General features: G+C 55.0%; 2 protein-coding genes across 2 annotated transcripts in view; one reads left to right on the top strand and one right to left on the bottom strand.

The window, feature by feature from the left end:
- Positions 1–3,275: 3,275 nt before the first annotated feature.
- On the bottom strand, positions 3,276–38,620 carry SLC16A2 (solute carrier family 16 member 2). Its single transcript, XM_075106272.1, has 6 exons — positions 38,157–38,620; positions 12,348–12,492; positions 7,924–8,386; positions 7,330–7,473; positions 6,578–6,806; positions 3,276–5,246 (listed from the first exon to the last, which is right to left on the bottom strand). The coding sequence occupies exons 1-6, from the start codon at positions 38,584–38,586 to the stop codon at positions 5,026–5,028; spliced, it is 1,632 nt and encodes a 543-aa protein (XP_074962373.1). The 5' UTR covers positions 38,587–38,620; the 3' UTR covers positions 3,276–5,025.
- A 19,222-nt stretch (positions 38,621–57,842) lies between these two features.
- The window catches only part of LOC142063001 (actin-binding protein WASF3-like), a 14,635-nt gene continuing 2,913 nt past the window's right edge, over positions 57,843–69,564 (top strand). The window contains exons 1-8 of the mRNA XM_075106273.1: positions 57,843–57,996; positions 59,399–59,533; positions 59,671–59,824; positions 60,168–60,285; positions 60,471–60,646; positions 61,064–61,330; positions 61,787–62,169; positions 62,784–69,564. The exon at positions 62,784–69,564 is cut by the window's right edge and continues 2,913 nt beyond it. Of these exons, the coding sequence (XP_074962374.1) occupies positions 57,864–57,996; positions 59,399–59,533; positions 59,671–59,824; positions 60,168–60,285; positions 60,471–60,646; positions 61,064–61,330; positions 61,787–62,169; positions 62,784–62,941 (1,524 nt within the window). The 5' untranslated portion in view covers positions 57,843–57,863 and the 3' untranslated portion in view covers positions 62,942–69,564. The remainder of the gene's footprint in view (positions 57,997–59,398; positions 59,534–59,670; positions 59,825–60,167; positions 60,286–60,470; positions 60,647–61,063; positions 61,331–61,786; positions 62,170–62,783) is intronic.

The raw sequence follows: 69,564 nt of genomic DNA on the forward strand, positions 1-69,564 counted from the left end.
GGGGATGGCAGCTCCATCCATCCCTACGCCTGCTTTCCTTCCAAGAGCTCTCAAAAAGAAGGGAAACAGCTTTATTTCAGTTTGTTGTTGCCACTGGACCCCCTCAACAGTGCCAGCTCCATCCCTGCCCAGCGTTAGGCGGAGGACATTGGAGGAGTATTTAAGGAGCACTTATCAATCACAGCATTCTCCCCAGAGGTTAAAAGGGCAGCTGAGATTTAAACAAAAGCGCCTGAAAGAGCTGCCCGAGTGTGTGTTTTCATGGCAGAAAGGCAGCAGCTCCAGCGGCAGGAAGGGGCTGCCCCACTTGCCTTGGCAAAGCAGCCGGGGCTTTCAAAGTCATTCCAGTTTTCTGCTTCCAGCTGGATAAGGAGAAACAAACTCTGCCAGCACGAAAATTATTGAAGCTAAAATAACCAAGGTAACCCCCAAACAAAACTCTGTTGGGTACAGAGACACATGAAAGCTGGGAAATGATTTGCAGTGAAGGATGGAGGGACAACAAGGGTCTCGACTGGATCTGACCCTCTGCATCCACAGGATTTGGTCCAAGGTCACCTTTATGCAGGTTGTTATTCTGAGGACTGTGTGGCCATATATAGATGCAGATGTCAGCCAGGGTTAAAATCCACCCTAAGCCTCCTGAGATGCTGAACCGGAGCGATCTGAGCAAGCATAGATGAGATCCTCAGCACCAAAACAGACTGCTCAGAGCCAATCGCTCTTAGCACCAACGTACCAACACCAAAAAGGACGCTCTATTGCTGTGCAAAGCGCTCCTGTGGCACCGTCATGCCCAGAAGGGCAGGAATGGCCCAGCTGCAGGCCACCGCCCTCTCCCAGCTCCTCCAGAAGAGGCAGCTCAGCCCGGAGGGTTACAAAGCTCCTCGACTGCCGGCATGGCCGAACCAGCAGCCCCAAACCACCACGATGGTGGGAAGCACAGCCAAAATGTCTCGAAACTGGGGGTCCCCAAACCCCACGGTACCGCAGCAGACCTGCAAAAGCCCTCAAGCTTTGGTGGCAACTAGGATGTGGCCTTCCCACAGCAGGGAAATGTTAGGAAACCTCAACCCCAGCCAATGAGTAGCCCAGAATTTGTTAAATTAAGCTATGTGACTTAGAAACGCATATTTCCCTGGCCGCAAGACCTCAGGGCAGGGCATGCTGCAATGAAACAGCTCCCGCAGGTAGTTCCAGCTTTGTTACACAGCTCAAAAAAGCTCTAAGCCATGAATCACAGCACTTCTCGGGCAGCTCCTGCAGCTGCTGCCCTGCCAGCCTTCCCATTGCCTGGGCAGCCCTGAAAGGCTGAAAACACAACCACCCCCTGAGCCCTTCCAGCTCAGCTGCCCCGCTCCGTCCCTCAGCCAGAATGAGAGGAGTTAAACCCAGCGCCTCACCCTGTAGCAGGGGGAAAAAAAAAAAAAGGAAAAAAAAAAGACAACAACTTGTTTTTGAACACCCTCAAGCTAAAGATTTAGAAAGGCAGCCCCAGCCAAGCCCCGAGCAGGGCGCTGCTGGGACACGTCCCACGCTTGCTGTACGCTTACATAAGGCTACGCGTGCGCCTGCAGCTCTCCAAACACCCTGGGCATGGAGCAAAGCTGCTCCCTCCCCACTCCCTTCCACCCCCTTTCCACCCCCAAGGGGCTCGACCCGCTCCTGTGCCCTCGCTGGCTCCCAAAAACAGCCAAGCCCGGGAGTGCTGGGCTCCACCTTCCTCTCCCAGAGGAAGGGAGTGGGGCAGGAATCACAGCCTGGCACTCGCAGGGGAGGGGGAAGGTTGGGGGTTTTTTTTTTAATTAGAAAACTGAATAAAAGGTAGTTTTTGCCGTGAACGCTGCCTCCTGTTCAGCCCTCGCCTGCCCAGAGGAGGCCACGGGTGCGCTGGGCCAGGACGAGCAGATCCTGATGGAAAGAAACAGGAGGGGTTTTAGTATGAAGCTTTTTGCAACAGGCGGGCACCTATTTGGCGTCACAGCACCAGGCTACAACAGGCTAAAAGGCTGTTTCAGAGGCCAATGCCATTTTTCCCTGTTTATAGATGCTCAGATCGCTACAATCCCACTTCTCACATGCCACGAGTCTGCAAAAATCCTTGCAAGCCGCCCGATACTCAAGGGACAATCTAGACGCACCAGACAGCAGCGTTTAGCTGACAAACAACCCCAGAAATACTCCCCTTTGTGTTGACAGACTACTCCAACCTTTGCCCTTCCCGTTCCCATCTGTGTTTGCAGATGAGGTGAACCTTTCATTGCTGTTGCTCAAACATGCCTTCCCCGCTGCAGAATTTGCCCTTGCCTTGACCAAAGGCAGGATCGCGACCAGACAAAGATGCTGAGGGTGGGTTTGGGAGGCTGGTACCAGATATTGTTCCAGGGTAGGATAAGGGGTAGATGCTCTTGACCAAACTCGGGTGGCCCATGAACGCACCTCATTACTCAAAAATCTCCTAGAGGGTAGATAATAAGAGCCATGGGCAAAGACCAAAATGTAGAGGGGATGAACGTGGGTACCACCATCCCTCCCGGGAAGAGAGCTGGCTCCCGGCTGACAGAGCTGGTCCGATGCCGCTGCAGTGCTAACACCCGTTGCACCAAATGCAGGCTCGTCTCGGGGCAAAGACCTTCACAGGAAGGTGGAGCATTTAAAGCAAGTGGAAATCTGTAAGAATTTGGGATTCGAACCATAAACTGTCTTATGAGCCAGAGATTTTGCCACCATAAAGTCTCATGAAAAGCTGGGTGCAGTCATCGGTGGGCTCTGCCGTGCAGCCACTTGCTCAGGCCAGATGTGGGTTTGAGGCAGTGCTGCTCATCCTCTCCTTGGTCTGAAGAAGTTACTTGTTGAATTTCAATCCCTCATAAGCTGTCCTTCAGGGGGCACGGAGGTCAAAAATACGATTTAAAGAACTTCATTGAACTCCAATGTGAATAAGAGCCCCACAACTCACAAGAGGAGTTAAAACGCAATGTGCTTCTTTCCTTCTGCTGTCAGACAGCTTTGAAGATGCCCCACTGCCAATGCACCTGTCTGAAAAGCATCACTTTAATGCCCTGCCCCAGGCTAAGCCTGGCAGATCCCACCAGTGCCGGGGCAAGGGCACCGTGGTTCGGCTCCCTGCAATGCATGGGTGTAGGCATGCCCTGCCTTCTGATGCAGCTCCTGCTGCCTCCTGTGGCTTCCTAAACCAAGCAACGGGTCACCAGAGCCGTAGCAGACAATGCAATATGGGCAACGAAGGGCAAAAACAGCCACAGAAAAGCGTATTGAAGACAAACGGACATCTCGTTTTTATAGTCATAAACAGACACGTCACAACACACCAGTTAGTTTTCCAGCTCTTACAGAAGGGACAGAAGGGCCACAAGACCACAAGACCTTATAACACATTAGCCAATGCAGATTAAAAACAGGGACAGAGGGGCATGCAGGATCCTGAGCCTATATACAAAGGTCCCACTGCTGCCTGTGGGAGGGGGGCCTCCTCTGAATCCCAGTTTCCACAGCAAAGTTTTGTCTTGGTGTTACAAACCCCCACACTCACCCAGGGACTGAGGATTGTTTCCATGGCATATGTACCTCTTCAGGCTTCTCATTTTCTAATGGCAGGTGTATAAAAATGTAAAGCCAGCGAAGGACGGTTTTGCAGTGCGGCTAAATGTGAGCTTTGTTTCTTGCTCTCTCCTGGGTTATTGTTCCCAGGAAAAGGTACCCTGGTCCCAGCCAGCACCTCATTTGCACAGGGAACCACCAGGGCAGGAGGACTCCCCTCGCACTGTGCCACACGCCTGAGCGATGCCTGGAGGTGATGAATTTCTACACAAGGCTGAGCTCTGCCTTCGCTCTGTGCGGCGGGCACCCATGGGCTGTGCTATTTTCTTGAGCTCTCTCCCATCCCCTCTAGGGATGGCACTGCCCCCGCACCAGCTCTGCATGGCAATGCACGGGCTACGAGTTCAACGCTGCCAGGGCTTTTAAACCCTTTGGAAACACCGGGCTTCCCCTGCCAATACTGACTCGTGGTTATTGCTGCATAATACACAACTGGCCCCAAAGAAGAGTGGTGGCACCCCGTGCCCCGAGCCAGCTGCACCCCTGCATCCCTGGGTGCAGGGAAGCTGCCTCCCGGCACAAGCGGACCCGTGACACACGGGGCTCTGTCCCAACCCTGCGTGCCTTGACACCTCTGAAGTGCCCATCTCGGCGGCCGCGGTTTTCACCTTGCAGAGCCAGCTGCCGCGGGCTGCGCTGGGAGCTGCTCCTCTCAAAAGCCCGATCATTAGCTGCTGGGTGAGAAAACAGAGTGGCTGAGGACCTGCTGGTCTCGTCCATGCGTTTTTAAGGCATATTTTGCAGGAAGGGGGTGCTTCCACGTGGCTCTGTTTGATGAGGGCGGCAGGACCGGAGCCGGCTGATCTCCCCATCATCCCAGCTGCAGCTCCCTGGGTGCGTGGGAGAGCAGCAGAAAAGGAGGAGAGAAGATTAAAGTGGGACTTGCTGACCATTTATTTGGTTTGTGCATCGGACTAAAGCACTGGTTCCTCCTTCAGATCTGCTGGCTCCGAAACAGCCTCTGGCGCTGGATGAGGAGGGTGCCGTCTTGCTTGGACGTGACACCCGAGTGACACCAGAGAAGGATGGACAGCTGCAACGTTCAGCAAGCTCCATCAGTGGCCTGCTTTAAAAAGGCATTTATTAGCTGTAAACCTCTGTCATGACGTACAGAAAACTTGGGAGAGGAGCGGGAGATCGATCAAGTTTGACTCCTCGTGAGAGGCCTCCTTAGAAAAATGGTTAGAGGAAAAAAAAGGCGGCTTTGAAGTCAAAACTGTCCCGAAAAAGAGCGTTTCCGCTAGTTAAAAGCCTTTAACTAGAAGAACTTTTTGTGTTTTCTTTTCCTTTACAAACATAGTGCATTGGTGATCATTGAGAATTATGGTCCATCTAAAAAAGAGCCTGTGCTTGGGCTACGGAGAGGCTGCTGGTGGCGACAGTGAGTGTCAGTGAGCGGAGGCGTTACATGTGTGCTTCGGAGGCAGGGCTGCCCGGCAGCAGCTCCCCGTTCACCACCGCCTCCGAGACCAGCATCTTGTCTTTGCCGGAATCCAGGCGCTGCTTCTTCAGCATCCTCTGATGGACCAGCGGGACGACGGAGAGCACCAAGCCGCCAATGATGGGGGGGACCCCGGCAAAATAAAAGGCTGCGTCGTAATTCCCAAAATAATCATTGAGGTATCCTGAAAGAGAATAATGGTGGTTATAGCCACGTCAGTCTAATGACCAACTTGTCTCCTCCCTCGAGTGAGAGCTGCAGCTTGCTTCAACCACCAGATTTGGGGAGATGTAGGTTTTTAAAACAATCTTTTTTTCCCGCTGCATTCCTTGGAGTTTTAATGCCCTGGATTAAAGGATGTGCTCAGCCAACATTGTGTAGCAAGGAAGCCAAGAAGGAAAGCCTCAGCCATCCTTCTTGTTTAACCAGAACAGGACACAATCAGACATGGCCCAAACAATCCCAAATGCAAGCTGAGACAGTGTTCAACAACCAAACGTTTCAGGTGGCTCTTCCCAGCGCCTTGCTGGCCAGGAGGTAATAGGAAAAGGGGGCAGGGGCTGTTCTTCTGCAGATTGCCTCCATCTGGAAGCCCTGCTTTGCTTACAGGTATTTGATCTACATGGGGATGTCAGCTGAAAGATACGTGCTGCCAGTTACAAACAATAAACAGTCCCTTAAAATCCAATGATGTTCTGCACTTGTTAGTTCGGCAAGTTCTGACACAGCCAGGCATCCCTGGAGAATAATGCATTGCCCTTTATCGGCACTGGAAAATCCCTCTGAGTTTTCTCCTGCGTAGGCATTTGCCTGGGGATTAACATCCATGAAATGAGTCCCTTCACCCAGCCCTGTGCCTAGCAAGCCCGATGCAGGGGGTCCTGCAGCAGCACCCTAATGGCGCCTGCAACCCACACATTCCTTCACGAGGGCATTAAACTGAATTTTGCTGCCAGAAGCAGAAAGATCAGAGACGCTTACACAGATTTAGCTTAGTGATTGCTGAGGCAGGCATTCTGCTGTTCAAGGGCCAGCTTTGGCAAAGTGCTCGCTGTTAAGGACGTTGTGGTTATTGCTACGCTTAAACACACACCCAAGTCTTGGGAGGACAGAGGCTCGAGTGTATCCAGCTCTAACTTCGATTCAGCAATCCAGGGGCTGAACTTACTGATGAGCAATCAGGCCCCAGATATCTAAAAGGACTTTTAGAAAACTAATATCTGCCAATTTTCAGCTCTGCTTCAAACAGAAATCAGTTAATGTGATCTTGGGTCACTCTCACTGTTCTCCGCTGGTTACCTTTCATCAGCCTGGAGAAAGGCCCTGAGATGCTACAGGACATAGCATGGAGCGATGCTACACCCGTACTTCAACCCCCATGCAACACAATAAGCCAGAAAATTCAAAACCGTACGTCTGGTCTCACACCAAAATATCACCATGGGTGAAAGCTGCTACAAGCATCAGCTCCCTCACAACAGCTGGGTCCAGGTCCGGCACCGCGGCGCTACCAACCTGCTATCGGCGTACCCGCAGTCATGGGCACAGCCATCAGCCCCATGAGGTACCCTATGGCCTGGGACGCCTGCATGGGCCCCACCAGCTCGAAGGCGATGGGGGCCATGATGGTGGTGAAGAAGCCATCGCAAAGGCCGAGGAAGAGGCAGATGACAATGACGCCCTCGAACCCTCGGCACTGGGGGATCATCATGCACAGGATGCCCAACAGCATGAAGGACGCAACCTGGGGAGACAAAAGTGGGCATGTCATTGGGGTGCAGGATGAGTGGGGGTGGGCAGCGGGAAGTGTCACAAAGATAGCACGGAACAGGTCAACAGCATCGCCCCCTCCTCTGGGCCCAGCGATGCCATCCAACCTCTGCTCTCATCTCAGAGAGGCCCTTAAGAATAACCTTTTAAGACGCTTTAGGAAGGATTAGCTGCTGGATTAGCTGCTAGATTTCAGCAGTTCGTTTTTCAAAAACCACAAGAAGGTGAGAGGGTGTCTAGCAGTTTGGGATGAGTTGGGACCACAGAGTTGGATTGCCGAACGGACACTGAGACCTCAGGTCACATGTGTAACTTCTCCGTACACCTTTCTACAATAAATTTTCTTCCCTAACAGCAGACAAGGGCATTGGTTGGTAAAGGATTTGTGATCTGTGGCTGACAGTTATTGAGCAGAGTGTCAATACTGATGTAGAGATGCTACCCCCTGACCTGCAGTCGTTACCCAGCAGCTACGTGGAGGGTTGGGCACAATGTACCTGCAGGTAAATCTTCTTCAACCCGGGAATGCAGTCGCCAATGCGGCCTGAAACCAAGCGGCCCAGCCCTGACATGGCTCCGAGGCAAACCAGGAGGATCCAGTCCTTTTTGGTTTCTTGAAATCGCTTCTCCACATATTTTACCTAGGATGGAGGGAAGGATGCAAGGACATGAATCCTCGGTAGGTTAACCCCTCTCATACCCCAACAAGGGACAAGACTTCTGCAGAGGGCTCATAGCTTTGGGGGTGGTTGTGTGACCTTCATGTCCACGCCACGCTGACCTGTGCACACCACCTCCGCCCAGCCAAACCCAACAGCTCCCTCCTCTCCTACTACCGATGCTTGTCCTCGGGAGCCATGGGAATTGATTGCTCTACCCACCGTGTTGCAGAGGATACATAAGAGCATTAAAAAGGTGTCTCCTCTGATCACTGTTCCCATTTCCAGGACATGCCTGCAGCAGTTTCCTAGCTTTGAGGCTTTTGGTGACTCTGTCCCCACTGCCCGTCTCCATCTTCCCACCTCGGAGGAGCCCCTTCACTCCGGGCAAAGGGACCTCCTTCCCCTTCCAGTCCCAGCCAAGGCTCTTACCAAGTTCATGTAAGGTACGAGATATCCCAGCACAGCAGTAGCGATCCCAAAGGCCCAAATCCGATAGGTCTTTCTCCGGAAAACCCTCAAGTTGAAATACTTGCGCGTCTGGGCCCAACACTGCTGCCGCATGCTCCGGCTGCCCAGCTTGTCCTGCCCATCGTGCTGAGAGTCACAAGAAGGTGGCAAGATGGGCCGATAGGTCAGGGACAAGAATACCTGGATGAGCATTAAGGCACTGAGTACTTGGAAAGTATGTGCGAGCCCAATGGCTTTTCCGACCATCTTCAGGAAGAAGGGGAGTGGCACGGAGATGAGGCAGCTGCCGCCGGCCACGATGCCGTTGGCCAAGCCAAGGCGGCGCTTGAAGTAGTGACCAAGGATGACCAGTGAGGGCTGGAAGGCGAAGGAGCTGCCGCAGCCGAAAAGGATTCCGTATGTGAAATAACGAACTTCCAGAGACCTAGTGGGGGAAAAAAAACCCAACACATTGAGGCGGTTATGTTACGCAGAGGTAAGGAAGCCTTCTCCCCCACGGTCCTGCAAAACCTGGAGTCAAGACCCAGGTCTCACATACCACAGGTGCTACACAGGCAACCTGACCTCAAGGAGCTTATTCCCCAGCCTGAGCAAGGATTATCCTCATTTCACAGCTGGTGTGTTAAATCTTCAGGAAAACGAAGTCTAGCTGGGGAGTGCTTTCTGCAAAGAAGAGAAGGCGGCAGCCAACCTGCCCTCCTTGGGAAGTTAACCTAACTTGAATGGCTTTTAAGTTACAGCAAGCAAGATTTTCTAAGGTAGGCAGGATGGGTTATTTTTAGCTAGAAATCAATTTTTTTTCCCACTGAAAGGACTAATTGAAAACATTCTGCATCCAGTGTTTGAAAGCAGAAGGCACCTACCCTGCTGGTTATTAGGCACTTAGGAAGGGAACACTGCATTTCTGCCCAGGCTCCAGGCTGGTTAATTAAGTTCTTCTTTAAGCTTCTCTGGGAGCTTCAATTAGATAGTTAATAGATCTCATTTGTACCTTACATTGGTGGCTGCACTTGAGGAGTGCAAATAACCCGTTGTGTTTCTCTACAGATGAAGGTTTTTTCTTCATGCCTGTGCAATACATTCAGCTGCTAAAGTCTGCCATGAAATACTGCACGGGAGCAGAGTGCGATGGAAACGTTTGGGCTGCTCACCAGGCAAGCGCTGCTGCACAAACGGGGTCTTTACTCCAACACTGAGAACTACTCATGTGAAATACTGAGTGCTGCTCATGAAGCCAGTGAGAAGCGAGCGAGAAGCGAGCAGCCCAGATCTATCGGAGAAGTTTGAAGTTGAGAAAACGTTTACAAGCACATCATTTCTTCCATTACACACTTGTCTCTTTAGCTAGCCAAGCAGAAAGCAGAACGTGCTTGCTATACCCAACGCCTCAGAGACAAATGACTGTAATGAAAGACAATTTCCAGCTACTTCAGAATGAAGCCACATCAGAAGAGCCCTCTGCGGGAACCGGGCAAGCAGCTGGGCTATGCAGGCTGTCTCCGACCTCCCACGCACCAGCCCTGGCCACCTCAGCTGGGTCACACCAGCTTTGGTACTGCAGCTAAGCTGACGTGTTGGATAAGTGGAGACAAATGCCATGGTCTCCATCTGCTCCCTGTTGACACTAAGACACCCCTGCATGATCAGGAGCTCCTTTCAGCCATGCTTCTTAGCCAAGATTTCCCACCCTGCTCACTGGGAATCAGCCAGATGCTCTCCAGTGGGAAGGGAGGCATTGTCTCCCTCGGACAACAAGGTCTCCCATGGATAACAGACAAAGAGGTCTCCCTCCAACACTGCTTCTCAGAGCTCACAACTGGAACAGCCCCGGCTCAGCCCCGCTGGCAGAGGTTTGGGGGATTTCTCTCTGCGGGAGAAACCAGGCAGAAATTGCAGAGTAGAAGGAGAGGCAGCTGAAAAGGGACCCAAACCCCAGCACAGAACACTTAATGGTGCAGAAAAGGAGGGCTGGGAGGGCGTTGGGGGGCATATGAAGATAGCCCTGCTGAGCTGGCCACCACCTCCTATTCCTCACGTCAAAACATCTCCCTTAAAACTGGAGGGAATGTGAAGTCTTAACACAACTGGGATTTCTCTCTTCTCGCGGGCGCCTACGATCTGTGGCTCGAGCTCATTACGAGTGCAGGCGACACCCTGGTGCAAGGCAGCAAAGCGAGGAAAGCACTTGCTTCAACCCCATCCAGAAAACTTCAGCCTTCCCCAGAGCTCTGGTTTTCAGCAGATTTTGTTCATTTAGTAGTTTTCATACAAAACTCCCAATATTTTGAGAGTAGGAGGAACCGAGCATGAGCTGGGCGCTGGGGTCCTGCCGTGCAGGCCTGGTGGCTGAGTGGGTTTTTGGATCAGCTTGGTGCAGTGCTGGCAACCGCTGCTCCTCTGTTTGGACAGAGCAAACCCATCTGAGAGAAACCAGGAGCTAAAGGGTTGATTAGCCTTGACCCAGCCCTGCCTGAGCCCCCCAAACCCAGGCTGTGTCTCTCCTTCCAGCAGCAGCTCACGAACAGCAGCTCCCTTTGCACCGGTGCATGTAGCCCCGTCAGCACTGGGTGGGTCATCTCCAGCTGCGGCTGGGGGAGCTGGCAAGGGGGACAAAAAAATAAAGGCTTCCCCATTGTTCTGGGTGAGCAAGGGCTGCTAGCTCCAAATTTTGGGACCAGCCTTTGCCATCCAGATGGAGCGTTGCCAAATCTTGCAGCCCCGCTGCTCTTCCTCCGGCTCCGGCTCAGCTGTGCTGAAGGCAGCTTCCCTGGCCACGGTCCAGCTGCAAAGGGGCTCCTTTCTCCCTTAAAAGGCAGCCAAAGGAATGCGAACCAAGAGCGAGAAGGCAGGAAATCGGGATTTCAGCTCTGGAGCTCTCCTGGAAATAATATTCTTCTCTGCCTGTACCGTTTGACTTTTTTTTTAAGCCCAACACAACAAGCCACTGGCAGCAACGCGGTCCCAAGAGCTCTTTTTCTTTGCACGAACATTTCACAATGGTGGCGGCGGGGGGAAGTGTCCAAGCTTTGCTGATTAGAAGGAAAGCAAGATTACATGGGAAGTGCCTGTGATCTGCACTACCAGGAGCTTGGGCAAACCTTCCCTCAGGACCGACTGCACTTTTTCTGATTACTATTATCTTTTGAAATACAAAGGGGTGGCATCTGCAAAGGAAGTCGCAGAGGGTGGTTCCTTCCATGCTGCTGCCCGTATTGCTGATCGAAATGGTTTTAGCATCCCAAGCCTCCCAGCTCCAATCGGCCCCAGTGCCTGGGGCTTTGCCAGGAGGCTCAGCAGCTGCCTCCCCCCTCCCAGCACACGTGGGGGGCTCCCGCAGCTGGGGACCCATCACACAGCACGTATCCACAGGGAACCACGGTTGGGGCGAGCACGAGGGTCTCACGGACCAGGGTAAAAGGGAGCTGGTGTCCCGCTGCCCTGCGCAGGCAGGGTGGGCAGGGAGGAGCACAGTGCGGGCAAGTCGCCCTCTGGGAAACTAGTGTGTATTTACTTGTAAAAAAGCCCACTTTTTGAAGCATTTTAATTAAAACAATATTGATTTTAACTGAAATCCAACCCAAAGCAATGCTTTTGTGCAGAATTCAAAGAAAATGACGCTTTGGAAGGTGTCTCCACGGTGCCTTTGAGACTCCATTTAACAAGTGCCGCATAACGGACCCCAGAGGTGACTTCTTTTTGCTCCCACAAAGACGCAAATGTCTTGGGTTGGAAAGATTCACACCTTGAATCAGGTACACCCACCACCCAAATGCACATCGGTGAGCACCTGCCAGCAGAAATTCATGGCACGGGCTCAGCCGTGGAAAATGAGGAGCAGCAATCGCCCTGCGCCACCAAAAATGCCCGAGCCAGCACGGGAACAGCACAAACTGCTCCAATCCCCATCTGCATCCCCTTCCCCACCTGCCTTGCGTGGAAACTCCCTCTTGCCAGGTGTAACCCATTAGATAGTATTTGAAATATTAATTTACTTTCAGTACCAAATGTGAAATTGGTTGCAAAGGAGACCAGTTTTGTCCACAATCATCTCTTTGGAGCTGTCCGCAAGAGGCATGCCAACATCTCGCTGCCTGTTTCAAAGACCAAATGAAGGACCCGAGGGCTGAAATCCCATAAAATAAAGTCCCTCGCTCAGGTAAAATTCACTCTTTTTTTATATAAGGACAAAAGAGCAACTCGGTTCAATTTGGAGAGAAACAGGCTACGTGTATGTGGGCATTTGGGATGCCAGGAGACCTCTCATCTGGATGAAAACCACTCGCTTTGCCCCAAAAGGCAGCAGCAATGTGGAGGCGGGGCGGTTGCAGGGAACAGTGAGGAAGAGGAGCTCGCTGAAAAGCCGGATGGCCCCTCTGCAGCCTTACTTGGTGAAGGAGCTGGAGAGGAGTCCGATGAAGGCGATGGCAGCTCCCGAGGCTGCTGTGGTCCGGCAGCCAATCCGGTCGGTGAAGATGCTGACGATGGGAGAGCAGAAAAAAATCATGCCCATGGCCAAGGAGCCGACCCATGCTAGGGAAAGAGAGAAGAAAGGCGACGGTCAGGGTGGGACATCAAACAGGTGCCAGAAGGAGAACAACCAGGGACTGACTCCAGCTTTGAAGGTGGTCTCAGCAAAGAGGCAGCCCCATCACACTATTAATTTGCAGGGCAGCTCATAAATAACATGGTTACCGCTCGCGCTGCCCGCCAGCATCGTGGCTGGGGCGCAATCTGCAGCGTCTCACTCTTCACCCGTGCAATGGAGGAATGGTCAGGTTTTCCTTTTACTCCCCTCCGCTGGGTTCATACTTGTCCTAGGGACAACACTGAGCTTTCAACGCTTTTTTCTAATGGCCCTTGCTGTGTGTGTGATGATGCCTCCACTGATGCTGCTTCCACAGGGGACCTCTCCATGGCCAAAAGCCCCCGGAGCTCCTCAGAGCCCTCTGCTCCCGGGATTTGTCTATGAAGAGTTTCATATCTTAAGTTATAGCTCTGCATTTCCAGGTATCACACTCATCCATCACTGCTCCCCACTTCCCAGAGCCAGGACTGCCTCACCTCTCCCTCACCCCATGTTTAGCAGGGACTCTTTTTGCAGCTGAGCTGATGGGACACACAGGTCGTGCCAGGTTAGATTATACCCCTGGCCCTGCTGGCGATGCCCAGGCGGGACTGTGATCTCATATCTCCTTCCAACCCAACCCTGGAGAAAACCACTGTCTGTCTGGCTGTCTTTTTTCAGAAACTTTTATTATTCACAGATTCTTTCAGCCCGTTGTTTCTTCCTGTCCTCCACCTTCTTTCTTTAATGGTTTCTGTGACTATTTTGGGGAGGAAGGGCAGGCTTTCAAGAAAAGCAATGTGGTAAGGAAAAAAATCTGTCTACCAGCTCTGAGAAGATGCAAAAGATCCCCTCGGTGGGGCGTGGGGCAGGGCAGGATGGACGGACGGACGAGGGGCCCCCAGCCCTACCCCGTACCCAAGTGGGGGTACCTCCTGAAGCATCTCTCAACTTCAGGCACTGGCTCTGGGCTGCCAAGCATGATCTGCCCTGCACAGACCCCAGGACATGTGCTTCTTGCTTTTTTTATTCCTCTTTTTAGGGTTGGTTTTTTTACACCCAAACCAAGCACGCTGCAAACCCTTTTAGCACAGCCCCCGCACAATAACAACCCATCCTTCAAGAGCCGTGAGATTTTCAGAAAATAGCCAGGTCCCTATTAAAAGCCAAATCCTGGCTATATAACAGCCTCTCCAACCTCTGCCTTTCGAAAAGGACCACACAAAGAAGCCCTCGCTAGCCTGGGAAGAACTGACCCTTCCAAATTAATTATAAGTTCGCAAGGACCCAATTTAGTCTGAAGTCTTCCTTAATAAATGCAGAGCGGAGCAATAAAAAGAAAAGCAAGGGCTGCGCGGGAACCTCGTGGGACTCGCCAGGCTCTCGTCTCGACACCAGGCAAAATGCAAAAGGGCAAGGGAGAGGGAGAGGACCCCCCTCTCCGGCTGATTTTCTTGGTTATAAACACAAGGCACAGTGTAATGAAAGTCCTTCTAATAGGATTAGGTGGCACAGCTCCAAAGAGCCGTCCAAAACAACTCCAAGAGGGGGTGAGGGGTGGGAGCAAAGCCAAGATGGGAATGGCTCGTTAAATTGGATAATATACTTCCAGAAATGTTCCTTCTACTCCAGCCAAGGCAGTAAAACGTTAGATGGCCCCGTCATGTTTGAAGTTTGTTATTTTTGGAAATTACTTTAAGAAACGCGGAAATAAAAGCATAAAGCAAAGTATTAAATTTAAAGGGCCAGATTCTGATCTTAATAACCCGGAGATTTACATGCAAATAAGCAATATCAATCTCTGGCCCCAAAAATGCATACTCACCTGCGGAGATCAAAGCAAACCTGGGGCGAGAGGCTCAGCGACGGGCGCTTAAAAGCTCCTCCAGCTTTGGGTTTGTAAAAAGGAGATATCACTCAATTAAAATTGGTAAACACAAAAAAAAAAAAAAAAAAGTCCCGTGGCAAATTGCTCTACCTTAGAGAAAGGGCTTACCACAAGCAATGAATAAAAATAGGCTTAGGGAAGAACATCAAGTTAAAATTAGTAAGAACAATAGCCTCACTTCCAGAGCGGGGTTTTGTCTTCCCAGCACTTCCCAGCGAAGCCCCGGGAAGCCAGGAGGGCTGGGCGAGCTCCAGCACTGGAAGGAAACCTTGGCAAAATCTGGGGGCAGGAGAAAGCCGTTTCGGCCCCGGCTCTGGTCCTGGGGTGATTCGCACCAAAAAGCCCCCAGACAGTGGGTTGCACAATTTATCTCCCCATTTTATCCCCAGTGTGATGGCAGTGATCTCCTTTCACCTGGGTTGGGGCAAGGCTGGAGGAAAGCCACGGCAGAAAATCCAGGTTGGGAAAAAAACAGGGTTCAGGTGAAGCGTAGCCCCAAACCTGCCCTCCGGACACAGAGCCGGGGTCCCTGGATCCACTCCAGGGGATGAAAAGTTTATTTTTGGCAATCTGTGTGAGCAATATTGAAGGTTCTCCTGAACTTTCCTGGACACGAAGGGCAGAGGCAGCCATTCCTCCAGTAGAAACTAGATGGGGCTTAACCAGCCTGAGTCAGGGCTTCTCTTCGGCAGCTCCTCAGATGCTGGAGAAGTTATGACTTGATTTAAAGCCCACAGGAAAAAAAAAATTGGGAATCTTTGCTTCTGATTTCCATGGGGTTTGGATGAGATGGTTAATTCCTAGCCCAGCCACACCTTCTGTGGCTGATAACCTGGGTGAGATATTGAAACACACAAAGACAAGCCCCGACAAGAGGTGCGAAGCCTTATCTGCCACGTGGTGCGATCAAGCAGATCCTAAAAGAAACGCTGGACTAAATCCAGCTGAGGACAGGGCTGGAAGGAGCTCAAGAGCTGTGCAGAATTTGGATGGGAGTCGGGTTAAGACTTGATCAAGTCTCGAGGTGCCATAAATCCAACCACCTCCTGGATTTGCCAGCTGAAGGGGCTGGTTTTGGAGCTGCCGTGGTGAGACCTGGCTGGTAACGGCTGAGAAACCTCCTCTCCAAGGAATGCCTTTACAGAAACACCAAAGGCTTCAGAAATTGTTCTTTTAGTTTTTGTTTTTTTTTTTTTTAAAAAAGGCATTTAAAGCACCCTCCTTTTGCAAGGGGGTAGGTGAAGGTGACTTCTGATTTGGGGGCTGGCAATATTAGAGGAGGGTCAACGCGTGCTGTCCCTCCCCGATAGCCATCTCTCCGCTGACCCTGCTTGGCACTGCAAGTTTTACCGAGACCAGCCACATCCATGCCACCCTGCTCCCACCCGCAGCCCCTCCTAAAGGTAATAACACAGCAGCTGGGGAGCTGTGACCCCCCGGGGGCATGCATCCCACTCCTCGCAGCTTGCTCCGGCAGGGATGGCAGCGGGCTGGGGGACGGCAGTGGCCCGAGCTGCCACCTGAGCCCAGGCCACCTGCAGCCCCGGATTCCTCCACAGCTGATGGGACCTTATTGGTGAGCCTGAGGATGTTCTGGGGTATAGGAGGAGCACCACATGGGGCTGGTGCCCCTTCACTGAGCAGAAAGGTTGACCAAAGAGAGCATCCCACAGCGTCACCGCACAGCAGGTAAAGCTCCAGCTAAAGCTCCCCAAATTGCTCCTTCCCACCTTGACTTAACAAAGACGGACAAACTGTTGGCCCATGGCAAGTCCAAAGCAACGTGCCCTTCAACACGGACAGGGGAAGACAGCAGTTGAAGATCTCCAAGGGGAACAGTGATGCAGTGGTGTGGGAGATGTGGGTAACGTGGCCGAGCTGAGCCACCCCCAGCACCGCTCACTCTGGGCTCAAGATGGAAGAAAAATCTGGGAGGTGACCCCTTTGCCCACCAGCCCTGCACCATCAGGCTGTGTCCATGATGGAGGAGCTCTGGGACCACGTACGCCTTGGCCACCACGTCCTCCTGGCAGTGGATGACCCTATGGCAGAAGAGGACTGGCATGTGGGGGTCAGGACCTGCAAGAGGGCTGGCAATGCTGAGGGGCCAGGAAGGGCTGTGAGCACCACGTCCGCGCGTTCACGGCAGCAAGAGGTGGGCAGGGCCCCTGGGGTCGGTCCAGACACAACCCATGTGCCAGACACCAGATCAGCTTTCCTTCCAGCAAGGCCATCCCAAAAGGATGAAAAGCTCCTTCCTTGCTGCTATTTTCCTGAGTAGAGAAAGGTTTCTAAGCTCCATGGAGCAGAGCAAGGTGGGCGCAGGAAGGCGAGAAACAACGGGGAAAATGTCACCGCTCCGAGACGCAGATCCAAACCCCCCGGTATTTAGTGCATTGTTCAAAAAAAATCATTAAAAAATTATACTGCATAGGACTTGCGGCTAAGCCTATTTGTTCCTTTACAAACTAATCTCCAGGGAGAGAGAAGGAAGGGACGTCGCTCTCAGCCGTGCTTCCCCGCTGACCCAAATACCCTGGGCTGGAGGGATCAAGGACCAGGAGGTGACCTCAGATCCGCCGCCAGAGGAAGTGTCTTCCCTCGCTTCCCGCGGCTTCTCCCGCTCGCGCCGTGCGGCTGGGACAGCGCGGCCGCTGGAGGGGCCAGGGCCATGCTGCAGGGGGTCACCTTCCCCCGGCACTTGGCATTTCTCAGGGGAAACATGGGGCAGCCAAAAGGTAATTAGCCTCCCTCTCCCTGTCTGTACTGCTCCTCCAAGTAATAATATCTTGCTTTCTGCTTTCTAGGGACAGGGAAGCTCTGTTGGCATGATAAACCTCATCACACACCTTCAAAGCCCTTTCCAGCCCTACCCGGCTGCCTTTTCGGGGTGCCTGGGAGCCCAAGGAACCTGGTGGCCCTGCCCACGCAGACACTGTGGGGAAGCGGACGACTGTAGCCCCCCTCTGCGGAGCTAATGCATGCCGCCTGGAACACATCTGCAGCAAAAACGAAGCAGCTGTTTTGTCTTGTGCCCTTAAAAAGCCATTTGCGTCATCCTCTTGCTCACTCAAAGCGAAGCCTGAAGTGCTCCCAACGGCTCGGCCCCATGTGCTCAACCCCTGCTGCGGACCAAGCACATCCTGGGGCAGGTTGGTCAAGGCTTAAATAAAGGCAGATGCAAAGTCACGTCTGAGGAGGCCACCGCGCTGCACGGCAGGAAGGGAAACTCAGCTAAAGAGCAGCAAACCAAAGCTGAGGAGCAGCCGGGCTCCTCTGGATGGGAGGTGGTGGTGCGGTGTGGTGGCAGCCACCGTGCATCACGTGCAGCTATAAGCCAGATAAACTCATTAACTGTATAGCAAGCCCTGCTTGGAACCATACCCTAAAGCTTCAGAACAAAGTCCTCTTTTATCAGGTTTGGCTGACTTCGCCCTCCTCCCTTCTTTCGAAAACAATTCCAAATTAGCCTGAAAATTGGAATAAATGGAATTATTCAGAGGAATTATTCAGGGTCAGGTCTGACTAAGACCCTTTCACTGTCCTGTTCACAGCAGAGTAAGGAAAAATGTGAATGTCGTAGGAGAAGTAGCAGCTACCGTCATCGCAGCATGGTCCCATGACCATGGATAATGCAACAGCTTCTCAGAGACCAGACCCAGCAAGTGTCCATTCAGTCTTTGTCACCGGAGAGTTTTTAAAAAATCAAGTTTTAACTCATTCAGGAGCACAGGGCACGGGAGCAGAGCAGATGGGAATGTACTTTGCTTTAAAAAACCCACCACATCTCACCTGATCGGGCCTCTCTGCCATCCCTTGCTCTCAACAACGCAGGGGACGTTCAAGAGGCGATGCCCAGGCCACCTCCTGCAACCACTAAGTGACAGATATCGGCTTATGTGAGAAAAAGGTCCCGATATTAACTGGCCTTGTGGCCACATTAAGTAGAGATGGAGACAAATCTGTGGTTTTGCTTGGCAAGCAGCAGGCGCGGAGCATTTGCCTGAGGTTCGTGCACTGGAAGTCTTGGAGAAACTCAGCTCCAGCCACATTTTGCATCGTTTCATTCAAAAACCATAAAATTTGACCCCAGTTAGAGAAAAATGGTGTTCGAGCTTGTGTCTGAGCAGCATCACGTCCTCCCCGTGCGCAGCCCAGCTCCTACTCGGCCTTTGAGGCTCCAGAGCTGGTCCAGAAATGCAAATTCTTGTGAAATCCATCCAAAAGCAACAAGGCAGCATGTGCTCTGCAGCTGAACGCCCCCCATGTGCCCAGGCTGGATTTTTCTCCCCAGCACTCCCCTCGGCAGGCCAGGAAGGCTTTTCTTCTCCCCGTTGCCTTCTGGCTTACGATTTTTGAGAGATGATTCACCTACCACACACTAACATTACCCAACAAATAGGAGCTATGGTCGCAACAACTTCATCCCAACACAGGCTCCCATCCACCATCCAGATGTCTTTCCACTATCTACACCCTCAAGGAGGTCCAATCTCTCCTGGTGTTGGGTGACTCCAAGCTGGACCAAGTTTGCCCCTGTGCCATCTCCCTGGGTGAGAGCCCAGGGCTGCATGCCTGGAAGGCAGCTCTTGGGCAAAACCAGTGCCTTAACGCAGCTCCTGCCCGAATGAACTGGCAGAGCCTCTTTAGTCCTGGGGGGGGGAAAGAAAAGCATGTGCCAGGGGTGAGCATCGCCTCCTTCAACTGCGCTGTCAAACACCTCACCAGCCCCTGGCTGCGTTTTAATCCACCAATTTCATGAAAAACACAAAAGTTCCATTTTAATTGGTGAAAATTCCCTCGTCCTGCCCGCGGAGCGCCAATCTGTAATTAGCCTTTCATGTAAAACGATGTTTATTCCTGACGGAGTTTATCTTGGCACAAACAGGCGCTCTGAAATGTGCACACATTTGAAGACTCAAACCCTGCATTTAATTCTCTATCTGCTTGTTAATCCTTATTGTTCCCAAGCCCCTTTTCAAAACACACCCACGGAGAGAAGAAAGTATTTTTTATATATATATATAAAAAAACCCCTTCCAGTGTCAGGAACACCAGCAGCGAGCGCAGCACCACAGGCACCGGCCCGGGCTCCAGCTGCCCCCACAGCTCCCGGCACTCACCCAAACACACGCTGCCAAACCCAGGAGCCCTTCCTCCTGATTTTTTCCATCTTTCCTTTTTTTTTAAAAAAAAAAATATAATTTTTCTCCCCAGCTGTGATGCCCCTCGAGTGCCCCCCTGCAATGCAGGCACTCACCCGAAGGACAGGAGTCCCCGTGTTTATTTGGCAAGTCTGCAGCAGAAAGGTGAGGAAAGCACGGTGGGGAAACCGATAGCCCCCCACCCCCATACCCCCATTTTTGAGAACTCTCAGTGAGGCAAGAAAGTGGGGGCCAGACCCCAAGTTTCATGATTCCTGGGTTTAATTTGGAGCAATTTGGGATTTACACGCTGCCAGCACACAGTGGCCACAGCTCCTAGAGTGGCTCTCAAGGCTGGACCAGTAGCCCCCAGGGACCTCCCAGCTGGGACTGGGTGACCAAAGCATACCAGGTCCTTTCCCCCTGTCCAGCCCCAAGTGCAGGTGGCAGCACAGGGCCCATGGGGGCAAGTGGGGAGAGAGGGGGGGCTCCAGAGGGGCTGCCAGTGGCTGCTCCGGGTGGCCACATTGCTTCCAACAGGGGAATAAACACAATATCCACCTTATAAAATGAAAGGGAGAGTAAAGCGTCAGGGTCAGGATTAGGATTTGAGTTAGGGTCAGTGTTAGGGCCAGGGTTGGAGTTTGGGTCAGGGTCAAGATTAGAGTCAGGGTCAAGATTATGGTCAGGGTTAGGCTTAGGATTTGGGTTAGGGTCAGGGCCAGAGTTAGGGGGGCTGGCTCTCCCCAGCCCAACACACCCTGGTAGGTTGGGGTTTCCCCCAGGCCCCATGTGCTGACCCCTCACCCTGTGTTTTTTGGGGAAACAGTTCCCATTGCTGGAGCTGGGCAGGTCCTGAAGCCGATGGCAATGATTAACTCCGGCGGGACGGTGTGGGTCAGCTGTGGCCCTGGACACCGGCTGCTGCATGTCCGAAATTTTAAGCCTTTGGAAAAGCCGTGACCTGACCAAACTTCACTGGGCTTTGACTATGATTAACCTCCTCCAGTCGCTTGTACAAGCGTGTGAGGTGCTCGCTTGGGAACAGCTCAGCACTCATGCCTTGCCACAGCCATCCTCCCATCCCCGACAGGGCAGTGGTGACACCCTTCCTCTTCCCCCAGCCCAAAAACGTGTCATCTCCTCTGAATCCCCACTGTGGCCACTTCTTATCACTGGCAGACTTGTACTGGTAACCAGTTCTCGCTGCACACAAACAACCGGGAGGACAGTGCAGCTGGGGGATGGGGGTAGAGGATCTTCAGGAATGCTTTACCTCCCTTTGGAGGCCACCAAGAGACCACTCTGCAAGACATCATCGTCCATCCAAGGCAAAAACATCACATTTGCAAACAGGGCAGGGAGGATGCAAGGGGGTGGGCGCCTGGAGGACACGAGCTGTGTGAGAGGCAGCCGGCCAGCCTGTCCCAGCCTGGCACCGGCACCAGCACCAGGACCGGGCCAGCAGCGCTGGGGCACATGCCTGGCCAGCGCCGGCCACCGCTTCCCAGCTTGGGACCCAGATGAGCACTGCCACTTTTGGGGGGACACATGAAACACCAAAAGGGCAGGAGGGTGACTCTGGGGGCACCTCACCCCCTACCCCACGCTCACCTGCACCCCAGCACCCTGCCAGCATGTGACTGGTACGGTGTTTCCCCGGCTCGGAGCAGCTCGGCTGGTTTTGTGATACGCTGCTGGGACGTGGAGGTCGTGGCTCCCGGCCAACGCACATCAGAGCAGACGGCAGAGCAGTGTCGCAGCCCGTGGGCCGGGCCGGGGGGGCAATGCCAACGGGGCTCTCTACATCAAGGTCAGCAGTTCATCTCCCAGCCAGTCACAGCATCCACGTGCATCCCTACAGGTGCCTATGCCCAGCGCAAACCCACCTCCGCATCTGGCATCGCGTCTCCATCTACATGGTGATATTATACCCAAGGCATGGCTGCAGAACCCCAAAATCCCCAACGTTACTCTGGGGTGAAAGCACCTGGGGCATCCCAACCCCTCGATGCCTTGGGGAGAAGACGGGAGGGCTCCCAGCCCCCAGTGTGAGGCAGGTTGTGTACCCCTCCCAAAACACGGCTGGTGGTCCAAAACTACTCCATCCCTTGCGAAATCACCAGGCACTTTCTGTCTCCTCTCCCCGCGCTGCCAGCAAACCCCGCCTGGGTTGCGTTTGGGAACCTTCTGCCTCCTGTGGGGAGGCTGGGGTGAGAAAGGATGCTTTTTTCCAAGTTGGAAGAGACAGTAAAGTTTCCCTCTTTGCCAAATTTCTCTCGAGCCATATTCTGTTTCCCATTAATGGTGGGAAGAAACCCTTCGGCCTGGGTTCACGCTCCTCCCACTGCAACTCCCGGGGCGCTTGTCAACACCCCAGTCAAAAAGGAGAATTAAACCCACCCAACCTGGCCGGCCGTGACGCAGGGGCCAGCAGAGCGAGAATCAGCGACGGGTGGAAAACAACCCCCCTGCTCTGCTCTTACATCTTCCCCACGGAAACTTTTCAACTCCAGTTGCTGGCAGGAGCTGGGCTGATCCCAGCTGAATTCCTTCCACTTATACCAGCAAATAAATAGCAGTTAAATGGAGGGAAAGAGAAAAACACCCCTTTTTTTCAAAGCGAAAACAAAGAGGCCAGGGAGAATAAATGAAGGCAAGATGTTGGGCTGGTCACAGGCTCATGAAGATCTTTTTCCCCTCCTGGTCAGGTATTTGACAGCCTTCCCTTTCAGTTAATTAAGGGATACTCAGAAAGAGAAATACATCCAGCTCTTTGCCAGCCCTGACCATTAAGGGGAGAGTCACAGCATGCTTGAGACTGAACCCAGGAGCCCTGGCCACAGCTCCTCCGCCCAGCCCAGATACTCAAACCACTATTTTTCAGACAAATAGGTGCCGTTGCAGGACATCTACGGCCCCCTCCCAGCCCTGGCAGACTTCTGCCTAGCCTCTTCTCCAAACTCTCCAGTGACGGGCATCTCCTTCCCTAGACAAAGGCTTGTCTTCTTGCACTCCAAGTATTTCTCCCAACCAACGCCTTCCTTGCTGCAAAATTTCAAAGCAGCACTTTGCGCCCTGTCCCTCACTGGACAGAAAGAATAGCTTATTACCTTTTTTGCAACTTTTTAGGGAGCTGAAGGCAGTGATGCACCTTCCCTCCTCTAGCAGGAACAACCCTAGCCTGGGCATCGTTCCCCCTCCTCTCCTCCACGTCTCCCAGCTGACCCAACCCTTTCCAGGTGCGTGGTACTCAGTGGAGACACCTTTGCACCCCCCTTCTGGGGACAGACTAATAATTAATTGTCCCTTGCTCCTCCCCTCCAGCGCAACGTGGTGCCTGGCTCTTACCACACTGCACCCCAACCGTCTGTACAAGCACCTCCCCATAAACCCACCCCATGGGAGCCCTGCAGGGAGGGACAGCTCCTGCCACCCATGATGGCTGTGTCACCCCCGGCCCCGTGTCGGGGTACCCCAGCCACAGCCGCCTGCTGTCTTTTGAACCCCAAAGGCCGTCTGATGCTCCAGAGAGCCGTGGGGCGTGTGGCTGTGCCCCGGCTGGGGGCGTGCGCTACGGGGAGCTTTCCTCTGGCAGGATGGGGATGGTGTGGGAAGAGCCAAATCTCCCCAGCGCCCATCGGCCAAGGCTGGGGCATCCCACAGACGAGCGTGGTTGGAAGAAAACACCCTCTGCGTTCCTCCCAGCAGCACCCACATGCACTACCAGTGCTGCTGGCTCTGCCCCGCTGCAGTGCTGCACCACAGCATCCTCCCCCAGATCACCCTTGGCCTGTAACCACCCCACGGACCCCCCAAGCTCTGGGGGGAAAAAATGCTGTGGCAACCTCAGCCTGAGCCGCCCTGGGGCAAGAGCCCCGAAACAGAGAGAGCTGGGGTGGCAGCGATGCCTCCCCCACGGCACCCGAGCACAGCCACCCGCTTGAATATTACAAAAATATTTCAGTTATGTTACTTATTTGCTTACACCCAACAAGGCCCCAGTTTCCCCGAAGACAAAGTCCGCCCAATACCAGACTATATACGGGGCTAGAAATATGAAAGGGAAAATCTAGGCGGCAGCAGCGGCTGCTGCGGGCGCTTTCCGAAGGGCGGCCCCTCTCCAGGATGCACCAGTCGGCTTTTAAGTTGTTTTGCCCCCGAGCTTTGTTCACAAAGGAGATAACACCTCCCTGCAATGGCCTTTTCCATCTGGGCTCTCCCACCACCCCGGCAGCTCCCTGGGCCGGTCCCGGTGCTCAGCCCCAGCCCAAAGCCTCCTGCAGTGCAAGCGACGGCGCAAGGTGACGGCTGACCGCAGCGAGAGCTCTATCGGGGAGACTCCTCCACTGAGCTAATAACTTTAGAAATCAAAATAAATGAAGAAAAGCTGTTTGTAAGCAGGTTGAGCAGAGCCCTCGAGCGGGCATGCAGCCAGGGCAGCATCCCAGGCTGCCCCAGCCGTGTCCGTGCAGCAAAACAGCTCCATGGTGGAAGATCTGGGCTCTTCTGATGGCCATCAGGACATTATTTCCTCCTCTGGTGCCAAAGAGTTTCCTCTGGGTCTCCAGCATGGAGACACTAACACCTCTGGATAGCGCTCCTGAAGCCTACTGATGGGGAAAAAAATTCCCCGACCGACACAAGACTTGTGTATCATCATTACACCAAATACCTGGAGGCCAAAAGAGGGGTAAAATAACCATGTGATTTTAATCTCTTGGAGTTTCTTTACATTAAAGCACACATTTGAGAACACCTGGGTATCTCAGAAAAACAGACCATGCTGTAATTAAGCAAATCCGATAGCTAAAGGAAACCGAAGAACAGCAATATTTAATTTTTTTTTTTTCCCCAGCAAGAAACAGGTTATACCCCTTTGCCAATGGGCTGTTACTTTTGGCTGACCTGCTCTCATTTAAAAGTTTTTCAGACACCGGGTGGCTTCGGCAGCTGCTCCGCAGTGCAGGGAAAGGCCAGCCCTGCCCTTTGATGCTCCGGGTGGGTGGAGAAAAGCCACGGCCAAGGCATCAGGGTTTCCTGCATGGGATGGTACCCAGCCCCACGTTTCCCATTAGCGTCTCAGGAACCCAGCCCTGAGCCCTCCAGCTCCTCTGATGCACCTTGAATGGGGATCCATTATACATATACGCACACACATATACATATATGTGCATATATATGCCTGTGTGCATCTACATATATACACACGTATATACATATATATCAAAAAAGCAATGCCCTGAGGGCTTTAGCCCACACGACGGCTGCGGTCAGAGCTGCGCCATGGCTCCCCCAGAGCCGAGCAATGTTTAACGAGATGGAGGGGAACTGGGGACAGCCCGTAGCATTTAAAGTGCCTCAGCAGCAAAGTGCTTCGAAGCCCGGTGAAACATTAATGCGCTTCCCCGGAGAAACGTCTTCGCTTTTTGCTGCATCAAGGGCTTTGAAATCGGAATAAATAACAGAGCGGGTTAATGAAGGTTTTTGTCAGTTACTGGGCAAGTTTTGGTCCTTCTGTGATTCAGGTTTAAAAGCCTTTTAAAATCCTACCTCCATGGATGGGGACCCTCCTCTTCCTCCCCACAGAAATACTGCATTTTGGGGTACGGGCAGGCATCAAAATTACCCTGTTTCCGCAGGTGCCAGGCATGGGGTTGCTGTAGGTAACACACGCCGCAGTCCCCGGCCTTGTTTTCAAGTGGCTGAACTCCAGTTCATCCCATGAAGCCCACCCGTGGCCAGGGGCAAAGGGAAAAGCAGGGGCCAAGCAACTCCAGCAGCGTAGAGCTGAAGCCCCCCATGATTTTGGGGTAAGGAGGGATGTGAGGGGCCACGGGCAGCCCTGGGATGCAAAGCTCTGAGCGTGGTGTGGATCTAACCCGGCCACTCACCCCAGCACCAGCCCATGGAGATCTGCTGGAGGACACCAGCCCACCAGCCGCTCCGTGACAGCGCTGGGGACGGTCTGTTTACCGAAGCATGATCAGATTGCTCAGGAAGGGCTCAGCCTCTGCAATGACCCCGACACGTAGAGCTCTCCCTTCCCAAGCTCTGCCTGGCCACAGCGAGCTGGTGCACACGCACGGTGGTGGCATTACTGATGGGCAGAGCGGGGCAGGGGTGCCAAATGCCGCCGCGGGGCCGAGCGTGTGCATCCTGTGCCAGCAGCGAAGAAAAGAGCGGTGAGACCAGGGTAAATCTGCACCACGGGGTCTGCAGCCACGGGGCTGAGCGGAGGCAGCGCACAGCTCGCTGCTGCCCACGTACCCCTGCCCCAGGTCCCTGCCCCGGGCAGGAAGGGCTCCCAAATCCCAGCCTCTACAGCCCAAGTCACGGCACAATGTCAAACCCTTTCTGCTGGCCAAGGAGCAACTCTGAACCAGGGCCACCTGAGGACTGGAGCAGCAAACGCAGCCGAGCCCTGCTCCCTGGCTGCAGCTGAGCAGCCACCACAGGTGACCTGAAGCTGTAACCTCTCCTCCCAAAAAACCTGTGCTGCAGCACTCACCAAGGACAGATGCACTAGGACAGCAGAAAGCACAGGATGCAGATCCCCGTTTGCATCCACCACACGGTTTAATCTGGCCACGAAGCTTCCGCGTGTCGAGGAGCTGGGAGGCACATGGAGGTGTAAGGGAATGGGGTGATGGAGAAGTCGAACCTCTCCCCCAGCCAGTGCTCGGGGTGGTCCCACACTGCTGCCAGTCCCACCCGGCACCGAGACGGCAGCTGTGGGCCAGCTGGGGACCACACGGCATTTGCAGAGCTGGGGAGAGGCTCGCTTCTGTCTCGATTGCTAATGAGACTAATACCAGCTGCTTCTCGCTTAACCAGTCTGACCATCAGACTGAGCCAAAACTGATTCATTCATAAGAAAATGGAAAAGGAGATTGACTCGTCACCAGCCCTGACTAATGGGAAAAGCAGCCAACAACCTGTGCTCGCACACCGGCCCCGGCATCCTGCTTTTTTGTCTCTTCATCATCTCCCCAAATTCAAACGCTCAGATGAAGCCTGAGCTCTGCCCTGGCCTAACCAGGCAGCAGGTGGCCCAAGTGATAAAAGAAAAAGCTATCTGCAGCAAGAAGTGGGCCAACATCACCTGGAGATGCCTGACATTTTGCAATAGCTAATTCCTGCTCTGGCAGCAGAGGAAACATTAAAACCCCCAAAGATGTTGCTTTTCATGCTACTCTGCCTGGCATCATCCTTCCAACTGCTCTTTGGTTTGGGTTTTTTCCCTCCTCCCCTCTTCATCCTGCAATAAAAATCTAAGCAACCGCCTTCACTGAGCAGAAAAACTCTCCGCCACCCTGCTGGAAAAAAACGCTTTCTGCTTTATTCTGCGGCATGTTTTGTTTTATGAGGCCAGTGGGGCACAAACCATGGCACGGGGAGGCTGCAGATGGGGTGGGTGGGAAGCCTGGGACCGGGGGGATGTCCCAAGGGAGGGAAACAAGCTCTAAAATCCAGATTGGGGCTAATCTTCTCTCTTAGGATGGGCCAGTGAGGGTTAACAGCCAGCCACAGAGGTCAAATCAGGACCTGAAGTACCTCCGCTCCTGAGCTGTTTGGTTCACGCTTTGGTTGATGAACTGAAGCAGGGCAGAGTTTAATAGCTTAAAAAAAAAATCTGCCACGATTTCTTAGCTTTAGGCAACACATTTGATTTTATATGACTCTCCCTTAAAAAGGGCCCTCTCCCAAAACGCAGATCCCAAGGGCCAGGCTCTCCCAGCTAAAAGACTGCGACACCACCCCTTGTCCCCAGACACCCTGAGTTTTTATCACCCTACCCTGGCAGACATCAGGGCAAACATGGCAAAACTCCACTTCTTGGTGAGAAACTCACCCTGCACCAATACAGGTCTCAAAAATCCTCATTTTCAAGGCAGAAAATCCCCTGCCAGGCCAGTCTGGATAGGGAAATGCCCCAAATCCCGACACCGGGAATGCACAGGGTTCCATGGGACAGTGGAAAACCGGGACCCCGTGGGTCAGAGACAAGCTGAGCTCCGGTTATCACTGCCCATTCCCCATTCACCGCTCCCACGCCAGCCCCAGCAGGCTGAGAAAGAGTTGCCAAATATGAAATTTTCCTTTGCCCATCTCGGCTCAGGGGCACCGGTCAAGCGTTTCACAGACAACACGGAGAGCGGAAAAGCCTCGTGCGAGGTCTTTAGGATGACACCCAACTCTGCCTCCCGAGGGCATCCAGCTACCCAGTGCTAGCCCGATGCCCACGTGCAGCGGCAAGCACGCACCCTGCAACCTGCCAAGCAGGACAGGAAAAACCTGCAAGGGATGGAAACTGCATTCCCAAGGTGCAAGGGAAAAGCCGTCCAGGAAGCGATCAACAACATCCCTGTCGGTCCTCACCCTTTCCCCTCCCAGGCTGGTTTCTCACTGACTGCGGGCACGTTTCCCTGGCATCGGGGCGATCAGCACGGCTTTTATTTGATGCTGAATTTCCCTGCAGGCAGGGGACGCGGTGGGGTACGGGCAGGAGGAGCCCTGCGAAGACCTCACACCTCCAGCAGCACCGAGGCGCCGCCAAGAAAAAGAAAAATAACCAAAACCCCGACACCGCTGATATTCACCCCTTGGCAATGTCCTATCTCAGTAACACTCTGCTATTACTACGCTCTGCAATTAAGCGATAAAGCTATAATTGCCTTATCTGATGGAGCCGGGCACAGCAGTGAGGCAGGAGCTGGCCTCTGCTCCCCAGCCCCAGTGCAAGGTAGGCGTGGGTTGGGCTTACGGGGTGGGCGGCATCACGTTGGGCATTTTAAAGCCACCCTGTCCAAAAGCATCCTCCTGCTTGGTAGGCAGACAGACAGACAGGACCCTGCAGCAGTGCTGGGCTTCCTCACCCTGAACCTGGGCCAGCAGCATCACCCTTGTGCCTGCGCGCCACCCCGCTTCCATCCCCGCAGACCTCGGGTGGCACCCAGGGAAGGCACTGGTGGCCTCCGCCAGCTTCCGACGAGGAGGAGGTCAGCTCTGGCCAGGATGGAAGCACGCAGGGAAAAAAAAGGGGCAGCTTTTAACCTCCTTTTCCTGCAGGAAGGTAGAAGCGGATGGTCAAGGGACCAAAGTGCAAAACTACATCCCCAGCTGCCCCTCAGCCCTCCCGGCATCCCGGGAAGATCCCGCGGCCACGCAGCCGGGAGAGCCTGCCAGCGGCCGGGGCACTTTGAAAGCAGCCCTTCAGTACAGCATTCGACACGGTCAGCTGTACCAGCCGGATCAGGGCACTGGTTTTAGAAGAAGCAACCCCAGTTCTCCAGCCCAATGTCTCAGTGTGCCAAGCAAAGCTGGACCCAGCAGCTCTCAGGCCATAGTAAGTCGAGCTTGGTATTTTCATCCACGTTTGTTGCCTCTGAAAGAGCTCTGATGGAATATGGCATCCTTTCCAACACGATTGGCCCTGATTTGATTTGGGTTTTTAAAGTTTGGTGTTCCCTGAATCCTAATTCTTGCCATTTTTTCCAAGTCTTTTAGCGTTTGACCTCGGTGCTGCTCCTGACCCTGCCAGTTTTCAGCAGAGTAGCATTCACCAGCCGTAAGAAAAATAAAGCCCTCCAAAATCCTGCCTGCGTGACCATTTCACAAATATGCCCCAATCCGCCAGGCCAGCGAAGCCACCTACTCCCCGCCCAGACGCCAGGGTGAGGGGCGCCGGGGCCCTGCCATGCCTGTGCCCCCCTCCCAGGGCGAGCGGGCTCCCACAGGGGCACAGCCACAAGAAAGGCCGATGCAAATCGCATCGTTAGCATTCTTTCCGTTTTAATAACCCAAGGTGTTACCAGCAACAGTGTTACTGATTTTTATCTCCGCAGCGCCTTTTAAGAGCTCCAATTTGTTTTTCTTGGAGATCTCATTTTGTTTTATTAAAGCTGACACCGAAGAGGGAGAGGAGACGTTCTGGGCCCAGAACAAAAATATCCCATTTAAATACCCCGTATTATTTTCTTGGAAACGTTTCTCCTTTGACTTTAATTAAGCTCTCCCCAGGCTCACGAGCTTGGCGTGCTTGGCTTCCAGGCGAGTTTAATCCCAGACTAGCTCCCCCCACTCCTAGTGCTCCCTGCTTCCATTGCTCACACAAAACTTAAGAAATAAACTGGGTTTTGCTAAAATACATGGATTAATAGCTGGCCCACCATCAAGAACATCTTGATGTTGCCTCTTCGCCACCGGCCAGCCACAGAGCAAGCACGTGGCCCCGGCCGCCCCGCTTGCTTTGCCAATAGACCCAAAAAGCAGCTTTTCTCTCTTATTTTTTATTCTTTCCTACATGGAAAGGTGAGATCCATCTCTAGTGCCTGACCGTGCCGCAGAGCTGCCCTGGCTATTACAGGAGGCAAGCTTGCCTGCGAGCCCGGCTCCAGCAGCTGAGGTGCTGCTGCTGAGCCTTGTGCAATCGCGCTGGGTGCTGCCGTAATATCAATAATTACCCCCCCATGGTAGAAGCACTTTAGGATGATTGCAAAGTTAAACACTCCAAAAGTTGGGAAATCCCAGGAAGGAGCTTGTCTGGGCATCATCTGGTGCATACCCATTATGTAATTACCGTCAATCTTTAATCACAGATTATTTTTTTTTTCCATCGGACCCAATTCAGACGGTGCACAGGAGGCACAACCCCCCACTTAAGGAGCTGCCATTAGATTTGATTTCCACCTCGGCAGGCCTCAGTTTTATTAAGCGAGCTCCCGCTGCTTCGCACGGGGTTTGTACAAACCCTCCGGCCGAAATGCCTGACTCCTTGGCAAGCACCAACACACCCGTTCGTGCAACATCCCCCCGAAAGGGAAGGATTTCATCTCCCTTTTACGCACAGCATCTGCGGGTGGACAGATTAAGGCCAAGCGCTTGAAACAAAAGCTTTGTTTTAGTGCCTGACGCAAGATGGCCAAGAAAAGAGCTTTTGGGGATGCCGCTGGGCAGGGCGGGAGGATGCTGCGTGCCCCAGGGGTCCCCATCCCAGCTGGTCCCCAGGGACAGGGTAATGGGTGGGTGCTCAAAGCAGGTTCCTTCACTGCAGGCACTGTGGGAGGGTTGTTTCTCCTCCCCAAGGAGGGCCCCGGTGTTCGCCCAGGGCAAACCCCAGCAAATCAGCCCCAGGAAAGCCAGCTGCGGCCCTGCTCTCTGTTCTGCATCAGGGAAAGCAAGTTAAAAACCATCACTGAGCCGCTAAATCCAAACCCAGAGCCAAAAAAAAAAAACCCCAAAAGACGGTGAGACACAGAGTCCAGGGAGCTTGCCTCCTCCGCTATGGGGCTCTGGAGACCAGATGCTCCAAAAACTGTGCTGCCAGCAGCGCTCACCTGAAAATACTGTCTCCATCTCACACTGAGGTGCCTGCACCAGGACACAGCACCGGGAGCTTATATTGCAGCGGGGTGGTGCAATGCTCTCCTGTCTGCGCCCTGCGGGACGCAGGGATGTAGGTATGGGCTATCTCCAGGCTGGAGCTCCCCTGGGGTGGGCAAAGCAAAGGTGCAAAGGGGTGACGGGGCTGAGCTGCCAGCACGCCACCGCCATCCCCTCGCCAGTCCCACGCGAGCCCAGGAGGTTGCTCGGAGCACCCTGAGCTGCTCCTCGTGCAGAGGGCAGCGGGTGGCACGGCACGGCTGCCAGGCATGCCTGAGACGAGTCCCAGCAAAGCAACCTGCCACAGGCACAGGGCTGCGACCTGGCAGCCATTCCCAAGGGCTTTCCCCCACGCTTCGCCCCACTCCTCTCGAGGGATGGGCTGGGGCCGGGGGGGGGAAGCTCTTGCATCAGGTAATTTTTTAGGCATCTACAAAAAAAAAGGGCAAGGGGTAAAAAACAAAGCCTGAAAATGTGCTAATCTGACCCAGGGCCGTGCCACCCTCCTCGGCTGCACCCCTGCCCCGCAGGGCGTGTTTGACAGAGGACGAAGCGGCGGCGGGAGCTTTGCTGCCCGCAGTCCGTGCCACGGGCAGGCGGCGGTGCAGGCAGGGCGGTGCGGGCAGCCCCGCGTCCCGCCTGCCCCGGCAGCTGGCAGGACCTGTTGTACGAGGTGCCTGGGAGAGATTGGAATGGCTCGCACCTGCGAGCGTGTTGCAGCAATTCCCAGCACACGTCATGTAGGTTTTGCAACCGCCCCAACTGTCTCAGGGTGGATGAACGGAAAGAGCCCGGAGTGAACCGAGCTCCCCAGCGCCTGCGGCGGGCACCGGCAACGCCCCAGCCCGAGAGCCAGGCAGGGCCCCGGGGCCGATGCCCAGCCCAGCACACACCCCTCCATCGGGCCTTTTTCTGCAGGGATGAACGCCAATAGGGAGCATCTCCTTCCCTTGCAACAGGCAATAATCAATCCTTTGAGGAAGAGGAAGGGAAAACCCAACAAATCCCTTCTGTAATGGGTGCAGCAGCGTTTTTTTGCACATATGTTATACCGGTGTACAGGGGGTGCCCGCTTCTCTTGCCCCTCATTGCCAGAGCAATGTGGGCAAAACCCCAATTACGGAGCCAGGGTGAAGCCTCAGCTGTTTCCAGCACAGGGGGACTGCTTTGGGAGCCCACGTGGGGGACGGCGGGCAAGAGCAAGTGCACATGGCACCGACCCAAGTGCCGCCGAGGTTCCCGTCAGCCTACGCATCGCTTTGCCCAGCCACACTGTCACTCCACTGCTGGCACGCACGCCGCGCTGCTTTGGCAGAGGTCCCAAGGAGTCACCAGGATAAAAAAGCAAAAGGTTACCCAGGCCCTATATCGAGATGCTGCTGACTGATCCAAATCCCCCCGGGCACAGCGGGTACTGGTGCCACTGTCCCATCAGGATTAACTCCCTATTAGCGCAGCAGGAGCAGGGCTTGTTTACTGCCACCCATGCCCCCAGCAGAATTTCACCCCGCGCACTGCAGGATACAAAACCAGGCTGCAGACATGACCCCAAGGACTCTCCGGAGCAACCAGGGCACTGCCAACCCCACAGCGCTCAGCCCTGCCGGTGCCAGTGGGCTCACAGCCTTGGGATGGTGGAAACCCAGGTTATTCCTCCTTCCCCAAATAGCCCTGCAAACCCGATGGGGGATCCGGCAGCCCTGGCTCTACATCCACTCAGTCTGGCGGTCTCCATCATGCCATCGGATTTTTGGGCAGACAGCTTCTCCCAGTATTCAGCTGGCGTGTGGTGGAGCAGGGCACCCATCGGTGCTGCCCCACAAGCGGCATGAGCCCCATGGACAGACGCATCCATGAACACGTGGGATAAGGAGGGAGGGAAGCAGAGGAGCTGCCCTGGGGACATGAGGCGGGTGACAACACCTGCACAAGCTATGCACAGCCGACCCGAGGGGCACTGCCAGCAAGGTCAGCAGCGCCTTCCAGCTACAGGGTTTCACCCAACCTGATGGGTTAGGTCTATTTTAAGGTGCTGGAAGTCAACCGACACGACTGATGGTCGGCTTACAGCTGCTGAGGGTCTTTAAGGGGATTAAAGGGTGACTTGTCAAACTCCTGCATTTCTCCCCAAACAGGGAAATGAAACTGCTCCTTTGCTGCTGCCCCTCCTTCTCAGCCCCACAGCATTGCACTGCATTGCATCGTGCCCCACCTCAGCCTGCACCTCCACATCCATCCTGGCTCCGCACCCTGTACCATCCGTCCCCTTCACCCCCCAGTCCCTCCTCCTCCTCCTCCCAGCCCAGTCTCAGCGATGAAACTGAAACCTGGCGCCTTCAAAGTTTAAACTACAATCAAATCTCAGCAAGGTGGGGTGGGTTTGTTTGTTTTATTGTAACTGAAAGGACCAAAAAAAAAAAAAACCCAAACCAACTGCACAACCCTACGCACCACTTCTCCATACACCACAGCAAGGTCACGGGAGCCACCACCACTCAGGGACGACTGCCACCAGGAAACGCAACCGAGACTGGAGCATCCCCTTGGCTGGCTGGTGGAGGACACTTCAAAATAAATTAAAAACCACTAAAATGGTAAGTGTGCTGGCTGAGAGGGGCCCTGCAATCTTTAAAAACAAGAACCTCCCTTAGAAACAATGCTCCAGCCTCCTAATAACCTTAAAATGCTACTGATGGCCTCAAGGACCAGGTTTAGTGACATGACTGTGGCTTGTTTGTTTTTCAGGCTGCTTTATTTCACGTGGCACCTTGCATTCAGCTCAAGAGATGAAAACCTAGCTCCTCTAAAATTTGACCCTGTTTTCCTGCGATAACGAGCTCCGCCTCCCAAAACGGTGGGAGCTGAGCCAGGGAAGAGCCCGGCGCTGGCACACCAGCATCCCGCCGCGAGAAACCCCCAGTACAGCTGGGAAAGCTCCGCGGTGCCTTTTGCGCTCCCCAGCTAGCAGGACTGGGTGGTAGGAGGCTTTTTTTGGCTCTTCTTGATGGATTTACATCCCCACCTGGGCTACGTAAATATTGTTCATGACGCCACATCCCTCCGCAGGGTTAGGAAACCTGGTTGGAAACCTGGATGGAGGTGGGGAAGCCCCCAGGAACGCTGAGGTCCGCAGTACCCTCGGCCAAAGCATCCGTAAAATGGGACCAGCGCAGCTCCCTGGCAATTCATAAAAGCACCAAATCCTGCAGATTTGGGTAAGAAGGTGACAACCACAGTGTCACCTTCAGGAGACAGGAGCCTCCCGGGGGCCAGCACTGGGCGATGACACCCATCACAGGTTTGGATATATTACTGGTTGGTAATTTGTATTTAAGAGTGTCGGTAAGAGTGCCCTCACCCTTCCCAAAGCCCAAACCTGACACCTGGGGTAGATGCCTTTCGTTGCAGCAGGCTAAATGAAGTGAAGTGCAGTTTCGTGGCAGCTACCCCTATTCGGTCTCACCCAGCTCATGGAATATTGCTGAAATTTAGCTGGGACCATTTCCAAGAATTACCTCTTGCGATTTATGCTCTGCTTGGAGTTTCCCTTCTCAGCTCCCAGTGCTCCAGCCACGCTCACCCACGCTGGGACTTTTCTTCAGCTCAGAGAGCTGTCCACGGCTTCTCCTCCCGATCTTCCACTTTGACTATTAGCACTCAAACGCTTCGTTTTCTCCAAGAAATAAACTCACTCTTTCTTACTAAGCCTCCATTACAATGTTGGAGGAAAATTGCCCGTTCCAGCTATGTTCACCTGTCCTAAGGATGTGAAACCAGTGCTCACAAAGAAATTCCCCACCAAAACAAATGGGAATTCAGGTATAAAGATGACATCAGCTCTGTCTTGGCTGACATCAACTACACCTTGGCCTCGTGCGCATAATGCAATACGATAAGCCCAGGGCTATGGTCCATGTACCAGCCCGGCTTCCCTGGGCACAGGGTGCTCCAGCAGCCCACTCCAAGGGTATGTTTGGAGGAACAAGATGCACTGAGAAGTGTCGCCCTCCCAGCTCTCCCCGGGTAGCCGGAGCACCCCGCCGGGACCCTCGGGTGGCTTGGGTGCACCCCGCCGGGACCCTCGGGTGGCTTGGGTGCACGCAGGACTTCCTGAGCTGAGGGCAGAGCCCCGGCAGGGGACGGGCTCCCCTTGCACTCAGCTCTCCCAAGGCTGGGAGAGCATCCAAGCAGCGGCAGAGCAGACATCGATTTAAGAGCGTCAACACTCAGTTAATACTTACCAGGACTGCTCTGCCACTCAAATTGGCTTTTGGAGCTGGGGAAGACGAGCATGCCGGGATGGCTCATCCGTCCCTCGGCTCAGCGACAGCCCACGCCTGGCGGGGCCGGCACCAGAGTGGCCGAGCCCTGTTGATCCCTCGGCACCGGAACAAATGTTGTACAACCGGAGGGAAACACCACCATTCATCTCCCAGCAAACGCTTTCAAACATCACTCAACACCTCTCCAGCGGAGGAGACCAATATTTTTTTTCCTGGCTGAGTGCTCACTTTTTTTTTTTTTCTTTTTTTATTCCAGTCTCAGCAATCCCCCCCCAGTCCTTCACTCCCCCCGAAAGAAAACAAACCCGAAAGCACAGAGTGTGCCTTGCAAAAGTCCCGGCTCTGGCTTCCCGCCGCGAAGGGGCACGCGGTGGTCCCGGCAGCCAGCCTGCCTCAGCCCGGCACTGCTTGTTGACATATGCGGCGCAGTATATTTCTTTAAACAAAAGAGCCTATGCATTCAATGCATTGTTGCGAGAGGGTTTGTTTTCAAAGCCTGACCCCAAATCTGAACTCCGTGGATCCTGCGTTTCTCAAGATCAAACGCGAGAAAACGTGACCAATGCAAACAAGAAATAAACCTTGATAATTATAGCCATGTGCTGGGGCGGCTATTGTTTAGTGCAGACTAGTACCCGCTTTAGCATAAACATAAACCTATTTTTAAAGGGATGCCTGACCGGCTTACAACGTTACTCCCCATTTTGCCCTCCAAACCCCCTCTTTGAAATAAACCCACCTTCCCGAGGACAGAGGGGAGATTTAAGAGTAGAGCCAAAAGGCTAACCGATGTGCTGGTGTTGGAGTGGGGAGCGGGTGCTCGTCCCCCCGACCTGCTTCCTTGCTGGCGGGGGACGAGGGGGACCCTGGGGTCTGGCTGTTGCTTGCAGCCAGCAGGAGCAGACTGACGGAGGACAAACAGACAGCACCGGTCTTTTCAGGAAGGCCATATCACTTAGCGCTTGGAAAGGAGCTACAATATTTTCCTGATTATGTTTGCACGCAAACGAGCGCCGCGGGGAAATTATGCAACCCTGAGCGGGGAGGGGTGGGAGCGAGCGAGGAAGGGCTGGAGGGGGGCCCCACGCTGCACCCCGCTGCCCTTGGCCCCAGACAGTGCAGCTGCAGTCCCCGGGGTACCGCACTCCCCGCAGCAGATGGGCTCCATCACCACCACCTCGCCCCTCCGCCACCGGAGCCCCTGCACCACAACCTCCGAACGCAGAGGCAGCACTCAGCCAGCGTCTCGCACAGCGCAGGGGTTATTAATGGCCTGTTCATTAAGCGCCCGGACCAAAATGCATATATTCGTCACCCAGGCAATTTAATTACCGAGCCCGGGTTCACCTCGCACACCCACACGCCCTTCTTTTTTCGAGGCCTCTGTGCGGTCACTGCCATAAATAAATAGATCGCAGGAGCAGGAGGCAGATGCTGACTCCTACAGCCTCCGTCTTGGGCATGGAGCCTTTAAACCACCAGAACTTGCAGTATTTAATTTCTTTTGTTACCACTTCTACCTTTAGAGCTCTGCCTTAGGCTTTCTAGATACGATCACAGGGTGCAGGAAACAGAGAGCTACGCGATGAGCTTCCTGGGGATCACACGCACACACGCACACTCCTACAGCCCATCAATCACCCTAATTACAACCGGCCACATGTCTGCAGCTCTCTGTGGCACTCTGTTACTGCCCATAATTACACGATCGCATTGTTTCTCCGGTAACAGTATCTGAGAGCTAATTGTGATCTGTAGATGCGGTCCATCTCGTAATGGCTTTCATCCTGATGCGCTCATTGCCGTGATCACCAGTCACGTATCAGCTGAGCGGGGGAAACGCAGGCAACACCAGTCCCCAGAATAAGACTTTAAGGTCCTCGCGTGCCCCCCCAGCACTGCCTGTCTCTGCAGCACGCTTCCACTTTGGTTTCTGACTGCTACCCACGTGCCGTCCAGAGCCAGGACACCACCGCAAGCAGGTTCCCTCAATGCCAAGCGCTTCTCTCTACCCGCCAGATAAAAGCAAGGTGGGCCATGAGCGTTGATCATGGCGATGGATATGATCTTCTCGAGGAGGACACCAAGACCTGGGACAAGGCTGGGTGTCCCGACATCAGCATCCGTCACGGACCCGCTGGGACAGCCACCCCGCCAGGCTGGTGTCCCTCTGCCACATCTACTTAAACAGTGGTGTCTTTGCAGCGAGAAGCGTCCCTTTTCTCCCCATTAACACTACACAGTTGTGACCCCGGCCGAGCCCGTAGGTCCTACCAAACCACACAACCGGGTGCAGTTGGCGGGTCTTGCTATTAACAGATGTTAGCTACTCGAGACCCCGCACCGCCCTGGGTGCGACCGTGCGGGCAGCGCTGCCAGACCTGCCCTGCGTAGCCTTTCCCGCTGAATGGGCACGACTCGGAGGAAGCCTGTTGGCGAGGCAGATGCTCTCCTGCAGCAACCCCTGAGCGCAAGCCGGCAGATAAGGCGGACAGAGGTACGCCTTGAAAAACCCGCAACAAAATAACAATAATAATAAAAATAAAGGGGGTGGCTCACACACACACACCAGCTGATTCACCAGCGTTGCTCTCCTTACTCTAAAACACACCAGGCAGGACAAGCTAAGGGCACGCTTTTCAGATTAATTACTTTTAATTGAGTACATAGGAGCTTAGAAAAGCACGATGCTGTTCGAGATAAATATAGCCACGGCCGCAAGGATGGAGGGGGCAGGGAGCAATCGCGGTTCAACGCATCCGAGCGGGAGCTTGCGGCCCCGCCGCCGCCCCGGTGCGCTCCGGGAGGCAGAGCCGGCCGGGCCGCCGCACCCCCGCTCCCCCCGGCCCAGGCAGCCCCGCTTCTGCGAGCCCCGGGCACCCCCTCCTCACCCAGCCCGGGCCCCCGGGGAGGAACCGGGGAGCCCGTACCTGTTTTGAACTCCAACGCGGGGTCCTTCTTCCCCTCGCCCAGGTCGCTCTGCAGCATCATGTAGAGGATCCCGAAGGAGTTGTGGATGCCGAAGATGGAGCCGTTGCACCAGGCGGCGGCGAAGACCACCACCCAGCCGAAGCCGCCCTCGGGGGGCTGGAAGGGCGCGGCGGCCCCGCTCGGCCCCCGCTCGGCCCCGGCCCCGGCCCGCGGCTCGCCCTCGCCCGCCGCCGCCGCCGGTCCCTTCTCGCCGCGCTGCGCCATCGCGGCCGCGCTCCGGCCGCCGCCCGCCGCCCGACTGCCCCGCAGCCGGTCCCACATGCCCGCCGGCCCCCCCGGCCGCCCGCCCCCTCCTGCCGCAGCCTCACTCCCCGCCTCCCCCCCTCCTCCTCCTCCTCCGCCGCCTCCATCCTCCTCCTCCTCCTCCATCGCGCCGCTCGGCCCCCGGGTCCCTACCTGCGGCACCCCCCCCACCCACCCCCCCCCACCGCCGCCGCCCCCCCCCCCCCCCCCACGGGCCCGCCCAGCCGCGGGCAGCGCTCCCCCTGACGTCGACCGCTCCCGCCGCCCGCCACCGGGGCTTAAAGGCGGCCCCGGGCCCGGCCGCGGCCCCGCATCGCCCGCCGGGCCGCCGCGCCGCCCCCGCCGCCGCCGCATCCTGCGGCGGGCGCAGCCCCGGGGCGGGCCGCCGCCAGCACCGCCCCCGCGGGGCCCGGCCGGGGAGCGGGGGCCGCCCGCTGCCCCCCGGACCCCCCGGACACCCCCCCCGGCCGCGGCGGGGGGGGGAAGCTGCCCGGCGGGGGAGCGCGGCTCCCGCTCCCCTCTGCCCCGGCCGAGGTAAACGGAGCACCTGGAGCAGGCCGAGCAGGTGGCTAAAAGCAGCCCCGGCGAGAGGATTTATTTCATTTCATGCTGGGTTTGCCGGTGGGATTTTTGGCTCGCTGGCACCCCCCGCCCCAAAAAGTTTGGTGGGCGTTTCTGTAACACCGACCCAGATCTACGCCAGCTCCTGCTGCGGGGCGGCGAGGCGAGGAGCTCGATCCCAGCAGCAGGATGGTCCCCAGGGCCGTGGGTTGCCCCACGTCACCTTGTCACTGGGGTTGGCCGAGCAGGACGGCCGGGCTAGCAGTGGCGATACAAACCCAGTGGGGAGCTGCTCTCCCTAGTCCGTCGTTGTTTTGCAATAAGCTCTGCCTTTTCTCTTCTTTCAATAAATAATTACAAACCCACCAATACATTAAAGCCTGTCTTTTCACACGCTGAAGGTATTTACACTTTAATATATGCCAAGTCTAAGTTATTATTCTTTCTTTACCCTAATGGCTGTGTCAGTGTCAGATTCCTATCAGAGTAAAATAATACATCCCAACCTCACACTGCTCTTTCTTTACCTCCAGGGGTATTAATTACAAACGCCTGGCGAGGCGGCAGGGCAGGGTGCGGAGCCGGCAGGGAGGCGGCGAGCAGGGCCGCACTGCCAGCACCGTCTCCCGGCTTCTCCCACCGCTGGAGAGCAGCACCCGGTGACGGGCAGGCGGGCTGCGGGTGGGAAGGCGTTAGCCCGCATGCTGCGGCCCACCAGGCTTCGTAAAGACCCTCTGGGACATTGCTACAGCCAGCAAAACCTCTCCTCGGCCTGCCTGCCTTCTCCTGACTGCAAATTGCTGCCAGCCCCAGGACTACTCCATCGCCATCTGCTTCCTCCCACCCAGGGGATGAGCAGTGGTTCTCCCTGGCTCTGAGCAGCCTGCGTGTGCGTTGGCGAGACCCGAGCTGGAGGGGCGCGACGGTGGGAGATGTCACCTCCTCCCCTCGCCTTCCCGCTTCGCAGCCGTGCCGATCGAGGAACCCAAATCCCCCCAACCCGGTGGGGTGCCTGGCGGTAACGCCGCGCTCGGGTCAGCCTCGCTGCTGGAGGAACTGCGTTTTTATTCCCTTCCTCTCTGGTGGAGTCTCCTCCCCGGATCCCCATCTCCACAGCATGGCCGGGGGAGGCTTGGGAGATTTGGGAGCATCTTCCACTGCCCTCTGCCGACACAAGGAGCTGCAGCGCTGGATTTTAATAACCATTTTGCCATCGGGCTGGCTGAGGTTGCTGGCCTGCTGATTTTATTTTGTTAAACCCCAGCAATCTGACAGGGAAAGGGTTTGGGGTACCCCAGGCTGTGTGCAGGAGAGCTGCCCCCAAAAATGCTAATTCCCTGCAGCAGCAGCAGAGCCGGGGCTGGATTAATAACAGCAGAGAGAGAGGTGGGAAAGCCCTTTGCCATAGAATGCACCATCTCACAGAGACTTCTCTCTGGAGCTGCAGAAGGCTCTCACAGGGTGGGAAACGGCGGGGGTTAATATTACTGTGGACCTTGGGCTGGACAGCAAACCCACTGAGCAGCATCCCTCCTGGATGCTGGCTGCATGGTGCCTTGATGGAGCATTTTCTGGTGCCGCCTGGGCCGGGCATTGCTGCAGCTTGCTGGGCTGGCCTGGACAATGCTGGGGGGACAGGGGGCTAAAATCACAGATGGAGGCTGAATGAAGGAGGGTCTAAAGGGCTGGGCTGGTTCTGCTGGTGGAGGCTTCAACCAGGAGGGAGCTGCGGCCTGGAAAGTTCTGGCAGCATTGGGCGGAGACAGCTCTGCTCGCTGGTCTAAATAAAAGACCAGCTTTTATTTAGATTGGAGCATCACACCCAGTGTTTGCAGCTCTGTAATCACAAGCTGAATGAAATGAGAAAAAAACAAAGATAAAGCTGCTTTTCCTTGGTTGCACTCGATGATAAAATACCCTTCTGTGCCTGCGGCACGGCTTTCCTCAAAACCCCCAGCCTGCTGGCTCGGTAGGGGATGCAGTGGATGGCTGCAGCCAAGCTGGACTCTCCAGGACCTGCATCCAGTGCCCCTGGAGAGCTGGCAGGCAGTGCCTCGTGTCGTGGCCGACAGGCCACCAGATGCCTGGGCAAAGCGTGGCTGTCAGCAGCTCGTTGCTTGTCTCCAAAACATGGTGACAAAGCCTCTGCCAAAGGAATTGGCAGCTACACAATGTGTGTATTTGGTTTTGCAGAAGGGGAACAGGGACCGAATGGAAGTATTTCACGCAAACACCTTGGGAAGCGTCACGGCGGGATGTGGCCTTGGTGGAGAATACAAATTCCTGGCGGCTTTGCAACCCTGCTTTGTTTTGGCAGGCATTGCACAGCAGCATGGCCCGGCATGGGCACACATAGGGCTGTTCCTGAGCAAGCCTTGAGCACAAACCGTTGCTGACAGTGTCTGGTGCTTGGCTGAAAGCGCCAGGAAAACAACTCCGGTAGCAAGCGGCTCCCGGCAGACACATTTGTGTGCTGGGCACGACCCCTACCCCGCATGCCTGTCATTAGCAACGCTTTTCAGATTTCAGCGGTAGTTAAGACAGCTGTTACATCTGGCCCGACAAAGACAGCAAATACATTATCCCAGAGGAATAAACAACTCGGGGGCAGCCTTGAAGGGACATGGCAGCAGTCACTCACTGGCAGGGATGCTGGGACACAGGGTCTGGCGCCCAAGGCTTGTCACGGTGAGAAGGCAGCGAGACTACCAGGGCTCACAATGCTGCCGGAGCTGCCTTCAAAGCAAAGCAACCCCGACGGCGGGCAGCCGGGGCCACGGGCAGCACAGCAGGGCTGCCGCCTGTTTACACCCAGCCTTGGCAAAACGCACGCTGTAGCATCCTTTCTCTTCCTGACCTTCCCAATATTCAGGATTGAAATATTAGAGGTAGAATTTTTCACCTCGTTAGGAAGATTAAAGTCAATTCTACTTTGTGTGGCTGAAAAATGAGGCAACTTAAAAGCGCTGGTGTGAGCAGTGGGTTTTCAGGGCATCATGTGCCATCAAGCTCCGCATTTGACTTCGTTTTAGTGGTAGAAATTGCAGCACCGTGTTCACCCCAGCAGCAGCAGGCTGGGTGGGGAATGCGGTCAGACTCATCCACAGCCACTGCCCTGTCTGATTTGCCGTGCAGCTGAGCAAAAACGCTATTTCTGGCCCAAACAGAGCAACGGGATGGCTCTCTCTCAAATTAAAGGGCTTCTGGAGTGGTTTAGCTGCCCATTCACCTTCACCATCCAGGTGAAGAGGTGTGAAGGGTTCTTTCTGAGAGTGCTTCACTGGTTTTGCATCTTTCCTTTGAAATAGGAGCTACAAGGGCATGTTCCTGTGGGGAAGTGGAAGCTCTTGGCTGGAGCCACCAGCCCTAATCACCATCCAGCCGCCAGTGGCTGCCCTGGCTCCACCGCGTAACCCCGCAGGACCTCGGCAAGAGGTGCCAGAGATGCTCTGCTGACGGGAAGAGCTCAAGCCAGCGCACAAAGGAGGCAAAGATCCAGCTGTAAATTAATATTTTATAGAACACCAAGAAAAATCAGAGAGGCTAATTACAGCGATAATCATCGCGGCCTGGAGGCATTTCCATGGAAGTCAGGAATTACCCAGGATTACCTCACCCCTTGCAGCAGCCTGCGCGGGAGGCGAACGCGTGCAGTGGTGGCGGCACGGCACCCAGCACCTCCTCCTGCGCCGGCTGGGGGTCTGCGACCCAAACCGAAGAGCAGCCGGGTTTTGGCAGCCTCCCAGCATCCGACTCCAGATACATGGCTCTTGGTTTGTTTGGAGTCGAGCGGGATGGAGGGTTGGAGTTGTGGGGTTTTTGGCTGGGTGCTTAGCCCAGCGCCGCTGTGCCAGCGCGTGCCTGTTTGTCCCCAGTGCCACTGAGGAGGGAGCCATTGTTGACTCCAATTAGCTTAAAACCCCAAGGTGTTCAGGGCATTGGCAGCTAGCAGAGAAGTTCGTGGATGTACCCCCAGGATCAGTCATTCCCATGGTTCTTTAATTAGTGGTGGTAAGTGATAATTGTATAGTTTATCTGGGGACAGAGAATTCCCCATCAGCTCCTCAGTTTGGAGGCTGGGGGACAGATTCCAGCTCCAGCACAGCATGACGTTGGCCCCGCGCTCTTTGCGGCAAGCCCGGAGCATCTCCACGAGTCGTGTGGCCAGGAGGGCTGCCTGCTCCTGCCCCATGGCCCAGAGCAAAGCCAGCACAAACACCTCCAGGGCGAGCTGCTCTGGGAGCAGAGGAGCATCAGTGCAGCTGGTTCATACAGCTGACCTTGAGTAGGAGGGCACTGCTGGTCTAAGACCCAACCTGTGAGTGGGACAGGAAAAAAGCTTGGGTGAAAACCCTATGCCTGCTGTGCACAGAGCTGGGAAGAGCCCAGGCAGAGGCTGGCCCTAGGCTGAGGGGGTTGCTTGGTTCCACGGGTGCTGCTGCCTGCCTGCACCCTGCCCGAACCACATGGCAGCACCCCTGGCACCAGCAGAGACACCAGGCACAGGGCATCCCCTCCCACAGCTCCAGGGCGGGCACAGAAAGGGACGCTCCTAATCTGTAGAGTTAGTAAAGAGGCAGAGAAGATCAGCGAGAACCTCTTGTCGACAGACTGCCTGCCAAAATGTCCCCTAGCGCATAGACTGGCCACCACCTGAGGCTGTGGTGAGACGGTGAAGGTCCCCCATGCACGGGAGCGGAGCTGATGCTCCCTGGCTCTCCATCTATCTGCGACAGGAGCAGCGTGCTGCCTTTCCCTGCCTGTCGCGGGGACCAGATGGCCAAGCTGCATGGGGCACACTGGGCATGCTGCCTGCTCGCTACCCGCGCCCTCCCAGCTCAGGCATGCGCGGGTGCGGCGAGCATGCTCGCCCGGGCGGTACGGGAGGTGGTCTGGGGCTCCTGGGGCTGAGGCCTGAGGTGGTTGTGACAGCCACTGGATTTCCTTCTGGCAGCTTGCAGGTTCATGACGTGCTGACCTGCTCCTGCCAGCCCCGGCAGCACAAAGAGCCCCGGAGCTGCTCTGGGCAAGGGCTGGAGGTGACCAACGGCTCCAGGCAGGGTAGGGCAGCTCTTGGCTCTGACACAACGGGTCATGGCAGAGGGGCTGCTCACACCTCCTGGCTGAAGGCGAGTCCTCCAAATCCCTGTCCCTGCAACAAGCTGGTGCTGACATAGGCTGTGCCAGTCCTGGGAGGAACATCAGCCTGTCTTGCCCCGACCGGCTGCATTTCTGGCTCTGTTAGGGTCAGAGAGAACTTTTACTTCATTTTTGGAGATGAAAACACCTCAGGCAGCACCAGCTCATGCAGCAGCACAGGGACAGCACAGCTGGCCAAAAAAGTCCAGGCTGAATCTGAAGCAGCTGGCCTGAGTGGCTGAGCTACCCCAGCTGCTCAAGGAGGGACCCCAGGGACACCCGCAAGTGGGGTTGGCTTAAGGGTGCAGCAGCCGGGACTGGCAGGGGTTGTGGCCCTGCTTGAGCACCCTGGGAATGTCAGAGCTGCCCTTAACGCCACTGCCTGCAAAAGAGATGGGTGCTGGGATGGCACGTAGCCTCATGACAGACCCCTAGGTCCAGCCTAGCGAGTTAGGAGGGGATAGCAGCCGTCCCTTTTGGGATGCAGTTGCCATGCATCCGTTCTTGTTTTCTCTTCTTGGCGAGGACCAGGAGCGGTTGCAGCAGCGCTCAGGCCTGGGGGTGCAGCAGTCTGATGTGCTGGGGAATAGGGAGTTTAGCCCTGCTGCCTCCACGGTCCTCACTGTGGTGCCTTCCTTACAAACACAGCTTAATCCATCCCTGGAGTGCTCTGTTTAAAAAAAAAAAAAAAAAATCAAAGCGTGAGTCATCCCACTCCAAACCTCAAACCACGTCACAGATCATCCCTCGCTCTGCTAAAGTTCTCCCTCTTCCCCCACATGCCTCTGTGGAAGGGGAAAGGGGATGCAAACACAGTTTCCCACATCCCAGCTCCTCGCACAGCTAAAAAACCTGTCTTGCCTGGCTCGCTCTGCCCTCTAGTAGCGGCTGGGTTTACAGCAATGTGCTGTTTCTATATGGTGTCTTGCTCTGCTGCACCACTAACATCCAGTCCGTGGGTGCCCCTTGGCTTCCCTGGCTGGGCAGTGGCACGGGGAGGGGGTAGGGGGTCACCAGAGCCTGCCCTGGCTCTGCCGGCATACCTGGCATGGCCACGCAGCTGGCACGGGCAGAGCTGTACAATTTTCCCACAGTCCCAGCCCCTGAGCAAGTCATTCGTGTCCCTCCTTGGCCAGCCTGGGAAATCCCTGCTGGTCACTGGGGCGGGAGCGTGGACAGAGCCCCCACAAGGGTTTGCGTGGGCTGGAGTGGGCTGAGAGGGGCAGAGCCCTGAGGTGGCGTCGTTTCTAGACACCCAGGCTTGGGTTCTGTTAGCTCAAACTGAAGGCTTTGACCTGGTCTGAGACCAATGGCACCCATGGGCTATGGAAAGGGGGGGGGGCTCTTTTGGAGGGAGCTGCATCAGACCTCCAGCCCCTCTGCCAGAGACCCCCAAACGATGAGATGCAGCCCTTGCAAGCATTCACACCAAATGGCATCTCAGCATGGCCCAGCGCTAGGTCTCGGGCATGACCAAGTTGAGGACCGAAAATTCTCAGGCAATAGCAGTCGGTAACGGTGGTTAGCTGGGGAGGATGAGGGTTTGCCTGCTCCAGCTCTTGGGGCCAGGTCATCACCCTCGCGTGGTCCTGCCTGTGAGCTGGGACCGCCAGCAGACCCAAGGACATCACAGGGCTCAGGGGAAGCACGAAGGAGATGGTGGCGATGCCAGAACTGGAGAAGACAACATACAAACCCCTTCCCCTTCGTACCGGAGCATCCTTTCAGCTCTTGATCTTGCCAGCTGAAGGATTTCCATCTGGAGGGTCTAAGCCCTCGGGTTATGGCAAGTCCAGGTTGCAAAATTATGGAAAATTAGGTATTTATAAAAAAAACCACCCCAAAGTTATGAGGGAGGGAGCTTGGGGCCGCACGTCCGGCCCCGCACACCGGGGCCGCCCGTGCGGAGCGGGGCGGAGCGGGGCGGAGGCGGTACATGCGCCGTGCGCGCACTGCGGAGCGGCGCGGAGAGGCGCGGAGAGGCGCGGAGCGGCCGCCGCAGCCCTGCACAGCCCCGCGGGGAGACCCCCCCCCCCGCCCCCCCAAAGCCGGCGGAGGTGAGCGGGGGAGGGATGCGGGAATGACGCGGCACCGGGAAAGTGGGGGTCGTGTGTCCCCCCCGCAGTCCATGCGTGAGCTTGCGGGGAGGGGGGGGACACCATCGCGGGGCATCGGGGAGGCGTTTTGCAGCCTTTTTATTGGGGTCCCCCATGGCTTTGCATCCTTTGCGGGGAGGCATCCTTGCATGGAAAGGGTCCCCCACCGCTTTGCATCCTTGCGGGGGCGGGGGGGTCCGGGCCGCTTTGCATCCTTGCATGGTGTAGGGGGGTCTTCACCGCTTTGCATCCTTGCATGAGGGGGTCCGAACCACTTTGCACCCCTGTATTGCAGGGTTGTCCCCCATAGCTTTGCATCCCAGCATGGAGAAGGGGGTGCGGGTCGCTTTGCATCCTTGCATGGGGAGGGGGTTGTCCGAGTTGCTTTACATCCTTGGCTGGGGGGGGTCCCTCGTCACTTTGCACCTATTCATCGCGGCGAGTGGGGGAGGACGCGGGAACCTCCACCGTTTTACACCTTTGCACGGAGGAGGGGGAGTCAGGCTGCTTTCCACCTTCTCATCAGGGGTGGGGGGGGATTGCCAGACCAGTTCGCACATTTGCATCACGGTGCTCTGGGCCTCTTTGCATCCTTGCATGGTGGGGGGGGCATTGCTTTGCATCTTGATTGGGGGAATCCTAGCAGCTTTACAAGCTTGCAAGCGAGGGAAGGGCGGGTCAGGCCTCTTTGCACCCTTGCATGGCAGGGGGGTGCTGTCACTTTGCATTCTTGCACGGAGAGGGGGGTACCAGGCTGCTTTGCACCCTTGCTTTGGAGTGGGGAAGGCATCACTTTACATCCTTGCATCTGGGGGAGGGAGGATCCATCACTGCTTTTCATTTTTACATCGTTGTGGAGGATAAGCTGAGCCCGCGGTCGCCTGCGCAGGGAGAGGCACCTATAGCCAGCACAGGGCAGGGCTTGTCACCCCCCTGGCTGGGGAATGGGGGGGCTGGGAAAGCAGAGGGGACAGGGCAAAGCAGGGCAGAAGCCTGGGGGCACCTGCCATGCATGGTCCCCACACCGAAGCTGGGGCCCTCCCTGGGGTTTGGAGCCCCCCCAGTGGCCTCCCAGCCCAGGTGACCCCCACAGGCAGGCACAACCCCCCAAAGGGTGCAGAGCCAGGGCCTCCATGCTCAGTGATTCAGCTACTTGCAGGGACCTTTAATTTGATGGTTTAAAACTCCAGTTCTCGCTGCCTCGCGGCGGTGTCAGCACGATAAAATACCTATGGATTAAGATGCTTTTTAGTGTAGTTTGTGGCTCCTTTGTCTGCGGCTGCCTGGCACAGAGCAGCCAGCTGCCGGATATGCTGCCGGACACAAGCCGGAGGAGGGGAGCACAGGACCTGGATGTATGGGCAGATCAGCAATGGCAGAATAAATAATTCACCTTCAAAACTTCACTGTGCCAAGGCACACCCCTCATTTGCTGCATCTTCTTGCCTGGATGTTAGAGAGGCTGCTAGTTTCATTTCTTATTTTAAAGAAAAAAAAGGTATTCTGATGGCATCTCTGTATCACAGTAGCATCCCCTATGACAGGCTGAACAGCTTGGTAATTAAGGGACGTTGAAGGCAGCATCGGTCCAGCAAAACTCCATCTGGCAGCTAGAAGGTTAACACGCACTGTGCTTTTCTGTCGCAAACGCAGAGCATGCTAAGGGCTCTTACACATAATGCCTGTGATGCAACTTAGACCCCAAATGTCTGCTCCTTTCCCGAGGAGCTGAAGCCCACAGAGAAAACTCAGGATGAAGCATATTTTGCTTTTAGCTGTCATCTCCCTTGGCCCAGTTCTGAACCAAAGATGCTCATCCTCCATTTTATGGTGGATGACAAATCAGCTCTGGATGCCAAGATCTTGACAAGTTATGAACAACAGCCCTCAAGCCAAAAGTGTTAAAATTTAAAAAAAAAAAAAAAAAGCAAGAATGTTTTTTGCAGAGCTGCTTATCCAAAAAGCCATGCTCTGAGCTGCACCCCACGGGCAAGAGCTGCAGCGTTTGCACGTCTTTGAGCAGAGGGGGTGCAACCAGCTCCCAGGCAGGAGCTGGCCGCGCTCCCCCAGGTCCCACCGGGATTTTTGCAGGGCTGCACGTACAGCAGCAGCGGGTGAAGCAGAACTGTCAGCCTGGAAAGGGACTGCCCAGGCATACAGCACAGCCCTGGCAGGGAAGGGCATTTGAGCTGGCTGGGAGCGCTCTGTGGCTGGAGATGCCCATCCTGCAGCTGTTCCCAAAGGCAGCAAGCGCCAGGTTTCCAGAAAGACCCTTGCTGCTCGCCGAGGGTTTCCTGGGTTTATCAAAGCGCCTTCTATACTGCAGAGAATAAGGCTGGTTTGTTCAGCAGCGTCCTGCTCACACAAACCGCCAGTGAGCGGGAGAGATCCTTCTGTTAATGAGCTGAGCACAAAAGGGAAAAAAATGCCATTGAAGATTTTCCTTTGGTGATAGTCATTAAAACCAACACATGATTCCTGGGCCAGCGGGGATCTCTTCCAGCCAAAACAGAGCAGGGATCTGTGCTGCTGTTCCCACCGCCCCATCCCCTGACTCCTCCTCTGAAGATCAAGGCTGGCATTGCGGCTCCCAGGTGGTCCTAGCACAGGAGCCATGCGTGGGGCAGCCAAAGGATGATGGAGGAGGATCACGTGTAGATTTGTCTGCACCTTTTTTTCATCCCCTCCTCCCTTCAGCATTAGGAGTATCAGGGTGTTGTGTTTGCATGGGTTTAGTTTGTATCTGAATCAGATGTCGCCAAAAGGTGGCGGTGGTACCCGGTCTGCCTGGGGCCTGGCAGCAGCTTCTGTGGGGTGGGAAAGACCTGATGAAGTAGCCCTGAGGTCCATGACCAGCACCGGGGGGGCACTGAGGGCTTCCCACTTCTGACAAATCAAATGACAGAACCCAAACCCCACATCAACTAAAACCCAAGGAAAACTACCTGAAAACCCACTTGCCAATGTACAGCATTTGCTAGTTGCATACCTGTTAAGAAACATCATTTAGCTAAAAGCATTAAGGAGCTTACTTGTTTTAAACAAGACACAGAGCAGGATGAGGTTTTATACTAACCCTAAGGCAGCGAGGCAGTTGCATTTATGGCATCCTCCTAAGCAGGCTTTTTGGCGAAGGTTGGTGTTGCAGAGCCCAGCCTTCAGAGGCGTTTGTGATTTAGAAGCAATTTAGTCAAGTGCTGTTCCTAGAGCTGAAACATTTTGCAGTAGAAGGGGAAAAAAAAAATACTGTGGCATTTACTAATAAAACTCTTTAGGAATATTTTTAGCTGTGATTTAACGTTGTGTTGCGCTTCACTGTGAAGCGTTCATTTGCTGAAGCCTTCTGGCAGTTGTTAGCCGTGGTAGAGCCGCCTTTGGCTGAGTTAGCAGAGGAGGAGAGCTGCAGATGGACTGGAGGAGAGGTGCGGGCAGCGCTCCCAGCCGGGGCGGGTGATGTGCCTCCCTGGTGGGGCACAGGTCACCGCTTCAGTCCCAACCCAGGGAGCGATGCAGCTCTGCCCCCAGGGCCAGCCAGACATCCAGTTCCCTCCTCCCTTTGGCTGGAGGGCCTGACCCTTTCCCTGTGGTTGGCAGCTCAGCCCCAACCCATTCTTGGCCAACAGCAAATATTCCTCTGGGCTGTCCAGGGTCAAGGCTGAGACCTCTCAACTCATTTCACATGTGTTGCAGGAGCAACAGGTCCACAGCACCGGCTTCCAGCCTTTGCCAAGCCAATAGCCTGCAGATGGGGAACCAGAAACAGCATCCCAGGTCCTGGGGCTTTTCAGTCCCCACGGCATGTTGCTACCTGACGCTTTGCTGTGAGAGTGCTAACCCTTCTCACTCATGATGGGGCTGGGATGTTTTCCACGGCCTGAGACCATTTGTAAAGCCTTCTGGATGCAGAGGGCTCAAGGGAGGGGCAGACAGAGGCATTGCTTTTCCCATGCCCATCAGCCTCAGTGCAATCATGAGATTTAGCCTCACTGAAGATCTACCCTCTGGTTTATTTTAAGCAAGGGGAATGGTTGAGATCCAGCTGGTTTTAATATATTTAATTAACCTTTGGACAATAGCTCTGGAGTGATTATCAGCTTCACACAAAGCAATGACATTTGTTGTACTGGTAGTGTTCGTAGTCATTTGGGCTAGCAACAAATTAAAAAGTGGTCACAGATTCATTTCATAAATTAGAGCAACGCATCCTCACAGTGTGGATCACGCTCCATTCTGTGTGAAGGACATCAGCAGGTCCGGTCCAGCTCCAGCAAGGAGGTTTCTCCACATTGCAAAGAGCTGCCTCCACAGTTTTTTCTGGTTGATTTTTTTCCCCTGAGACACCAAACCTTCAGCCCCTATAGGCTATAGGTTCTGCTCTCCCCCCAAGGCTGTTCATGGCCCACATCAGCCCAACATCTGGGGTTGAGGCAGGAGTCTAGGGCCAGCTGAGCCAGAGGTTGCCCCTCAGACATTAGGTACTGCTAGTGGACCCATCTGTCCTCTGCAGATTTGTCCTGTTGCTCCTTGAACCCTTCTGCACCAATTTCCAGCACGCCCTGTGGCAGAGCTCCACAAATCAACAGCTCGAAAGCCTGCTGCTTCTGTAGCTACTGCTTATTTCTGTCTGCTCGGAAACATTGCGCACCCTGGGGATCCTTCCCAGCCCTCCCTTTCACACAATCTGTCCTGCCAAACACCGTAGGACAAGCTCTTTCAGGCACCTACGAGCCCAGCTGAGTGTCACCTCCACCTCTTGTCCTTTTCTCGACTACCAGAGTCAGCTTTCTTTTTTGCTCCTTTCAGTATTTCAGGACTGCCTTCTGTTTTCTCCGTCCTGCCCCCGCAGTCCTTCCGCACCTCGCTGTTCCCAGGGCGCCTGCGCCAAAATACGGGCTGCTGTCCTGAAGAGGCATTGCAAGATTCCTGTTCTTTTGATATTCATTTGTAAACTTTTTTGTCTTTTCTTCAAGGATAATAGATTTTCAATATACCACTTTGTTTTTATGCATACTCTGGCTCCTGGCATCTGACCAAAGCTTTTGCTTCCTTGCAAAAGCCTTCAGTTCCTGGCAGCGTCTGATTCTCCGGGCTCAGCAGCGCCCTGGGGAGCCCAGTTTGGGTAAGAGCTTTGATTGCAAGGGCCGAGCAAATGGACTGCCCCAAAAGCTTGGCCCAGAACTGAGCTTAGCTGCAGGGGCTGAACCAAACTCCCAGTCTTTAGGGGTTTGGCATGGCTGTGCTCACCGCACAGTTACCCACATTCTCCCCAAATCCAAGCTCAGGGCTTGTCTTGGCCATCTGAAACACAGGGAATTAGGTTTCCCTTGGCTACCTTGTACAAGCTCAGCTGCTGCTGCACATGCCATCCAGCCGGTTGGGTGCCGTGCTTCAATACGTCATGCAAGGTATGGAAGATTCCTTGATGGCTGATTTGTTTTTTGCAAGACAACGTGCAACATCGACATCCTGCCCAGCCCAGCTCTGCTCATCTCTGCCATGGCTTCATTCCCAATCCAGGTTTCTCCTGCAGGGAGCACCCAGCCACAGAAAGCAAACCCAGAGTTGCCTTCTGTCCCACCTTGGCCCAGTGAAGGAGGGTGACAGCAGAGGGGAACTCCTCTCTCCTCTCTCATGCAATATGAACCAGGGGACTGGGGCTGAGACTGCAAGTATGAGGCACTTACCAAACCAGATGTGTCTTGGGGATTAGCCAGCACCTGAGAAACATGTTGTCACCCAACCCGTCCCTCCTTGCAGGGCCATCAGAGCATGCATGATCCTTCAGGTCACTTTGGATCCCACCGTGGGAATCCAGCTTGGCTTTGCAAGTCACAGCTCACTCCCCTGCCCAGTGGGAGAGAGCGAGTGGGTTCAGGGGCGCAGTGGAATGAGGAGACAGTCATGTACACGAAAAGCTATTGCAAAGAACATAAGGAACAATGGCTGTGCACAAAACTCCATTTTTTGGACCTGTTTACAAAATGGGAGCTGCTTTTCTGCCCCTGACAGACCCCAAGAACTTAAGCTGCCAGATGTGATGGCTGCTGAGATGAAGGATGACATCTGGAAGGAGGCAGCTGCAGGGGGTCACCTGTGAGCCAGCATCTGCAAATCGCACTGACAGGCTGGTCTGCAGGGCTGGCAGTCATGGTCTGGGCAGCGCTTATTCTCCAGCCCTCCTGCGCTCCTCTCCTGCATGGTCTGGGAAAGCAGGGGCTGCTGAAGAGCACCTCTGGGGTTTGGGACGCTGCAGTCAATTTGCTGATTGTTCCTTGGGAGAAATCAGCTTCCTAGGGCAGAAGATAAAGCTCGTTTCTGGTCTCATCACCTCCCCTGCATGGGCACCTCAGCTGATCTTTGCTCCGGCAGCAGTGAGCTGGACGCTGTTCCCTTCCAAGTTCCTTTGCTGGGTTTGGAAAGCAGGTGGGAGGGCGCACCTCTGCAGGCTGACACCCAGCTTGCGTAGGATACAGCAGACATCAGGGTGGATTTGCAGCCGTGGGGAACACCGAGGCTCATTGCAGGCTGGAGAAGGCTGTGAGCCTTCATTGCTGTGAACTGCCCCTGCTAGGCAGAGCAGTGGCAGGGAACTGGGCTGGGCATCCCAGTGCATCTCCTGGAGCACAGGTAGCTGGGGGGGTCAGTGCGCTGCCCCAGCAAGATGATTTGACAGATGTATTATGGAACATGCAATGTGCTACCCCAGGAAGCAGCTACACACTGCGGAGAAGCAGGCGCTTTCCAGTTACCATCATCAGCAGTGAGTGTCTCCTTGGCCTGACAGCTGGAGGCTGTCACTGCTGCCTTTCACCTGTGGCATTTCCCAGTGCAGCAAGATACAGATGTATTGACTCTTTTAGACGTCAGGGAGAGAAGACAAGTGATGGGAGAGCCCCTGCAGTGTGCCTGTACCATGGCAGCCGCTCCTGGAAAGCCCCCAGCCGGTCCCACTCCTCCTGCCTTGCACCTCCAGGAAATTCCTGCTGGGTTTGTGGCTCCCATTTTCCTCCTCCTGCAGCCTGACACCAGCATTATCCCACTGAGAGCTCCTCGCTTCCACTCAGGAGACAACAAAACCTCTTAGATTTTAGTCCATGTAAGCGATACCAGAATGTGGCTGATGTTCCCAGACCCGGCAGAGAGATGCTGACCCTACAAACACACCCTGTGCATGTGCAGAGAAACAGGAAGGCTCAGGTCATTACAAGAAGGTTTGGCTGGTTGAGGTTGTGCCTTTGCGTACCCACATCCGTGGAGCAGCCAGCACCTAAAGAAACTGGGACCGTCGCATGAGAAATAAGAGAAGCAAACCTTGCTGGGGGTGGTTGGGAAAGCTCATAGAACCACCTGAACCTGAGTGGGGCTTTGAAAGTGAGGCATCACTGGAGCTTGCACTGTTTTCCCAAAGCAGCTGAAGGGTGGGATCGGAGGGGCTGCGCTGAGCCAGGCAGGGTAGCGCTGCCGGCCATGGCTGGGGTCTCCCCACAGCCTCAGAGCCATCGGCTGCATCTCCTAACACACTCTCAGCTAGAAAGGAAAGAAAGATCGGAACCCTCAAGGGCTGGCATGTCTCCTGAGCTGCAATCAGAGAGGAGGGCAGGAGCAAGGTGGGAGGGAAAGAGCTCATGCCCACCTACAGACATCCATCGCCAGCAATGATACGCACGCATATCGCCAGGGAGCACTTTAGGAGCTCCTTTTCACACCCTCTGCGCCAGAGCAGGCATTTCACAGCAATACCTGAGCAGGCTCAGAGAACTTCCACCAAACCTGGAGCAGCCCAGCAAGGCTGAAAACCCTTCCTGATGTCCAGCCCAAGCATGGGCACTGAGGCCAGACATCCCACCTACCCTGGATCAAGTCTGACCCTTCAGCAGCACTGATGTAACCCCGTAGCTGCTCCCACCCCTGCTGTGCTCTTGCAGCGCAAGGGCAAGGTTATCGCTGCAGCACGCATTAAGCGAGCGCTGTAAGCAAGGTGTTGCCCCAGCCACACCACTTCTGCCCTTGCTGGGGTGCAGCAGGGCTGGTGGCCACAGAGAGAAGGCGAGTGGGAGCCCAGGGTGACCCCAGCGCAGGAGCTCTCCATCACACCCCCTCAGGGCCAGCAAACAGCAGGGGCTGCTGGCAGCCCCAGATGCACCCAGAATCCAGTGACCAGGAGGCAGGAGCCAAAGGTGACATGGACAAAGGCAAGGCTGCAACACAGGTCCCGCACCCACCCGACAGACTGTGCCAAACCCAGAACTTGCCGTAGGTGCCAGCACCCACCCAAGGGACCCAGCTGGGGCAGGAGCTGCTTGCAGAGGTGAGGTCCAACAGGACAGAGCCAGGAGCAGAACTGAGCACCAGCCACATCTTTCAGGGCTGGACTAGTACCCCCCAGCTGAGCTTAAATAACCTTATAGGACCGTGGGTGGGGTGTGGGTCCCAGGTGAAGCTGCTGAAGGCCATCAAGAGCTAGTAGTGCCCATGGGAAGATGGCAATTTGGCTCTGCAGCTGCCCAGATGAGGCTCTACTGGTTGCATGGCAATGTGCATCTGGGCTATACTGGGGGTGCCACAGCAGTCGCTGCTGAGCCTGGTGCACGCTGTGAGTTGGAGATGGTCTGTGGTGCTGAGCACGGAGGTGGGGTCTGGTATGGCCATGTGTATGGAATAAATAACGAATTGCTCTTGGCCTAACTGTCCATGTCCAGGCTTCTGCCCCTTGCACCAGTTACTTCCATGCCTGAAGGATCCCTGCTCCTGGGAGCCCTTTCCTGAGGGTTTGAGGACCCGACACCAAAATCAGTCCCTCAAAGGTTTGGAAATCACCTGAAATATCAGTATGAGCAGGAGCAGCACTGGACATAACTGAGCATCCCTTTGCTGGGACTCGGGCCAGGCGCCAGCCCTCAGGATTTGTGCGCAGCCTCTTGGTAGGTGCGAGCAAGATGCACCTGTGAGGACAGAAATTAAGTCGGTGTCGCGTGTAGCCCATCCCCACGCAAAGTGTTTCGGTCCCCTGAGTCAGAACAGGCCTTGAGATCGTGTGTTTTAGGCCAGAGATTGAGTTTTCAATCCAGAAGTTGGAGGTTTGGTGGCGCTGGTGCATGAGGGATGCTGCTACAGGAGACTGAGACGGCACTTGTCACAGGAGGGAATGGCAAGCCTTTCTAATCCCTGTGTTCCTGTTAGCAGCCATTAACTGGGGAGGTTAAAAAGCAGCTTCTCTTGTGGCGTAGCCAAAGTTGCCTGTCCTGGCTACCCTAGCCTAAAAATGTGTGCCTAACTCCTCCTTGGTTTTTTCTGCTGCAAACTCTGAGTGTTGTTAGGGCTTTTTGGGCAGAGATTAAAGGGATCTTTCTTCTCCAGAGATGCTCTCCCATGTCATGGTCTCAAAGGTTATCAGACCACGTACCCACCTTCTGCCCCGCTTCAAGTCTATCCCTGCTGGGAAGAGTTTCAGACCTTCAATCCTCTTTTTCTTCATCCCCGTCTGGGGTCCCCATGGGGGACGGAGGTGCGGGTGGCCCTGATTCCTCCCAGGCCCCCTGCATGTGGACAAAAAGCCCTGGGTGCCGGTGGCCTTGTCCCAGGCGGATGCTGAGAATGGCTCTTTGTTCCCTGTTTCTAATTGCTGGGCCCAAGCGGCTCATTAATTTCTCTCCTCGCGCCCTCCCGTCCCTGCTCGGGGGGAAAGCCCTTGCAGGGACGTGCCGGGGCTCAGCCTCTGAGTGCAGATTTTGGGGTGACACATAAAAGTGGACCAAAGTGAGCTCCGGGTAAAGCTGCAAGCATGGCTTATCGCTTTCCACAGCTCTGGGGGGGGAAGTTCAGGGGGTGCCCAGAAAGGGGGGGTTGTACAGGGGCAGAGCAGACGTCCATGAGCAGACATCCAGAGCCTCCCCTGCAAACTCTGCCACAGTTTTCTCGGCCAAAAAACAACCATCTGGCAGAAGCCTCTTGCTTGTTTTGGGAGCCAGGGACAGTACCAGCGCCGCCATCCATGTGCAGTGACTTTGGGAAGCGCCGGAGGACACGCGGTTTGCTCTGAGCCCAAAGTGTTGCGAAACCCTAAGGAGGGTTCAGGGCTGGGGTCCTTCCCACGGCACCCTGACTGCCCCGGGGCAGAGCGGAGCCCAGCCATTCACCCCCTGTACATGCAGATCTGGGAGCACAATCAGGCCTTTGGGAAGCTCGATATTAATGATTTAGAAACAATTTTTGGTCTCTCATGGAGAGAACTTGCATTTGCATTTCAAAACTCCGGAGGAGCTGGCGGTGCTGGCGGGGGGAGAGGAACGCTGGCCGGGTGCTATCAATAGGAAACTGTTCTGTCTAACGCTGCCGGGGCCAAAAAATGTGAACTCTGCAGATTTCTGCCTCTGTTCATGGTCGGAATTGCTGGCTCTGTTGTCGGTACCCGGCTGCTCCGCTCCCAGCTATTAACGGCTCTGATCGGAAGCTGGGTTTCCTTCGCTGGCAAAGCAGAGAGGGGTTTTGTGAAAGATGGGGTGGATGAGGGGTGCCTGGGATGTGAAATGGGGGGATTCAGCTTGCTGCGTTCGGGAGCTGGCAAGGCTGTTTGTGCTCTGCAGCCCTTGTGAGCCTGGGATGCAGTTTGCGGTGTTTTCCATGCTAAAGCCATCAGTTTGCCTTTGCTTTGGGAGCGGAGCTGAGGCCTGATGCACTCGTGTCACATAAGACCCCCTTGTGCAAGCCTGCTTTGTGCCTGTCCATGTTCCAGTCGCAGGCTGCAGCGCCCAAGGAGACACCACTGCACCGTGGTTAATACATGCTCCTTCTTTTTTTCTCCATTCTCAGCCTGTTTTACACCACTCACTCATTACATCAATGGGGTAACCTGCCCCCAGCCCCCCGCCAGCTACCCCCACTGTGCCTGTCCTTCGTCCTTCCTCGCCAGCTCCCACGGGTGCTCTCGCTGGAGATGGGGCTGTTGGGTGCGGGCGTCTCCCTACATCTTGAGCCCTGTAGAGAATGAACCATCCCCAGTTCAGGCAGGGACAGAAGTGGAGTGGGGGGCACGCGGGGCTGCCGCGGGGGCCACGCAGGGATGCTGCAGAGAGCAGGGGTGAGCTGGCTGTGGCAGCTTGCCTCAGTGTAGTGCATGCACAAATAAAACCCCGGAGAGCTTTGCACTGAGCTGGAAATAATATTACAAGCGCTTGCTCGCTTCTGGCCGCTGTTTGGGTTGGGTGAGGCTTTTCGGGGCTGGCTGAAGGGCTGCAGCACATGGGGGTTTGCTCCTGGTTTGAGTGGAGCTCTGGGAAGGCAAGCGGGAAGGGCTCCCTGGGCACGGTGGCTTGTCAGCAGAGCACAAGGGCGGGGACAGGGCCTGGTGTGGTGCTCGCCTCTGTCCTGGTGCCATGCCCGTGTGCTCATCAGCATCTGGAGATTTGCACCCATGGACCATCCCCTGCATGGAAAAGCCCTGCTGCCGCCAGGTGGGCTGCATCCACTGTGTCCCGGTGCGGGCAAGAGGAGTGGCCCAGGCAGAGAGCAGAGGAAAGGCGGGGAAAACCAGGCAAATCACAAAAGCTGTGTATTTTATCTTTTTTCTTTCTCATTTGCCCAGGAGAGGCGTGAGGGCTCGCTGGCAGCATGCCGCTGGTGAAGAGGAATATCGAGCCCCGGCACCTGTGCCGGGGGGCTCTTCCCGAGGGGGTGACGAGCGAGCTGGAGTGTGTCACCAACAGCACGCTGGCTGCCATCATCAAGCAGCTGGGCAGCCTCAGTAAGTCAGGCTCAGCAACCCCAGTGTGGGATGGGGATGGGGCGGTGGGATGATGGTGGGACGCCGGGGGCGCTTGCTCTGGTTCCAATCACAGAGAAATGGGGGCTATGCATGAGCCATGTGGGCTGCAGCCACCCCTAATTCAGTAGGAATTATCCAGCTAATTTAAAAAGTAGAATGCTCAGGGCCAAGCCCAAAGTGGGGACTGGGTGACATTTTTAAGACCCTTTTTTCTCCCATAGCTGGTCTGCGTGGTGGGGGATGGAAAGCCTTCATGAGCCCCTTGCTTCTTGACTTGGCCAGAAATAGGAAGGTCAGGCAACGATTAAGAAAAACCCAACCTCTTCTTTTTAATCTGAGCTCTTATGAGAAGGAGAGGTATACATAAAAGGGCTAAATCCTTGGCTGTCTTCCTGCTCTGGGACTGGTTTCAGCAGAAAAGGGGAGGATAAAAGCACCACACATGCCAGTGTAAGGGTTTAACAGAGGAAAACTATTTCACTGCTGAATATCGAATTAAAATAGAGAGAAGCACAGGCTCTTCAGGGCTCCCCCTCTTTTTCCACCCTCCAGAACTAGATTATTCTCTAAAATACTTCCAGAAAAAAATAAACCCTGTATTTAGGGAGCTGCTGGAAGTGCAGCGTCTTGCGTGAGCAGCACCTATGGGTGTTCAGGCCATGGCTACCTCATCCAGGGGAAAAGAAATCAAATACAAATGGCCAAGTCGGGTGACAGGCTGAGCAGACATCAAAAATGCCTTGACCTGGGGAGCCGTTTGGTATGTGGTTTTGGAGGAAACCCTGAGGAGCTGGGGTGCTGGGCTGAGTGCTGGGCTGGGTGCAGTAGCCTGCAAGTGTCAGCGGTGCTCTGCCCAGGGTCCCGCTCAGACCTGTGATAGTAGTAACCCCTAATGAGGAGCTATCATAGGGATACTCAGAGTGCTGCTGGAAAACAACTGGTTAAGTGAAAAGACTTGCGGCTTCTCTCCGCTCTAGCACTCTCCCTGCTGCCCTGCTCTTGGTTTTCTACCTTCAGGGCTGTGTTTCTGTGGGCAATGTTGTATGGCTGCAGGGTGATGGTAGTTTTTTGGCTGCATCTGCCCTGGTAGATCCAAAGGCTTTTTAGGATGAGCACCACCATGGTTTGGTGCCTCCCATGGGTACCGCTTTTGCTGAAAAGGATGCTCGTGCATGGAGAAGGGCGGGTGGCTTGTGCTTCCCTCCCTCCGTGCAGCACTTTGCCAGGTCTGGGCGGGGATGAAGCTCAGCTCCCAAAATACCAAGGCTGGGGAGGGAGCCCCATGGAGCGGTGGGGAGGCGTGCAGTGCAGGGGACGGGTTGGGAAAGGGCTGCCTGCCTGCTGCCATTGCCTGCGACGGGCACCTGTTGCCCTCTACCAGGCAGGCACGCGGAGGACATCTTTGGTGAGCTCTTCAATGAAGCCAACAGTTTCTACATGCGGATGAACTCGCTGCAGGAGAGAGTGGACCTGCTGGTCATCAAGGTGACGCAGCTGGACTCCACCGTGGAGGAAGGTGAGGGGCTGGGGCTATTCTGGGGTGATGGCCAGGCGCGAGTGTGTGGGACATGTGCTCAGGCATGGACCACCTGCCATGCCCAGTTCAGGGGGCTGAGGCCACCCCTGCATCCCCTCTCCTTCCTGTGCCCCCAGTTTCGCTACAGGACATCAACATGCGGAAAGCATTCAAGAGCTCCACGGTGCAGAACCAGCAGGTTGTGTCTCGCAACTCCATCCCCAACCCGGTGATGGAGATGTACCAGCGCTGCGACAAGCCTCCACCGCTCAACATCCTCACGCCCTACAGGTAGGGTGGCTCACACATCGCTCCTTGGGGGGACCGAGAGCGTCCTGGGGGATCCTGGGGGCCCCTTTCCAGGAGAGATATTGGAGGATGTACCCCATTTGCTGCTTGGTGAGGGCTGAGAGGCTGTTTTCTCTGGTTACTGTGCCACCATCGCCATTGCCTAGGGTGCTTGGGGCAAGTGATGCCACACAGTGGTACTGCAGGTAGTGACCACTGTGTTGGACACGTTCATGGTGGGGTAACAGCTTATGACTGTGATTGTACCAAATGTCCCTGCTCAGGGTAAGGGAGGTCTTCTCCTGTGCTTGATAATCCCCCCTCTTCTCCCTCCCCAACTCCCCAGGGATGACAAAAAGGACGGCCTCAAGTTCTACACCGACCCCTCCTACTTCTTCAACTTATGGAAGGAGAAGATGTTGCAGGCGACAGAAGATAAGAGAAAGGAGAAGCGCAGGCAGAAGGTAACAGGCAGGAGGGGGCACCGGAGGGGCTGGAGCCGGGGCTGCCTGGGACCTGGGAGACTGTCACCTCCCTGGTGCATCCCTTGTGCTCCCCCCCGCTGTGGTGGGTGCATCTCGATGGGTACCCTCCCTGGGTACTGCTTACAGTCTGGTGAGCAGCAGCCGCAGCCCGTGTGTGCCCGCAGGAGCAGCGGCTGGTGGAGGACTCCACGCGGGAGGTGAAGAAAGTGAGGAAAGCCCGCAACCGGCGCCTGGAGTGGAACATGATGGCGTATGATAAAGAGTTCCGACCTGATAACAGGTTCTCACCATCCCCCTATCACATGGCATCATCGGAAGGATCACTGTCCCCAGATAATAGGCAGGTTTTACCTACTGTGTGTTTAACTCACTGGCTCTCCTTTGCTTTTCTCTCCTTCTCTGTCCTTGGAGGGACGTGCTGCCTGCAGCAGGGTTGGGGTGACAAGCCATAAACCCATGGTACCTTCATGGATAGCTGGTGCCCCAGGTTCCATCCTGGGCCTCAGGAGCAGTCTTGGTGTTGGGATAAAGTCAGAGCACTTTCCGTTTAGCAGCTAAGGGAAGAGACTGGCTCAGCTGCGTTGGTGTCCACCTCCCCTCCGCTATCTCTCTGCTTTCTTGTACCTCTGTATTTTTGTGGCCATTTTGTCTTTTGTTGTCTCAACCCCAAAATTCCTCCAAACCCATGTCCCCCTGACCCCCTGCCCAGCTGACCCCACTCCCAGGAGTACAACCGTTGGGTTTTCCTGTGCCGTAGATCTTACGCGTCAGATGCAGCCGACCACTCGTACCCAGCGAGCCCCAACCACCCCGCACAGCTGCTGGCCCCGGCATCCCACCTGGCCCCAGCAGAGCACAAGGAGGGGGTACTGGTGGCTGCCCCCACCCAGGAGCACGTCTACCGCCCGGTGCCGGCGGCGGGCAGCCGGCAGAACAGCCTCAACCGCCTCCAGCAGCCCCACGTGCCGCAGCCTCCCGAGGCTATCCTCAACGGGCCAAGACCTCATTTAGTCAAGGATTACGGGTAGGGCTTCAGTCTGCCTCTTCTCTCCTGGCAGAGAGCTGCCCAACGGGAGGGGAGCTTGGTGGGGGGCTTGCCTGGGCCAGGGGGCTTCCCACCCCATTGCTGGGCTGACGGCGGTGCTGTACTAGTGGGGAGAGCCCTCCTCTGCAGCTGCCGTGGTCCAAAACTGCTGGTGAGACCCAAGGTCGAATCAGTCAGGAGCACTTTTGGGGTAACCTCATCCCAGATAAGGGGACAAGGTGGATGGAGGGGACTGTTTTCCCCTGGGATGTTGGCTGCCCTCTCACCACCGCACGCCCCGTAGCCCATCCCACCACCAGAGCCCCCCCACCTCCGTGGGGACAGAGCTTATGTGGGGCTCCAGAGCAAACCACGCCACAGCTCAGCTGGTCCAGGATGGATGGTGGGTGCCATCGTCCCTCGTGCCGCTGACATGGCTTTGCCCTCCCGTTGCAGCCCGCAGCCGGTGCCGATGGCAGAGTACTTCGTGCCGCCCGCCCCGCCGCCCCCGCCGCCTGTCATCCCCTCCGCGCAGACCGCCTTCGACAGCCCTATCTCGGCTCCCCCTGCGCTGCCCCCCGGCTCAGCAGCACCCCCCTCCTACGCACCCTCGCCACCCCCTGTGCCTCCCAGCCCCTACTCCGCTTCCCCGCCGCAGGCTGGCCCCATGGGACCCCCGGTGGCACCCCCACCGCCGCCGCCGGGGCCCCCCGCTGTCGCCGCCTCGCCGGCACACTCGGCTTCGCCGCCGGCCCCCGCTGTGGAGCCCCGGAAGCAGCAGATCCCGCTGATGCCCATGAGCGATGCCCGGAGCGACCTGCTGGCAGCCATCCGCAGGGGTGAGCGGCGGGTGTGGCAGCAGCGGGAAGGTGGGGGACGGGTCCCCAGCGCCGCCACCGTGGTGGCAAAATACCTCTTGGAGTAGAGTTGGGTGGCGTTGGCTTCGTTGAGTGCAAGACGAGCCCATGGCGGCCAGGTGATGTGTGAAGGTGGAGGCACCCAGGTGGGACCTGGGGAGGGAAAGAAATGCCGTGCAGGTGGTTGGAGGGAGGTGGGGGAAACCCATCGCATCGCCAGAGATGGGCCAGAGTCCCACAGGGATGACCAGCAGCTCTTGCGTGCGTGGCCTCCTTCCAGGCTGTAGCAGACAATGTGCTCCAACGTCTCTCCTGTTTCCCCTTCCTGCAAATCGTAAGGTCAAATGGCAGATTTAACCTTCAGGAAGGTTCAAACTCTTCAGGTCGAGTGGAAGCGGAGGAAGAGCTTTATGATATAGCTTTATAATTGCATGCATTGCATTCTTATCTCGTATAGCTTTGTAATTGTGTGCATCCTCCTTGCAAGGAGGCTGCAGCCACCCTGTTTCAGCCAATACTTTTAACTGCTGCCCACTGGGTGCACCCATGGGTCCTCAGCACGTGCCTCTAAAGCCTTCCCCCCTTTCTTACTACAGGAATCCAGCTCCGGAAAGTCCAGGAGCAATGGGAGCAAGAGGCCAAAAAAGAGCCCGTGGGCAACGATGTGGCGACAATCCTGTCCCGCCGGATCGCGGTGGAGTACAGCGAGTCCGACGACGACTCCGAGCTGGACGATAACGAGTGGTCAGACTGAGGGGCCCCAGGGCTGGGCTGGCGCGGAGCTCCCCGGCTCCGTCCCAGGTGTGTATAGGCGCCTTCCCCAACGTCGATGCCAACAAGCGCGGGCAGCCCCGCTCATTCAGGAGCTTTGCTTTCACACCATTTTGAAAACCCTCCGGGCAGTAGCAGCACTGGTAGGATACACCTCGGAGGCAGTGAGACCAGAAATTAGCAGCACCTTCACATTTAATGACTTCAAAAATGCTCTGAAGCCAGGTTAATAGGATTACTCCAGATTTACACCTGGAGCAAGACCAGAGACTGGCCGTGAGCGTGCTTTGCGAGCGAAGGGAAACCCAGAGGCAGCAGTGCTTTTTCAGCTAGATGTTAAATGTGCTAATGAAAAAGCTCCTGGGGAAGAACCCTGATTGCACAGCTGGTGTCACCATGGGCACGCAGGGATGACCATGCACTGGGTTTGGGGATGCTCTGCTGCCTGCGTTTGAAGGATCGGGCAGCTCCAAAGGCTGTGTGTGGGGAGGAGCCTCCTTCCCCATAGAGCGATGCACAGCCTTTTGTGGCAGCTGCATGGGGATGGTCACCATCGTGCTGTTGCTGCTTGGAGAAGACCAAGGCGTTGGTGACCTAGGCCCGTTTCCATCCTTAGGACCAGTTTTCTGGGAGAAAAGTGTGAAGGCAAGGCTTGTGTGCAGCTGGCAGGGAGACACAGCACTTGTCCGGGCTTTGAACGGTACAATGTGTGCTGTCCTTGGGGGGGAAAGGGGCTGCCAGCAAGGGAGCAGAGGTGTCCAGGGAGCTGCCCCAAGCCCAGCTTTCCTTGGCCTTAGTGCTACACCATTTCAGCGTTATTTGAGAAAAAATTAATTAGACAAAATGCTGCTTTTACGTAAACCCTCGACTTGCACTTTGCAGCCCCACAAATTGCACCCATACAACTGAGATCAGCTGGGACCCACTAATCCCCCCAGCCTGATCCTGCCCCATCCCTTACCCCACAGGTGGGCACTGACAGGGGACCCTGGAGAGCTGGGCCCCCACCACAGCACTGAAAGTATTAGTTTGCTCGTCAAAAGAGAGTGTGATTCATCAGAGGCTTTTCACACAGCTACAAAGGGAGGAGGCAGGGGAAGGGAGAGCGAAGGGGTGGGGAATAGTGAAAATATCACAGTCAGGAGTAAGAGCCAGCAGAGAGCCGGGAGAGGTTCCCCACCAGTAGAAAATGGGCCAGGACTGGCCATGGACTTGCTCAACATGGTGTTTCCATAGACCACGATTACCTGCATGGGGGGAAACCAAGTCCCCACATTGCATCTCTTCTGGGGAGAAGCTGGGCTCTGAGCTCCCCTCTCCAGCTTTCCCAGTAGCCACATACGCAATGGCTACAAAAGTAGTATTTTTATTATCTAGGAGCGACCAGACCTGTAAAGGAGGTGGGAGGACATGGCTGGGACCCAAAAGGCTCAAAGGCTGAAGCTTAAGTTCACCCTGAGAAATGCTAATGTTGAACCATACCCCAAGTATCTGCTTGTTTTCCTCCTGGTGAGAAACCCTTCACAGTGAGAAATATCCTCAGGAGCCCTCCCTTTTCTTGACTGACACAAAGCGATCTCTGGTCCCTTGGATGTGACACCCCCCATATCCCTGCATCTGGGCTGTGGTGCTCAAATGGAGGAGTGGCGTGGATGTGGGAGGGGGCAAGGGTGGTTGGGGAACGGTTTGGGGGTGGAGGTGCCCTGCCATGGGCCACATCCCCAGGTTTGGCCCCCCTTTCCTTAGGGAAAGCTCCCCTTGACTTCAGCAGGGCTGATTGTCAGAGAAGGAACTGCAAATAAAATCCTCTGATTTAACTCCCAGAATTCCCCATCTCGGCAGCGCTGATGCCATTTGAGCTGCTTGGGCACTTGTCCTGCTCTGTGTGTTGAGGGGCAGCCTCTCCCAGTGCGAGGAAGACCCGGCAGGGTGGGATTAGCTGTACGGATCAATCCCAGTTCCCATGTCAGTCTGCCAGGAGGCTGGTGGGGAGGCTCTGTACCTCCCATTTTACCAAGCTCCCGCTGTGGGCAGGCAGGGCAGGCAAGAAGCGGGAGAGCAATAGGACGCATGGAATAGCTCATCTGCAAAACTGGGAAACGGGGTTGACCAAAGGAGGCAGGGAGACATGGTGTCCTGCAGGTGGCCAGGAATTTCTTGATGTTTGGCGTTCACCAGGAGCTTTCACTTCTGACGTTGACCCTCTGAGATACAGAGAACCAGCTGCAAAAGCTTTCGGCCAAAGCCTGGCATCTCCACCCAGGCAGAGACCCTACAGTACCCGCGACAGGCTTTCCTAGGGAAGGCAGCCAGGGTTTGACCTGGAGCAAGTTCATAAGAAAGTCCTGTAAAAATTCAGAGTAACATTTAAGAGCCACCTGGTAGTATTTATTGTAGAGCGTTATTAATCCAGTTGCAATGGTTTGTATGTGAAGAGAAATTGGGTTTATGAGAATAATTTAGAAAGAATAACAGCCCTTTGTGAGAGAGGGAATAGCAAAGGGCTGTCGGAGCTGCCGTTACCCGTTACGTTGGTCAAAGGGCTGCAGAGACCCCGGTGGGGCTTGGCCGGAGTCTCACCAGCACATGAAGGCAGGAAAGCGGCTCTGGGACCTGTGGGGCTGGCTCGTGCCTCGGGTCTGTGACTGCCCCAATTCGGGGAAGCTGAGCTGATCCTGGTGGGAACTGGAGAGGAGCTGAGTGCCCTGAAAAGACCGGGTCCCTTCTTTTCATGCACTAGTTGCGTTATGTGCATCATGTGAAACCGTGATAATTCTGGTAGGACTCCATTGGCACGTGGTAGGTCAGGATTGTCCCGGTAGCCCCCCACAGCAACTTTGCTATGCTTGGGATTGGCAGCAGTCAGTCAACCCGTGCTACTATCAGGGTCAATGCCGCTGTATGGCAAAGCGCTCGACAATCACATAATTCAAGCCTTGCCTGCCCTGTGCACAGGTCACGCCTGCAGAGCGGCTGCACAGCTGGGAGCCTCAGGGGTGCAGGGAGAAAGGCTCACCCTCGTTTTGTCATGCTTTTGCATTCTTACACCACCCTCTCCTCTTCGGACATCCCAGCACATCCTCACCATTTGTATTCTGCTTATGGAAGTTCCCAGCCCCTGATAGCACAAGCCCACTTCACATGCTCAACTCCAGAGCAAGTCAGCAGGACCATAACCTCCTGGCATTGCCCATTGCTTGAAAACATCACGATCCAGCTCTTCCAGGGATCTGAAGTGCCTCAGCTCCACTGAAGCTGTCTCGATACCAGGGATGGGGCTGATCCACAGGGAGCCTCTGCCCAGTGAGGTGTCTGCATCAGAGCTCATTGCTCAGGTTTCTTGTGTAGCTGGTGGAGAAGTAGCCTATATAGTCAGCATGGGTTGTAGACACCCATTTCTGGTCTGATCACAGCACACCTTGCTCTTCCTAGCTCTCTCTTGGCAGCACCACAAGGCAGGCAAGCACGTGGTGGCACCGAGAGCCCCAGTCTCATGGTACAGCCACTCCTGCTAGGCCAGCTCTGCTGGGCAGGCCAACATCCTCAGTGCCTTTGCTTGAGGGACTCGGCCACATTTGAGGAGAACCATCTCTATTTCAGGTGCATTCATCTGTTTTTTGCCCAGGTGACATCTGACAACACAAGCGACACCAGCTCCTTGGTTGGGCTGGGTTAGCTCTGCTGGAATTGGTTGTGCCATACTGATTAACACTGGCTGGCTGACCCATATGCTGCATGCTCAATATTTTGTACATACGTGCCTATTTCTGTATACTCTTCCAAAAGTAGGCCATGCTGCGTTACACAACCTGAAATGCTCAAATCCTCATGTGGGCTGATATAAAAGTGAATATTTAACTATTTTATCTAATTTGGCCACCATTAAAAATACAATCCAGGTCACAGATGATTGAATTTCTCCTCTCTCAAGTATACCAGAAGTGGGCTGAGAAGATTCTTCTGTACATTAAGGTATCGTGTTCCATGTTAAAAATATAGCAGCAGCATTTCATTGCCAACAGACAATCACAGAGTGCCAAACATTTAATGAGCCCAACTGATCTCCCGAGAGTTCCTCTTTGCATTTTATCTGCTTTCTCCCACTTGCCAATTTATGGGCACAGATTAAAAATAATAAATATGACTGCCAACAGGGGGAAGTATATTCTGTGTGCATACAAATTAATTGGGCTAGAGGCAGCAGAAGAGTAAATAAGTCAGTTTGGTTCTGCTTAGAGATATTAATTGAAGGCTAGTCCTTGAGGTCCATCAGGAACCTCTTTGACATCTCTGATTTATCTGAAAAGGAACATTATTGGGACCACCATGCCGATGGTCCACCAGTCATTGCCTGTGAAGGCTACATCAGGCGTGAAGTCTGGTCTTGCTCAAGTTTCATGAAGGTTGGTGGAAGTCTAGCAGTGTTCACATCCTGGTATTGCACCCTCGGCGTCTCCTTGATTCTGAGTGAACACTGGGGCTGGCGGTTGACACTGGTGGCTCTTAGAGGGTTGGCATCCTGAGGGAAGAAGGGTTTGGGTATTTTCTAACTTTCCACCCTAGGCAGAGACCTAGAGAGGAAAAAGCATCACATTGTATGAGAGCTCCTGCTTTTGTAGCTATTTTATCTCAGGAAGGTTTTATTCTGGTGACAAACATAAGGCTGAACATGGCTTCTCCAGACAGCTCCCTTCATGTAAGAGCCCTCAGATTTCCCCCCCGCAACTTTTCCATCTCTGTCTGCCTTTCAAGACACCAAACAGCCTGAACAGCAGCTTTGCAGACTGCCCTGGGAACAGAGCCTGAATTTAACACCTCAACTTTAACGATAAAAGGAAGTTTCACTTGGAGGGGGGCAGGCTGTAGCACTGGAGGTGGTATTTTGGAAGATGCTTTCTGGAGGTGCATGGCCAGCAGGAGTACCACGCCATTTGCTTGTGGATGGACCATGGAGGGCCGTGGGAAGTGCTCCCCATCACGGGATGCTGGCAAGGGGAGCATAGGCTGTTTCTTTCACCATGATTGCTCTTTTCCTGTAGTAGTAGTTGTCATTCAGGGGTAAGGTTTTCTCAGCTGGCATGTCACTTTACAGATTAAAAAAAAACAACAGCAAGGACTCTCTCCTGAAGAGTTCACAGTTTACAGCAAAGACCATAAAACCTGCACTGCACTTTAGAAGCCTCAAATGCTCACTCACCCATGGATTTACCTTCAACTGGTCAGCAGCACCTTGAGGACTGTTGTCTCTTCCTTAGCTGACCCCATGACCAGCACCACAACCACATCCCCCCGCTGATGACAGCAGTGGGACTCTCCTGCCCCTCCACTATCCCCACGCAAAAGTGCCTGAGCAAAGTATGGGAGCACCAAGACATGCTGGTTTTATCTCTGAATGGGTCTCCATGCCCTTGGAGTGCGCCTGGCCTTTCCCAGTCCCCACACAGCTGTGCTCCTCCAGGATGACCATGCATGCGATAGGAAACATGCCGTGCTGCAGCTACCTGCCCGTGCAATTCGTGTGATGGCCTCTAAGCTCACAGAAAGTGTCCTCCTTCAGGCACTTACACCCAAGCCTAGACTTTGAAGTATTTCAGTCTCTTTGAAAGTTGAAGGAGGTTTTTGTGAGTCTCCCCTTCCTTTAACAAACCCCAGGTTTTCTAGGATCACTTTCAAGCTCCCCTTTCTCCAGGTGAGAACTGTGCCTGCATTTTGCTGGGGGATGGAAGGAGGGGAAAAAAAACCCAACCCACAGTCAGGAACTTCAGTGAGGGGTTTGCCCCAAAGCCTCCGGTACCATGCCCACAGGCAGGGTGGGAGGAAGACACTAGGATGTCCCCAAAGGAAGATACCATCCTGGTGTTGTCACTAGGCTGAGGCAGAGCCTGCAGCAAGGGATGGGCTCTCACTGCAGGAAATCCCCAGGCAAGACCTGGATGGGACATGCTTGGCCAGTGTCCCCTGAAGGCAGTATTGATGTGACATTATCAATATCAGCATCTGTCTTGCATTGGTACAGGACCCAGAGGCCACAGGCATCTCCACAGCACTATGTGATGGTAGATCACCAATGCTACACCCTCCCATAGGCACCTCTCCGAACAGGTATCTCCCCACAGGTGCCACCTTCCGGAGCAGCAGGCAGAGGTCCCTCTCTAGTCTTTTGCTTTTAGCAAAAGCAGGCTTAAATCTGCTGTGTGTCATTGTGGGGGGGGGTTTCTGAGCCCAAGAGTGCATGAAATGAGCCTTCCCCTGGATACCTATCCCACGGTGGCAACACCAGGGGACTGGGTTGGCCCTGGGGGACCTCCAGCCCAGTGGTAGTTCTAGCACTTGGGTGTGTAGAAAGTATTAAGAGTGTAGAGAGGAGAAAACGAAACAGAAGGAAAATAGCTTGGCATTTTATGTTGGTTATGCCCCCACCACTCCGCACAGTAAAAAAAAATGCAGGTAGGTAAAACCCTGTGCAAAGCCATGAAGGGCAGTGGGGAGAATAAACCTGTTCTCTGTGCACATATCGGACAAGAGTGCAAGGCATGGGATTGAGTTGTGGCAGAAAGGGGTTGAATCGGATCTTAGGGAAAGCTTTCTCAAGGTAAGGATGGAGAA

Source organism: Phalacrocorax aristotelis, chromosome 11 (assembly GCF_949628215.1).
Source record: "Phalacrocorax aristotelis chromosome 11, bGulAri2.1, whole genome shotgun sequence".
Taxonomy (NCBI): domain Eukaryota; kingdom Metazoa; phylum Chordata; class Aves; order Suliformes; family Phalacrocoracidae; genus Phalacrocorax; species Phalacrocorax aristotelis.

Excerpts from the sequence above, each read along its gene's own strand:
- SLC16A2 (XM_075106272.1), bottom strand. The coding sequence starts at position 38,586 with ATGGAGGAGGAGGAGGAGGATGGAGGCGGCGGAGGAGGAGGAGGAGGG. Across the intron at positions 7,474-7,923 it reads TCGTACCTTACATGAACTTG|GTAAAATATGTGGAGAAGCG; the intron begins GTAAGAGCCTTG and ends CCTCCATCCTAG. Across the intron at positions 6,807-7,329 it reads TGAAGAAGATTTACCTGCAG|GTTGCGTCCTTCATGCTGTT; the intron begins GTACATTGTGCC and ends TTGTCTCCCCAG.